The sequence below is a fragment of the Hibiscus syriacus genome, unplaced genomic scaffold, assembly GCF_006381635.1.
Source record: "Hibiscus syriacus cultivar Baekdansim isolate YM2019G1 unplaced genomic scaffold, ASM638163v2 tig00116976_pilon, whole genome shotgun sequence".
NCBI lineage: Eukaryota > Viridiplantae > Streptophyta > Magnoliopsida > Malvales > Malvaceae > Hibiscus > Hibiscus syriacus.
This window is the reverse complement of record NW_024063500.1, coordinates 422,469-484,898: the sequence shown is the minus strand read 5'-3', so window position 1 is coordinate 484,898 and position 62,430 is coordinate 422,469. Positions and strand designations below refer to the sequence as shown.

The window sequence follows — 62,430 nt, the reverse complement described above, 5'->3', positions numbered from 1 at the left end:
TTCATGGACTTCTTCAAGTATTTTATCTTGGCCTCACACATCTCAAAAAAACCTGATCTTTGCTTCTTCTTCTTTTTGTACAAAATGTCTTCATCAAGAACGTACTCCATTGTCAATATTCTCAAACTTCACATACTGAAGAATATCGTAATACCAAGGGAGACCGTCTTCCTCTTCTTCCTCAATGTTGCAATAATGAGCAGGCATTTCTCTTATACTCATTCGAATAGGCATCATTCGAGACTGATTGTAGCCAGAGCATCCGCCATTTGATTTTCTTCACGAGGAAGATAAGTGAAAGAAATTTCTTCAAACTCTTTGATCAAGTTCATCACCAAGTTCTTGTATTCTATCAATTTGGAGTCTCGAGTCATCCATTCCCCTCGAAGTTGATAAATAACCAGAGTAGAATCGCCAAATGCTTCCAAGCTTTTAATTTTGCGCTTAATTGTAGCTTAAATACCCAGGATACATGCTTCATATTCTACCATGTTGTTTGTGCATTCAAATGCGAGTCTACTAGTAAAAGGATAATGATCTCCTTCTGGTAAAACTAGTATTGCCCCAATTCCATGTCCTACAACATTCGAGACACCATCAAAGTTCATTTTCCAAGCTTCATCATTCGGAGCATCTTCTTCCACGCCGTAAATATACTCATTAAGTTCTCATTTGGAAAATCAAAATTTATTGGCTCACAGTCTTCTAATGCTCTGCTTGCCAAGAAATCATCAATAACACCTTCTTTTACTGCTTTCTGATTTATATAGACTATGTCAAATTCGGACAACAACATTTGTCGTCTTGTCATTCTTCCGGTTAAAGTAGTTGATTCCATCGGATATTTTAATGGATCCAGTCTTGATATTAACCAGGCTGTGTGATACAACAAATATTGTCTCAGTCTCTTTGTGGTCCATGGCAAAGCACAACACAACTTTTCAATTGAGGGATATCGACTCTCACAGTCAGTGAATAGCACGTTCTATTCTTTCAGTTTCGTCATGTTGTGCCAACACACATCCCATTGACTTCTCAAAGACAGTCAAGTATAAGATTAATGGTTTGTTTGGGATTGGTGACATTAGGATTGGAGCATTAGTCAAGTAATTCTTAATTTTATCAAAACATTATTGGCAACTATTATCCCATTCTCCTGGGTTTTGCTTAGGGGTGTGCAAAATTACCCGACCCGGTTGACCCGACTCGTCGATCCGTTGACCCGGATCTAAAAAAATCAGGTAATTCTCTAAAAAAAATTACCCGGCCGGGTCGGGTACCCGGCCCGACATTTCCCGGGTCGGGCCCAGGTCACAAAATCTAGTTTTTCGGGTACCCGGTTACCCGAGTACCCGGTTAGTTTTTATTTTTTCTTATTTTTTATATAAAATTATATAAAATATAATGAATTATTTATATTATGGATTATTATATTTTATATTTCGAATTTTTAAATTTTATGTTCGAATATTAGAGTATGTAATTCGAAGTTTCGAACATTTAAATTTGTGTATATATTTTTTTAAATTAATAATTTGAAAATAAAAAATTAAAAATCGGGTATCGGGTACCTGCAAAATCCGGGTACCCGTAACATCCGTCGGGACACGGGCCGAAAAATCGTCGACCTGGAAGTTCCGGGTACCCGGATTTGCACACCCCTAGTTTTGCTTTCTCAATAATCAAAAGACTGGATCACACTTCTCAGTTAACTGAGAGATGAATCTGGCAATATAACCTCCCTAGAAATTCTCTTGGCAATATAACCTCCCCAGAAATTCTCTTACTTCTTTTTGCGTTCTAGGGGTTAGCAATTTCAAGATTGCTTTGACTTTATCAAGATCAATCTCTACCCTATTTTCACTAACTACAAATCCCAATAATTTCCCTGATGTAGCTCCAAAAGTGCACTTGGCTGGATTAAGTTTGAGCTAGTATTTTCTCAATCTTAAAAATAGCTTCCTTAAAACCTTCATATGTTCTTCTTCAGTTTGTGATTTGGAAAATATATCGTTCACGTATACTTTTATTTCTTTATGCATCAAGTCGTGGAACAAAGCAACCATGGCTCTTTTATATGTTGCCCCAACATTCTTGAGTCCAAAGGGCATCACCTTGTAACAAAAGGTGCCCCACATTGTCACAAATGTTATCTTTTCCCTATCTCTAGGGTTCATTTTGATTTGATTGTATCCTGAAAAACCATCCATGAAGGAGAAAAGAGCATGACCAGTTGTATTGTCAACCAATATGTCAATATGTGGCATTGGAAAATTATCTTTGGGACTTGCTCGGTTGATATCCCGGTAGTCTACACCATCCGAACTTGGCATTTGTTTCACATTTCGATATCTACTCTGGATTGATGTCTTCAATCATGTGAGAAGATTTATTCCACCTTTCCCCCCAGTGTGGAGGGTGATCCTTGGTTATGGTTGAATCAGAAGAAAAATATTATAGGCTCAAAAGGGGACAACAAGGGATATATATATACATACATGGATAAATGAAACAAAACCGTTCATCATCTTACACACAAAATTCATCGCAGAAGAGGTATCCCCAGGGGGATAAATTTTTCAGGATTAAGTTTTATTCACATGAAAACAATGTAATGAATGCATGACAGAATTATTTCAAAGTAATTCTCATTTCTGCTTCTAGCTCCTAGTATGTCTCAATTGTTCAGGTTCATCTTCAGGAAGTTGATGCTAGATATCCCACATTGTTTCTTATGGTAAAAAGGTTCATGCTCAAGTGAACAACTCAATGCCTTAGGTTTTATTGGTATAAAAATGCCAGTTTTGCGTCTAAAAAGACGATAGTGCGACTTTATTGACTCAAAGGTATGGGTATGACTCTTTGTGTATCAAGGAAATGTAATGTCAAAATTTGGTATTTTAGTAATGACCATGAGTTATTTAGGGTAAAGAATCAAGAGATTTTTTTCGTTTTAGACAGGGTAAGAAAGGTATAATCTTGTCATATGTCAAAAATCTATAATTCTTGAAGAATTAAAAGAATCTTTAATTCATTCGATATTCGAAGAACTAAATATTAAAATTTTCTCAATTATTCAACCTTAGAAGGTAGCATAATATTAGTTGTTTTAAAGATTAATCAAGTATAAAAGACAGAACAAAAATGATTTCAAACAAAATAATGCTCTCAATGCTAATGGTAGATGCAATGCCCTATCATTCTCCGATTGTCCATGCCCTGAATCCATCAGGTTCTGGATATTGCGCTTCGGTGCCTTACAGCTCTCAGAGGAATGTATGGAGCTTCCTATGTGGTAACTGTACACGAGATTAACATCGTAGCCCTCGAGATATTGATACTCTTTTTCATATCATTCTGGAAGGTTTAGTCCTACAACCAGCTAAACAAGCTCCAACTGTAATGATTTTAGCTTCTTGCCTCCATGTGGTTTCACGTGGTTAGGACCACTTCATCAAATCCTCCACAGATGTTTTTATAAATGATGTATGCAAAAATGCTTGAATGAATGCAATGCAGAATGCAAATGCAAAAGGTATCGATTTCCAAAAGTAATCATTCTTAGAAAGAGTTTCATTCCTCTAAAAGAACTTTCATCTTTACAAGAAAAATCAATCCATGAATGCAGTTTAGCCTTTTTATTTAGCTTCATGATCTCAGTTATGATCCCAACAACTTTATTTTCTTTCTAGAAATGACTCCAAATACAAACGATGAGTAGTTGAGAGTAGCATCTGAATCATTTTCCCTCCAATCTATGTCAATCATTTAAGGATCGGAAAGTCTCTTCAAAGATAGCCAGTACATGACTTATACCTCTTTAATCTGTCAAAGAAATTTTCTTGAGAAAATACCCCCATAAAGACACTTTCTTTTGTTTAATGTTCTATGTTATCCAATCTTCAACTTTACTTGTAATCTTCACCAACTTGCTTTTAAAGGATTGGACTTTCGGTAGTCTGAAATGAATTTTATCTACTTGGAGGTTCTCTAAGTTGAATAAAATTGCATACTCTTCTATTTTTTGATGTTAAATCTTGTTTGTTTGAAAATGAAGCAGTTGTATGCGGATTTTCAGCATCGGACCAGATCATGTATCTTTATGCAAAGAAGATAGACATTGTCTCCATATTTCATGTGAAATTTCTCCTTGGAAACTATTCTCCAAATATCTATCAGCTCTTGTAGATCATTCTGTTTGAAACTGACGTTGCCATCTATGAACATATGTGATACATAATCCCCAGGCAAACTGTCTCATTTTGCCCTTTGTGTTTCTTCAGACTAAGCTCGAACCGTTGGATTATGTTCTTCCTTGTTATGAAAATTCTTTTCCATTTCAATGATCGCCCTTCTAATCTGATGATTACTGGGTTAATCAACACCTTTCTTTTATTTATGATGATTATACAAAATGCGAAGATGCAAATGCAGATGCAAAAATGACGATCCTCTGACATGCAATGCATTATGCAAAATGCGAAGATGCAAATGCAGATGCAAAATTGACGATCCTCTGAAAAGTAATGCAACAAAGGACGAAAAATGACACAAGCAAAGGAACAAGATAAGTTAGTGTGGGCAAAATAATCAATAAAATTAAAAGATGCTATTTAAAGATAAATATATCACCTACCCAATCATGATATCTACCCGGGCATGCTTTAAATAGATAACAATCCTACCCGAACATGCTTTCTACCCAAAAATGATTAATTTCAATGAAATGACCTAACCACATGATATCTAGTTCGCATGCTTTTGTTAAACAAAATTTAAATTAAAAGGAAAGGTTCATAAACGCTTCTCCTTTGTGTACACTTAATTTGGGTACCTACTGACGGACAAAGGTTCAACATGAATTTTATAAGGGTGGATTACTAGGGCTCACTATATGCAGTGTTTCGGCACTATGAGAAAAAGGTACTCGAATTGTCCTTGTTGGTGCCTTCTTAGGCTGCCAGACCCTCAATCTTGACTTATTACAGGCTCGTACGGATCGAGTTCAATTCGAGATGATACATTCCCTTATAACCATACGGAGAAATAATTTATCTCACGTAGACATAAGGTATATGAACCCCAAATATTACTTGCTAAAACCCATACGGAGAAACAAATTATCTCACGTAGGCTAAGCTTTCACCTCAACTTAAAAGGGACAAAGCTCGTAAGTGAGCTTATGGTATGTAAATGCACATGTCGTGTGTGAGGAGAAACTCGCAAACCTTTAAAATATGACCAAAAACAATTCTTTCATAAGTCCCAAAAATCTGTTCAAATATGAGGATCACTTAAAATTAAAAATCAATTAGTTAAAAATAATGCATGTAATGTTGAAATTCAAAATAAATAAAAGGATCATAAATCAAATACAATTTAAGTTTGTAATTCCCAAAAATAAAAACAATGTATAATCGTTTATGGCTTGACTCTCTAAGATCCCCAACGGAGTCACCAAGTTGTCATAACGTTTCCCGTGACAATCCGTTAGACTTTAAAATTTTGGTTTTGGGGGGAAAGACGATGAAATTTGATTTGAAAATAATTTGATTTTTGGAGTCGCCACCAACCTTTAAGTTAAGTAGGTTAGAAACCTTAAACGTCAAAAATGTTCTGCATTTTTCCAAATATTCATTTTTAAGAGTTCGGGAGTCGATTACGTGTGGGGAAGGGTGAGCACCCCCACGACACCCAAATTTTGGTACCTAAACGATTATACGGTATTTAAATATTGAGAATTACAAACTCAAAAAATATATTTAAATTATAAACATGTTATTCATTTGAATTTATTTTAAAAAAAATGTGAATAATCTTCGAGAACGCATCCCCTTTATTGTTAGGAGACTTTCTCATAGATTCTCTTTACAAAAACGTTATTTCATATAATTTTTGTAAAGGTAAAATAAAATAAAACAAAATGAAATAAAAGTGAAAAGAGTTGAAAAATAATCAAAATAAATAAACGTGGAACAAAGAGAATTATCGAATACAAAACATATATTTATGCAAAAAAATCCTTGAAAAAATACCTTCCCTTTAGTTGGGAGATGTCTTCATAGATTTCCCTCATATTGAAATTTCCTTTTTTTTTTATTTTTGTATATTAAAAAACAATGATGGTTTATAAAAAAGGGTGTTAATAATTATTTAAATATGCACATAAATAAGGGACAAATATGCAAGCTTTCTAAACTATCCATCAAGATTAAAAATATCATACCAACCTGAGTGTAAATAAATAAGATCGAAACAAAAATGTAAATATACCACAAGCAAGATCTATGACTAAAATAAACTGAAATAATAAGTTAAGATGCCAAAATATAAATATTGAAAACTAAATGCTGGAAAGTTAAAGGGCGGAAAAATAAAATATTGAAATTAAGGTGCTGAAAATAAATAAATAAACAAAAATAAATTGTATAAATATAAAAGTTAGGGGTTAGTTTGAATGAAGTAAATGTTAGAGTATTAACAAATCAATGGCTAAAATAAAATAACAAAAACTAATGTACCTACATCATAAATAAATAAAGGGTAAAGTATAGTAATGGTCACTGAATATTTCTGAAGCTTGCATTTAGGTCCCTCAACTTTTAAAACTTACAAAATAGTCCCCAAACATTTAATCTGTTTGCAATATAGTCTCTGCCGTTAGAAAAAGATGATGTGGCAGTTAGATACTGTTTGCAGCTATGAAAATTAAGGTAAATTATATAAATGGTCACTGAACTTTTCAGGCACTTGAATTTAGGTCCACAACTTTTAAACTTACAAAACAGTCCTCAATTTCATTCTAAACCCCAAATTCCAAAGTAATTCAATTTCATTCAAAACCGTAAATTCTAAAATAATTCAATTACATTCTAAACCCTAAATTCTAAAATACTTTAATTTATGTCTTTTTTATAAACGACACCAATGTCGCTAAATTATTAATTAATTTACTTTTTATATTTAGAAACATATGATAATTTTTTAATATTAATTTAAAAACGTGAAAATTTTTCAATAGTAAGTACATATGATAATAATTCATTTATTTAAAAATAAATATATTTCTGATTATTTGTGTATGTTTTTATATCTAATCATACGTGTTAATATATTTTATATCTTTCACATAAATATTAAGACTACATAAATAGCAGAGTCAAAATTTTATATATGAGTAATGTTAATTATAGTAATGATGTATAAATATATTGTATTTTTATATTATTTATATTATAATTAAAATATAAATATTACCATGATAATTAAATATTTATTTACTTATTATATCGAATATTTTTTTAGAAAAATTATTTAATAAAATAATAAAAAAACACAATCAAAAAATAAGCACTGAAGTTGACTACTTCAAAAATAAAATAAAAAATCAATAATTTAATATAATATACCCTAAGTTGATTATAACAATCAACTCAAAAGAGATGGAGTTTGTACTATGTTTTCGTAATGTACATAAACTTTCTATTTCATGGTCACGTATTCTTTTAGTTCTAGCATGATCTGTTTTTTAATTTTCTAATACACTTAACAAAATTATATTATAACTCGTTAAGTGATTTCATAGGTAAAAAAAATTATTTTCTTTAAAAGTTTTAAATTCAAACAATTGTGTTTGTAGGGTATATCTATATTGTTAATAAATTAATTTTTTTTGAATAAATACTATCTTATAATCACATCAAACTATTAAAAAAATAAAATTATAATTGAAATAAATAAAAATTATAAGGCTGTCAATTGGGGATTTTGATTCTTAATTTTTTCATTGAGAGATTGGGTTTTTTTTATTCAATTTCTTCCATAATCATTTTTTATATTTAAATTATTGAAGATCACTAAATTTACATTTACGAGGAGGGAGTGTATTTTTTCTTCTTCACAAAAGTAAAAAAATCAAAACGCTATTACGTTCTTAAAGATAATCTAGTATATTCCTCCTTAAATTGAAGTATTTTAGAATTTGGGGTTTAGAATGTAATTGAATTATTTTGGAATTTAGGGTTTAGAATAAAATTGAATTACTTTGGAATTTGGGGTTTAGAATGAAATTGAGGACTGTTTTGTAAGTTTTAAAAGTTGGGGACCTAAATTCAACTGCCTGAAAAGCTTAGTGACCATTTATATAATTTACCCTAATTTTCATAGCTGCAAATTGGCGGTTTAACGGTAGGGACCATATTGCAAACAGATTAAATGTTGGGGGACTGTATTGCAAGTTTTAAAAGTTTGGGGACCTAAATGCAAGATTCAGAAATGTTCAATGACCATTACTATACTTTACCCATAAATAAACAAAAAATATGGAATATTAGTGACTAAATTATGAATAGAAAAACTTAAGTGCTAAAAACGAAATATATCAATCATAGAGCTTTAGGGACTGGAATAAAAGCACGGAAACATTAGAGGGTTTACTAAAGGGTGCTTACCCATGAAAAGATGGGATGAGCTTAATGCCTTCTTTGCAAAATCAGGGTAAATAAAAATCACGACATTTTTTTCTGCCCTTGTAATATCTTGAGCTTCACATTTTGAATATTTGACCTGTAATATAACTAATATTGCACAATTCAGGGCTGAGATTATTTTTGGACTAAATGCTCTTGCCGGACGGTCTGTAAAATCCGGTGGTCAAGCTGTAGGACCTTGGAACTACACCAATGCCGAATCTTTTATACGTTACACAGTTGGAAAGAACTATAACATCTATGGTTGGGAGTTGGGTAAATGATAGCCTCTCTTTCTTGTTAACCATTCAGAATGATAAACATGTTTCGGAATTTTCATTAATGGATAGATTAGATGGAAGATGGTTAATGATAGAGGGTAACCGCTTATGGTTTTTTATCATCTGCTTGTCAGGAAACGAATTGTCCGGTAACGGGGTTGGAACTAGGATCACAGCGAATCAGTACGCAGCTGATACAGCAGCTTTAAAAAGTATAGTACAAAAGATATACAAGGATGTTGATTTCAAGCCCTTAGTCATAGCACCTGGTGCCTGGTGGGTTCTATGACACAAAATGATTCAAAGAATTTATTGATAGAACAACCACTTCCTTAAATGCGGTCACTCACCACATATACAATCTTGGACCAGGTATAATGTTATCTCATCTTGTACGATATACTAGAGCTTTGTAAGACTTGAAAGAAGGTTCTAACTTGACAATCATTTTCTGCCATAGGAGTTGATACTCACCTTGTTGAAAAGATTCTTAATCCTTCAGTTCTTGATAATACCATCAGAACATTCAGTGGCCTTCAAAACATCATCAAGGAATCTGCAACTTCAGCAACTGCTTGGGTGGGAGAGGCAGGAGGAGCTTACAATAGCGGGTGTAATCATGTTACAAATGCATTCGTGTTCAGTTTCTGGTAAAGTGACAATAACTTGCTGTCAAGAAACTTAGGCATTTTGCTGTGAATGATTGTAAGTGATGTTACCTTGGACATGAAATGCAGGTATTTAGATCAGCTCGGCATGTCAGCAAAGTATGATACAAAAACATACTGTAGACAGTTACTGATAGGCGGAAATTATGGTTTACTAGACACAAAGACCTTGTACCAAATCCTGACTACTACAGGTTATTTCTCCGAAACAGATATATACCCATTTTAGACTGCCTTAAAGAACTACATCAACCTGTCAATTTTTCCATTCCACGTAAAAATCTGAGATTGAGCATGAGATATTCATGATTTGGTTTTACTGAAGAATTTACAGTATATTATCCAAGCCCCGTTTGCATGATACTGTGCCTTCTCCATTGCAGTGCACTTCTTTGGCACCGATTAATGGGAAGAAAAGTTCTGTATACAAGTTTTGATGGGACTAAAAAGATAAGGTCTTACACTCACTGTGCAAAACAATCAGTAAGTCTCATATCACAATTATGCAGCAGGCGATCATCTTTTTCTTAGTATATGATCAATGTTTCCCATCTTGCAGGAAGGCATCATGCTACTATTGATCAACCTTGACAAAAGGACTACTGTGCAGGTTAAACTTGCATTCAACAGTACAATGACCTTGAGACACAAGCCCAGGTCTCGGACTTTGCACCAACAGCACATGTCATGTGAAAAAATGATTATCCAGCTGCATCAAATGGCTGATGCTGAAATCATAAGAGAGTACCATCTAACAGCAAAGGATGGAAACTTACAAAGCCAAACAATGCTACTGAATGGAAACATTTTAAGTGTGGATTCATCAGGGATCATACCTCCTCTGGAGCCTTTATATGTGAATTCAACAGAGCCAATAACGGTTGCTCCTTTATCCATTGTATTCATCCACCTGCCGGATATTATTCTCCCCGCTTGCAAGGTACAGCTCTAAAGGGAACAAAAATGTCTTCCGTATTGTCAATTAAATACGAAACACATTTCCCTAACTTGTACAAGTGATAGATTGATGCATGAGAAACAAATAAAACCTTGCCATTATGTAGCTATGAATGAGCCAATTTCTGGTACAGTTATCCTGCAAAATATATCCTTTGACAGGACCCACAAGAGTATAGACATTGCCCTAACTGTTCTCTTAACAGCTTTCAGTAGGCTGATTACAATTGATTAGCCATAAAAGGGCTTTGGGAGAACAAGACCACATATTCGTATGTTTGATCATAAGTGGAATGGTATCGTTTGTGGAAGTGTGTGTGTGAAAGAGAAGATAAGATATCCAGCAGTCTTATCTCACTATCTAGGACTATCACTTGCTCTGATAAACAAATGCAAAATTTTGCAACTCACAATTGGATGGTCAACACCTTTTTCTTGAATATCGAGAAAATCACAGTTTTGATCATACATGTATATTTTCTATGCAGGTATATGAACAACTACCATCGATGATTTCCAAACATGGTCGACTTCCAGTTAGGCTCGGTGGAAAAGGTGAAATTAAGGATACCTCAAGCACTGTGTCTAACAGTTTGGATGCTTCAGAAAAACTGATAGAAAGCAAAACACAAGGTCAATCACTCTCTGAAAAGCTTTGAGGCTTACTACTAGCAAATGCCAACCAGACAACGGTACCGGTTAAGTAGAAGAATACGGATGGTGCAAACAATGACATCTGCACAGTACAGAAGTCTATGAATGAGTTGAATCAAGAAGAAAACCAGTAAGTTCAACACCAACAATTCCAGGAACTGCTCCGACAGTATTAGTAACACCCTACACACAGTTTCAGGAAAGAACTATTTTGGAATTTTAGAATGGAATGAAATTACATGTTTTTTATTTATTATTATTACTATTGAAAATAGCCATATTATCCTTAACCGAAAATAGCAACAGTTACAAGGATATCTGATAAGCATGATGGGTAATCATAAGTAAAGGACACTGCCGAAAAAGTGGAAGATGCAAATTGACCCAAAGTGTGCAGGGCTACATTAGCGGAGCGTCGAATAGAGCGAACGCTAAATTCGGAATGAGAATCTAAGATATTCCGGGCTTCGGCCAAAGTGAACCAGAGAACCGACAAATCCGATATTGATGTTGGAGCAACTGGTTAACCACAATAGAGGCATCACTTTCAAGAATAACATACTGTAGTGGTCTCTACGCCATTGGCAATTAAGTTGTCGGCTATCTGTGCAGCTACGCTTGTGACGATAACTGAAACCAGTGGAGGAAGGATGGAAACCTGTGATTAAGATAGCTTAATTTGTAAGAATTGTGGCGGACGACTTTTGGTTGAGTCCGAAATTGGGCTTCGACTTGAATAATTGGGTTAAAGTCGCTATCGATCACTTTAAAATGATATTTAGGTAGATCAGGCACCATCTTATTTGATCTGCGCTTTACTAGAAATGTGTCTGGTTCGGGAGTCGGTTACAGTCAAGGAAGATTATTATCCTTGAACTACCCTTTCGGGTACCAATTAATTCATCGGTTGTCTTAATCGCGAAAATCAAAATTTAAATTGAAATTTAAAAATTCAATTCGAATTAATTACATTTAATCGATTGAAAATATCCCGAAAAAATTAAAAGTGTTGGATTGTAAAAATAAAAATAAACATAAGAAAAGAAAAGAATAATAAAAAAATATTAATATAATAATATTAATAAAAAAATGAAATATATATATATAACAATGTAAAAAGATATAAAAACATTAAATTTAGGAGAAAATGAAAAATATATATAAATAAAATAAATAAAAAATGAAATAAAAAGAATAAGTCAAAAGTTGTTATATCTCTCATGTTTTAAGTATAGAAAAACTGGATTTGCAATGAAAATGTTCTTATACTCTTCGTGTTTTTAGATACTGGCTTTGGATCATCCACGTTTATTTTTTTATCATTTTCTTCCCTCGGTTTTTACAAATCGTTGCCCTTTCTCTAATTTTGGTTCTACGTTTTTCTCTCTGTGTCATTTCCTTTTGATGCTTGAGTCTATTTATAGTCTAAAGAAACTTATTTTTAGCTCAGATTTAGAGTATTACTTGGACTCAAAATGCTTCGGTTTTAGTGTTTCAATATAACTTAAATACGTTGGTTTTAGTGTTTCAATATGACTCAAATACGTTGATTTATTTTCTGAATCTTATTAAATCAGGGTTGTTAAGTGTGGGGCCTCCACAAATAAAAAAATATATTAATAATATTAATAAATAAATATAATATAATATAATATTTTTGTAGACCCGGACAAAAACGAGTATCTACAGCTGCCCCTCTTTGCATATTTTTGTGTTAACGAGAATAGGGCAAAGATGAAAAAAAACAAACAGTTTTTGTCCGGTTCTCTTTGATTTGAGACTTGATAGTGTTTATTGTGACACTAAGTCGATTAATTGGGTACGATATCATTCTTATTGAAGTTGAAATCGTGGGTGAATCGGAAAGTGACTCTTTGTTGCCAATCTTGGTCAACCTTGGTCTTCTTCTCGATTTAAAGACCTGGGTGTAAAAATTTGACCGGAAAGTAGTTCACCGACTCCCCTGTGTGGTTGATAGGCCCTCGAGCTGAATGAAATCGAACTTGAAGGGTCTTTGTTGACAGACAGTTTTTCTCGACTTAAGCTATGCTCCCGGGAAACTATTTTTTTTTGTTACTGAGGCACGGTTAACTCGAGTCTTCTTCTCGACTTGAAAACCTCGATTGCAACCGGACAATAGTGTAATTGAGGTGTCATCGAGCTGAATGGAACCAAACTCGACAATTTATTGACTGATAGCCCTTCTTGCCTTGGGCTATTCTATAAATTTGGTTTGCCTCTGAGCTGAGTGTAATCGAACTCGAAGGTCTTCGGTTGGCAGATAACCCTTCTTGACTTAAGCTATGCTGCAAATGATGTGCCTTGGAGCTGAGCGTAGTCGAACTCGAAGGTCTTTTGTTGGCAGATAACCCTTCTAGCCTTGAGTTATGATACAAATGATGTGCCCTCGAAGCTGAGTGTAATCGAACTCGAGGGTCTTTGACAGATAGCCCTTCTCGACTTAAGCTATGTTGCAAATGATGTTCCTTGGAGCTGAGCGTAGTAGAACTCGAATGACTTTGGTTGGCACGATTCCCTTCGTCGTGAAGTTGAAACCGTGGATGTCCCATTCATTGTGAAATCGAGCCTCGAATTGGATATCCTTCGTCGTGAAGTTGAAATCCAAATATTTGTGCTATTTCGAGGCCAATATCATTCGCTGTGAAGTTGAAATTGACTCTGAAACTGAAAAGTTGTTTGTTGACAGCCAGCCACACCTTCGCTGTGAAGTTGAGCTTGTGTTGTCTCGAGTCTAATATCATCGTTGTGAAGTTGATATTGACTCTGAATGAAACTGAAAAGTTATTTGTTGACAGTCAGTCGCCCCTTCGCTGTGAAGTTGAGCTTGTGTTGTCTCGAGTCTAATATCCTTCGCTGTGAAGTTGAAATTGACTCTGAATGAAATTGAAAAGTTGTTTATTGACAGCCAATCGCCCCTTCGCTATGAAGTTGAGCTTGTGTTGTCTCTAGTCCAATATCCTTCGCTGTAAAGTTGAAATTGACTCTGAATGAAACTGAAAAGTTATTTATTGACAGCCAGTCGCCCCTTCACTGTGAAGTTGATCTTGTGTTGTCTCGAGTCTAATATCCTTCGTTGTGAAGTTGAAATTGACTCTAAAAGCTGTAAAAAATCATGTATGCTAAAAATAAGAAATGTGATGCTCTTTAGTATGCCTAAGATGCATGCAACAAGAATGAATTATGTTTTATCTCTTGGATTGGAGTCCGTGTTTTTCCTGCCAATCTGGTCATTGGAGCCGATCGTACCCCATTCTCTTTTCAAGCTTTGGCTTTACAAACCTTTCATATATGAGATTGTTCTATTTGAAAATGTTTTTCTCATTTTTCTTGTTTTAGGAGGGGGAAAATTATGTAAAATATTGTTCGCAATTGAATCAAATTATAAACATGAGTTCAAAGTATATCAAAGGAATTAATAGCTCTTTTAATGCTTTCAGAGTTACAACTCTTTGACAAATGTTCAAATGGATGAGTTGGCTTTAGGTTTGTCTCCTTTCTAAGGTTTCGGTCACCCAAAATGTCATTTTTTTAAATATCGCAACATGCTTTGGCATTTTAATTGGGTGCGGAAAAAATGACGCAACTAGCATGATCAATTACTAGACATTTTTTTCGGTCCTATGAAATCTTCCATTTGTTAAAGCTTTGTAAGCTCCTCTAACAAAGGTAGTGTAGAAATATCAGTCTGAAAATGAAATCCTTGAGTGCTCGTGTGAAATTGACTATAACAGGTGTTTCTTAACTCCCTTAGTCTATTTATACCGAAACTCCTTATTTAAATAAATTTAATTCGTCATTTTCTGGCTAGCTGAATCCATAAAGTCAGGGCGTTTAACCAATTGCTTTAGAGGGACAACTTAACATTATAATCACTTTTATCTAGTTAACTGAAGGATTCATCTCATCACAAAGTCTTCGGTCGGACAATAATAGTGGAGCAAACATCGAATTGCCAAGTGTTCGAGCAATGTCATGGTTTGAATGTAATCTATTCATAAGGCCAGGGCTTTCAAGTTTCCTCTATAACCAATTGCCTTAGTGGAACAGCTCAGCTTTGCGGATTTAATTTCTTAAGATTGTCAAGAAGAACCTGTTATAGTCTAGGTGTTGTTGAAAGTCAAAAATTTCATCTTTAGAGTTTAATTTTCAAGCAACTGACCTAAACTAGATTCACCTACTCGACTATTCAATCTGTAAAGATCATCATCATCATTGAACGTCTTAAATAAAAAGCATAGTAATGTCATATGTAAAAGGATGCCCCATGTTGTCCGCACCTTATGAAAGGAAAAGGTTATATTGGTTAATTACAAGAGCAGGGTACGACGTTTGAGTGTATATTCTGGATAAAGTCAAAGTCCTTGTTTTAAATCATGTTACTTCGTCAAAGATCTATAACTTTGAATCATTTACAGAGTTTCTTAATTCAGATGATATTCAAAGAATTGCAAGTTGTAAAGTTGATTCAATGCTCGTCATCTTTAAAGTAACATAAATTTATTTAAATGTCCTTACAGAAACTTGAGAAAAGATGGAAAACAAATTCAATCAAAATGCCTCAAATGATGAAATGATCTTCCTTACTTGGATGCCCACAAGTTGTTGAAGTCGATCCAATTCTGGTTACGCATCTTCTGCACGACTCTCTTGAAAGCGTAACAGTTCTCAATAGTGTGCCCCGGGATACTGCCGTGATATTCACAATGAGCATTCTCATTATATTACCTGGGTATGCGGGCTTCATGGGTTTCACCGGCTATGGTGACACTACGTGCATGTCACAAGTTGTTTGTAAAGTTCCTTGTAAGTCATGAGAATATGATAAAAATGTTCCCATTTTTTATGAGACATGCTTTGGTTAGTTAATGCGAATGCAAAATAGGTTTAAATGCATAATGCATGAAATGTTCAAGGCATTGATCCAAAAAATGTGTCTGTTATTAGAAATAACCCTTATCGGGGACAAAAGTGTTATGTCTAAAGAGACAAAAAATATTTTGAAGGTATAGACATCGAGCTGCTTCTGTCAGGTTGATTCGTCTTCCACCTTTTTTGTGTTACCGGTTGAATGCCCTTTAGAACTGTTTCGGCTTTTCTGGCTAAAATGTACAAGTGACGAGCTGTTTGCCCAAAAAAAGGTCTCGAATGACTGCATCTCCAGCTTTCAATCTCTGTCGAGCTTGTTTCTAACGAAAGTGCCATTGGAGCCCTCCATCCGAAGTTTATCGGCTTGAATTCGTCAATAATGGTCTCCAGCTTATCTAGGGTTTCGCCATCTTGTTCTCATAGTTTTCGAAAGGACCGTCCGGGTCAGTAACCTTTTCCTCGTCTTGCCCCTGCAACCTTTGCCTCGGAGTATTCTTTGGCCACGGCTGGACTCCTGAGCTTTTCATCTCTTTGTATTATAACCCCTTTGTTCATTAATACAAATTATCCATGTTTAACAAACACATTTTTTGGTGGATCAACACCTCTTTTAAATGATGCAAAAATGAAAAAGAACAAAAATGAAAGTAAAAAGTTAGTGAGATAAGGATAATAAAATGATGAAAATGAAAAGTCATACCCCACATGATATCTACCCGAACATGCTTAGTATTCCTACCCGGACATTTTTCTCTATCCCGCATATTAATTTCAAACAAATCCTAACCGCATATTTGTCTAATTCACATGCTTTGAACAGAAAGTAAAGCACGAAATAATTCAGACATCCTAGGGTTTGAAATGAGGTTTTGGGATGGGCTCTAATTCTCTGTACTCTATCGGTTTAGGTTCTAAAAAAGGTACTCGAGTTCTCCTTGCTGGTGCCCCTTGGGCTTGCCAGACCCTTAGTCCTAAGCCCATTACAAGCTCATGTGGACTAAGTTAAACTCGAGAGGAAACATTCCCTTATGCCCATACGGAGAATAAATTCACAGGAATACATAAGGTATATGAATCCCGAAGGTTACTTACTAGGCCCATACGGAGAATAAATTCTCACGAATGCGTCGCTTTCACCCCCACTTAAAAGGGTCTAGAGTTCGGGTATAAAGTCTTAGATAGAAAAACTTTAAAAATCTGAAATTATTAAAAAACGTCAGTACAACTATTTATTTGAAAAATAATCAAAGCTAAATAATTGGAATCAAATAAATAAATTTAAATTTACTATTTTCGCATAAAAAGACAACCGAAAATCAATTCTGGCCTGACTCACTTACCTGTCCCCAGCAGAGTCGCCAAGCTGTCGCGACCGTCTTTCGGTTGGGCCCGGAATTGGGCTTCGACTTGAATAATTGGGTTAGAGTCGCCACCGATCACTTTAAAACGATATTTAGGCGGATCAAACACCATCTTACTTGATCTACGCTTTACCAGAAATGTGTCAGGTTCGGGAGTCGGTTATAGTCAAGGAATGATTAGCACCCTTGAACTGCCCTTTCGGTACCAATTAATTCATCGGTTGTCTTAATCGCGAAAATCAAAATTTAAATTGAAATTTAAAAATTCAATTCGAATTAATTACATTTGATCGATTGAAAGTATCCCTAAAAAGTTAAAAGTGTTAGATTGTAAAAAAAATAAACATAAGAAAAGAATAATAAAAAATATTAATATAATAATATTAATAAAAAATGATATATATATATATATATATAACAATGTAAACAGAAATTAAAAAATATTAAAATTAGGAAAAAATGAAAAATATATATAAAGTAAATAAATAAAAAATAAAATAAAAATAATAAGTTAAAAGTTGTTACATCTCTCATATTTTGCGTGTAGAGAAACTGGATTTGCAATGAAAATGCTCTGCCACTCTTCGTGCTTTTAGATACTGGCTTTGGATCATCCACGTTTATTTTTTTTTCCTTTTCTTCCCTCGATTTTTTCAAATCGTTGTCTCTTTCTCTAATTTTGGTTCTACGTTTTTCTCTCTGTGTCCTTTCCTTTTGATGCTTGAGTCTATTTATAGTCTAAAGAAACCTATTTTTAGCTCAAATTTAAAGTACTACTTGGACTCAAAATGCTTCAGTTTTAGTGTTTCAATAGGACTCAAATACGTTGATTTATTTTTTGAATCTTACTAAATCAGGGTTGTTGAGTGTGGGGCCTGCAAAAATAAATAATAATAATAATAATAATAATAATAATAATAATAAAATATACTATAATAAAATATTTTTATAGACCCAGACAAAAACGAGTATCTACAATAATGTTAAATGATTCTAATATATTCAGTCTTAGACTGCACATTAACAGCGGTAAGAATTAGGTGCGTCTGATGTAATGGCAATTACTCTGCCAAAATACATGACAATGAAAGAGATAATATTTCAACCTTTGAATACTGAAGTTATTGCTCCATTTTTCCTTGCATCTATAGAAGAATGCTGTTATATTACGAGAGTATAAACCTATTACACCCTGCTACTCGTCTTTCATCATTTCCAATCATCACTTACGGAAAACAGGACTTGATTGGTAAATTATTTAGTAGAGGGACTTATTTTGTAATCCCTAGACCCGGCCTATGCGTTTCGACTAAGTCTAGTGGATCACATTCATTATTCTTAAAGATATTTTTCCGAAACCATTATTCAATTAAAATAAAATCACATTATAAAATACATTTATGAAATTATAATAATTTATACTATAAAAACACAACTCATAAATATAATGAAAAAAAAAACAAATTAATATAAACATATTTTAAAAATCTAAATTTACGATAAATCAAATATAAATAGTAAATGAGTAATCATTATAAAATCCAATACTTTAAAATAAGGCACATGTTACCAAAATCGTGTTAACTTAAAGATAAATCATTACAATAGGATATACTTCAAAAGATATGTTGATCCTCCAAGTGCTCGATCAGGTGAATCTAACCAATAGTATCTGAAAGGGGAAAATATTTTCGAAAAGTGAGCTAGGCTTAGTGTGTCCCAACATTACTAGAAAATCATGATAGGTACACTAAACAAATCATAGTCCAGTAAATCTCATAAAATTATACTGCAGTAAATCTCATAAAAGAGTTACCATAAGGGAACATCTTAGGGCCTGAAAGCCTACCCAAGATAGATTTCGGGATCGTGGGGCCTACCTAAGAACACATCTTAGGGCCGCAGGGCCTACCCGAGAATGATCTCAGGGCCGCACAGCCTACCTAAGAGTCATATTATGTCCGTAAAATTTTCCAGCTTCATCAGATATGTACTTTATAAATTCGTATTCCAAAAATTCAATTGCATTGTGACATAAATTCCATAAATCCATAAATATGGTAATCATATACCATTTTAAAACAAAAATCATATAGCAGTCATAATCCATAAACCATCACATTAAATCGGTGCATCAATAAAACAATAACTAAAGAATTCAGTGTACCACATATTAAAACAAATAAAACAGTTCAGTAATAAATAGGGAACACACCTCGATAATAGGTTCAAATAGTAGATCTACTGATTGTTGGTCTCACCACACTCTACTACAGTTTTTGAACCTAATTTATAATATCACTATATTACTAATGGGTAACATAATTAATCTCTAAAATTATAAAATTTACGGGTCTTACGGGTGAATATTGGCACACGTGGTTTAACTGATCTAAAATAGCTTGGTCGAGCTGTCGAACGATCCGGAGAGTCTCTTATACCTTCAAACAATAATAATTTATCAACCTCAAGTCTTACTTAATTGTTCAAAGCTAAAATTCTTAAGTATATAAGCATTTTCCGGGTTTGACTATCAATTTGGAATATTTCGAGTCTGAATTTGACCAAACTGATTGCGAAATCGGAATCAGGACGTCAAAAAACATAAAGTATGACTTTTCGAAAATTCAAATTCTTGGTCAAAATCAAAGTCAACGGGTTTGACTGATGATTTGGAGGCCTTCGGGTTCAAATTTAGCGAAGCGGACTTCAGAAACGGATTCGGCACGTCGAAAAATATCAGAATAGGTATACTCGAACAAAATCAAAGGTCGTTTAATCGCCGATCAAAGTTATGGTCAAAGGGGTTCAATAGTCCACCGTCGAAAATTATAAAAATATCACTTTTTTTTAAAATAATTACCAAAATGTCACTGTTTTACACAAAAAAAATCTCAAAATGTCACCGTTTTAACAATAATTACCTGAATGTCACTGTTTTAAAAAAATTCCCAAAATATCACTATTTAAAAAAAATCCCAGAATATCATCGGGTCGGGTTAACGGGTCGGTCAACGGGTCGGGTCGAACCGGTTCGGACCGGTCAAGCCAGTCAACTTATAACAACCCCCAGTTCGAATCTTCCCCACGCGCAGGGACGACGCGTGGGGGCGCGTGAGACCGACTCCGGTCTCCAAAAATTCCTGCAAAAATTTTTAAAAATTCTTTTAAGCGATTTTGAGTCACTTACCAACCTCGGTTCAAATTTTTGAACTGTGGAGAGCTCAATTTCAACTCGATCGGAACTTTAACCGCTCACCTCCCTCATGAGCCACCGCTTACGGAGACAAGTAAGACACCGTTGGACTCGGAACGACACAAGAAACACGATGGTGCATGAGGTGTCGAAAACCGATCAACGATCGGAGATGAATTTAAGATTTTCTCGGCGGTGGTGCTAATAAAACGTCGAGACTTTGACTCGAAATTCATATTGTTTGACAGCGTTTCGCTATAATTGGTTTACTGGGTTTTGTTCAAGGGTCGAAGATGAACACGACGGTAGTTTCAATTTTACGATTGAAAGTCGGACGGTATCGGAATCAGGCTTGAAAGGAGGTGCGGTAGAGTAAAGCTTTGCAATTGTTTCTTGTATGAAACACATTTCACATATTTAAGTTGAAAGGTGTCGACACTCCTTGGCTAAATTTAGGGATTAATCCCTAAATTTCTTTTACTTCTAAAATGATCTATAAATTTTCATAAATTTTAATTTAGTCACCAAATACGCCGATTTAAACATTATTTTTTCTTCAAATTTTCCGGGTTGTTACATATTTGCTTACTTCATGATAGTAGGGAGCCTACCCGGGTACTTTCACTTATTAATTGAAAAGCAAAATTTAGGCTCCAATTATTAAATATTGTGTGTCGTGTTTACTTTCTAATTTCATATTTAAAAATTTTAAGGATAAGATATGGTATATATAGACTTAAGCATTTATAAAGTATTGTTTACTTTGACTCAAAAGGATTTTATTTATATAAAATTATCTCATAAATTTAATCTCTTTATATTTATTACTTATCAAAAAATTTGAATTTGAGTCATCACAGTTATAATTTTTAAGTAGTATCAATTATTTTTAAGTGAGGCATTTTTATCTTATTTTTTAATTAAATTTTATCAAATAAAATTTCTTAAGAAAATGGTGTCAAATGACACACACATATAACCTCTGTGTCAAATATAAGATTGAAACATGATACGAGCAAGACAAAGTTATTTACTTTAATTATTTAAAAGCAACTTTGCTTAAAAAAATTTGTGCTTCATAACATGTATCCCGTCATTTTTATTATTAAAATGATCCAAGAATAACGTGAAATGATTAACAAGTAAGCAATAATTTTCTACACTCTCTATGCCCTGTAAAATGGAAACAATGAAATCATATTGACAAATTAATTATGTTTCGTTCCATCAAGTGGTTGGATAAATAAAGATAACAATGAAAGTTTGACAAGTTTCTTCATCGTTTGAAAGATTCCATTTAGGGATGGTTAGGGAGTAGGCAGGACCATCATTCCTGAAAATTTTAAATTAACATATATTTTAAATATTTTATTTGTTTTTTAATTTTAAATGTTTTCTTTGTATTTTTAACTGATAATCTGTTTTAGTCCCAGTATAAAACCCTCATAAAATTTTAAAAATTGGTCCATAACATGAAATCATTTGTCCTTGATTTCATCGATGTTTTTTTTTTCTTTAACGGAGAGGAATCTACTGATGGTCCCCTGCTACCTACGTAACTGCAACTCCACGTCGTTTTGTAATAAAAGCAGGGGTAATGGTCCAAGCCACAACACGACATACCCATTGCATGTCATAGACACTTCAGTTAACAAGCTGCAGTTCCTAGAAGGTTTTTCATTGCTTTGAGAGCAAATATGGCAGGCAAGTCACTTTTCTTTGATGGAGTTTCATTGTCTAAGAGTGTTCAGGAGATGTCCATCAATGGTGATGAGCCACCCCCAGAATTTCATGTCAAAGATTGCAGTTTGGGAGGCACTGATTCTTCTCATCTTCCATCGTCTGTTTCGGTTCCAATCATTGATCTTAGTCTTCTGCTATCTTCGAAAGATGAACTGCAAAAACTCAGATTGGCTCTGGAATCAGGGGGGTGTTTCCAGGTTCTATACTCTCTTCAAAACCCGTTTCCATTTACTCTCATGAACCTTTATCAGTGTATATTTTCTCTTCAAATGGTGTTGTGTTAGGCTATCGGCCATGGGATGTCAAGTTCATTTATGGACCAAGTCCGTAGAGTTGCAAAACAATTTTTTGGACTCCCACAGGAAGAGAAGCTGAAATACTCCAGAGCAGCTAATGGGGTAGAAGGTTATGGCCACGATGTGGTGGTATCAGAAAAGCAAGTTCTTGACTGGAACAGTCGCTTGTTCCTCAGGGTATTTCCTGAAAATCAAAGAAAGCTCAATCTCTGGCCTGAAAAACCAGATAATTTCAGGTATAAGAATCTACACTTAACAGCAGAGATGAACTACTGCATTCTTATAGCTTGTGATTTGTTGATAATTTATACTTTTGTGAACTGTGAGCTATGAATTGAGTTCTTACAGAGAGGTCTTGCATGAGTATTCCGCCAAGCTAAAGCAAATGATGGATCTCCTGTTTAAGGCCATGGCAAAATCACTCGACTTAGAAGAGAATAGCTTCTCGGGTCAGTTTGGAGACAACCAGGTAATGCAAGTGAGGTTCAACTTCTATCCACCTTGTTCAAAACCAGACAAAGTTCTCGGTGTCAAACCTCATTCAGATAGATCAGGTGTGACGGTCTTATTGCAAGATGAAGAAGTCAAAGGCCTTCAAATCGTCAAAGATGAGAGATGGATCAATGTTCCTGTAATCCCTCATGCTCTTGTTGTTAACCTTGGAGACCAAATGCAGGCAAGTATATTAAAGTTTGAGCCATATGACTTTTGCATCCTAAAGTTCGACCATAGGAAGTGATGGAATTTGTTTGATACGTATTAATTGATGCAGATAATGAGTAATGGGATATTCAAGAGCCCAGTGCACCGGGTGGTGACAAACAAAGACAAGCTGAGGATATCCGTGGCAACGTTTAATGAGGCAGAGCCGGAGAAGGAGACAGGACCTGTAGAAGCCTTGATAAATGATAAGAGGAAAAGGTTATACAGAACTGTAAAGAATTATGCTTCTTTCAACTATGAGTGCTTTCAGAAAGGCAAAGTGCCACTTGAGGAAGTAAAATTCCATGCATAGAAATATGGCATCATGTAAGGGATTAACTTTAAGGCGCTTTATTAGATTCTGATGCATGCCTCTGTGCAGTACCTTCATCTGGAAGAATGTTATATAGCTAGTTTTAGTGTACTGTTGCCTTGTTTTGGATGTAACTTAATCAAGCTTATTTGCCTATGATTATCCAGAAGCAGAAAAATAAAGCTGAAACAGTGATCAATGGAGAATTTAAGCCTATTAAAGCATGGAGTTTAATCATGTATTTCTCATTATGAAATGGTTTTTATGTGTACTCTACACCATATAGAATGTTTTTAAAAGGGTCCTAGTGCATGCCCAAGGAATGGTAATGACCATCAGTTAAAAACATACCGAAAATCCCAAAGATTCAAAAGAGCATTGCTGATTCAGACAAGTTTCTGCAGAAAAACATCCATTGTGCAATTATTAAAAGTGAAAAGACATGCCGGATTTTAAACTACTAACAATGAATCAGTGGAATCGGTAGATTCTCTTATTATAATAATCACCAGTGAAATCTGGGAACTTATTTGGTACAGCTCCTACTATCAACAAAATGGAGTGCTAAAGTAACAGAAATTTAATGATACAACAATCGCCATCTCCCTTCCAAAGAATAAATAGAAATCAAAACAAACTGCTACCAACAAAATCCTCCAACAAATGGATAACTCAGAGTCCGCTAATCGAATAAAGTCAACAAAAGTTTGAGTTAAACATCACATTCCTAGGGCCATGCCTCAATTGGAATCGGATCATCAACGATTCTTTCATTATTAACTTCTGGCAATTCTTCCTGTCCTAATGTTCTGTATCTCACGCTCATGTTTGTTTTCCTAATCTACAATTTCCTTCTATTTATTCAGAAACAGAACCTCTTATAGGCATCATTATTGCTTCCCACAGTGCATTGGAAATAAATTATAAAGAAAAAAGAAGCCTTCACTTTTGCAGCTACAATGGCGGGCATAAGGTTGGCAGACCGCTGGTTCCAAAGTGAGCAGTAGGCGCCCCAGTCACCATAGATGCATTGTATCCATCAGTATTATGCTAATTAAAAGGGGGAGACAGGAAGAGATGAAATTAATGGGGCCAGAATTTATTTTTTAGCAACTCAGAGTACAGCCAAGAACAACAAACAAGATTCGACTTCAATGGTGCATAAAGTATCTGTGTCCAAGCAAAAAATCCATTAATTAAAATATTAAAATAAAGCAATCGAATGCAACAGAAAGAAAAAAAGTTACACATGACAAGTATATGGAATGAAACAGTCGCAACAGTTACATATTACAAGCATGATATTTATCAATCAACACAAAAGCTTTGATTTCTGAACTTTTGGCTTCAAAGGCATTTTGATCTTATTAAATATTTAAAATAAAGCAATCGAATGCAACAGAAAGAAAAAGTTACACATGACAAGTATATGGAATGAAACAGTCGCAACAGTTACATATTACAAGCATGATATTTATCAATCAACACAAAAGCTTTGATTTCTGAACTTTTGGCTTCAAAGGCATTTTGATCTTTTGAAAATGAACAGATATTGAAATGGACAATAAGATAAAGGAAGATTAACCATATAACTTACTGATGAAACAAAAACATAAAGCTAGCTGATTTTAGCAATCTCTGGAGAAGGTGAAAGTCAACCATTTTGCTTAACTAATTTCTCCTGCAATACCTCGAGCTCCTCTGAATTTCCAAACAGTTCTTTCCGAAGAACACCATGCAATCTACCAAAGAGCTGCTTCTTCAATGACTCAAAGGCAAAATCCATTCTCTCAAGTTGTTCCATTGCATTTACATTGTACATGAACAACCCATAATAAAGATCAAAGCTGTCTCCAGATGTATTCTCCACCAACTTCAACAATGTCTCATAACCTTTTGTGTTAATTGGTGTCGAGGTCAATTGTAGCTTCTCTAACACCCTTCCCATCGTATGGGTGATGAACTGTGAACCTGCCGCATGTCGATCATGTTCTGCACAAGTCATCTCCACCATTTGACATCCTTCTCGGGCAAAAATATCAAGGAACCTATTACACCGAGCTACACGTCTTTCATCATTGCCAATCCTCACCTTATCGAAAACAAAAGGAAGCCCATTCCATCCATTTTTACCACTTTCGGGTCCAAACATGGGGTGCGTACATAGATTATCAAACTCTTCCGGTAGATGTTGAATAAATAAATTCATTGGAAACTCCTTCACTGATAGTACATCGACAAACAGAGTACTTCTCTTCAATCTCTGAAAGGGCATTGACTTCAGAACTTTTTCAGTCAAAAGAATCGAGGTGCAGAGGAGAATAACTTCTGGATGCTCTTCACAGAGGTCTAGCAACAGAGAAGAAAGAAACCCCAATTTTTTAGCTGCATCCCGGTAATCAGTTCGAGAATAGGCTAAAGCTGAGTGGCCCTGGCGAGCCATAATCTTTGTGAGGAACTGGCCAAAGTTTCCAAATCCAACAATCGCAATCTTTAGCTTTGAACTGTCATCAACACTTTCAGATATCTTTCCTTTGAATTCATAAGGTATAATATCTTGAGATCTGAAAGTTCCAGTAAAAGATCATAAATATATTAAACAACTTGCAGCACAATAATCCCAACTTACTTTCTCCCAAGCAGTTTTAAAAGTCTGCTAATCCTAGATCAATTGTAAACATCTCAAACTGTTATGAATTAAATATGAAATTAAACATGTCAAGGAGGAAAAAAGATTTTGAAACACTTCATTCCTAGCAATCCAGTCCATGAGCTTAATAAAGTGTTGTCAAGGCATGCACCTAGGCACACCTGCGCCTTGTGTCTTAGCATTATTCAACAAAAGCGCGTCATACCGCTTCAGGCCAGGCCCATTTGACTTAGGTATGCCTTTTTGTAAGGTGGTAGGTATAGAAAAAGCCCATCTGATTGAATTTCTCTTTAATTTCTTTTATTTTCACTTTTTTTCTTTCATTTGATACAGCTTTACCAGTAAGAAAACTATAATATCAAACTATATACTTTGTATATAACAATCTCATCCATCTATTTTCACTCATCCAATGATCCTAAATCTGTGTAAAACTAAAAAAATTTACATTGTGTAAGTGGATCCTAACCCCTATATATATATATATATATATTACGAAAACTCACATATATACATATTCTGCTTTACTTCACTCAGGCAAGCGTCTTTTTAGCATCCTGCGCATGAGGCAAAATAAGGGTTTAAAGGCCTAGAGTGTGCTTTGCGCCCTTGACAACGTTAATAATAAGTACTTCTATAGCCACATTTACTACAATCACTATATGTGAAAATGATAATATCCATTGCTAACCAAACTCTACAAATTTAATATTTAAACAACTATCAAAACCGAAGCATTAAGCATAACAGCCTTGTAAAACAAAGAAAGATTCTAAATTCTTTGTGATTTTGCGTATTCACCTTCAACTGATATAGAGAGTCTTAGCATTTTAAAGCTAAATGAATAGCTACTATCTATGCCATTCATGTTGAATTGAACCAACAATTAAAGAAACAAAAGTGAAATCCTCGAAATACCTCAGAGCATTTGAGCTTAAAGTCGATGCAGCATCATTTTGGTAACTACCATCATGCAGACTCTTTACCTTCTCTCCTTTCTCAAACAACTGTTTCCTCACAACCTGATGCAGCCTGCCAAAAAGCTCATTCCTCAAAGCATCAAAGGCCAAATCTAACCTCTCCACCATCTCCAAAGCACTCTTGTTATACAAAAACAACCCATAGTACAAATCAAAGCTATCCCCACAAGTATTCCCACCAAATTCAATAAAGCCTCATAACCCTTGGTATTAATCGGCGTTGACTCTAAGCCCAACATGTCCAACACTATCCCAATCGTGTGTGTCATAAACTGTGACCCCGCTGCAAACTGGTCGTGCTCCTGGCAGCTCATTTCCACCATTTTACACCCTTCATTTCTAAATATTTCAAGAAATTGTTCACACCTTTGGACCCTGGAGGATTCATTCCTGATTCTAACCTTCTCGTAGACAAAGAAGAGGTCTTTCCAGCTTTGTCTGGCTCTTTGTGGTCCGAACATGGGATGCGAACAAATGATGTCGAAATCAGTAGGCAAGACATCGAGGAGCAGGTTCCTAGCGAACTCCTTCACGGATAAAACATCGATAAACAAAGTGGATCGTTTCAATCTCTGTAAAGGAAGAGTTTTGAGAACTCGTTCGGTCGAAATAATCGAAGTACAAAGGAGTATGACTTCTGGGTGGTGTTCACATAAGTCGTCGAGGTTTTTAAAGAAGTAAACTCCCATCTTTTTGGCTAGATGGGAATAGTCGGATCTCGAGTGGGCTAAAACTTCGTGACCCTGAGAAACAAGAGTTTTGGCAAGGAATTGGCCGTAGTTGCCAAAACCAATGATGGCCATCTTGAGGGAGGAAACGGGTCGGGCATCGGATGGATCGAGTTCGGATGCGGGAGTGGTGGAGCAACATTTGAGACGGAGTGGTTTAGCCGAGTGGACAAATATGAGTTCTGAAGGTGTTTTTGGAAGGAAAGAGAGAGATTCGAGGAGAGGTGGAGAGGGAGAGGAAAGAAGGGAAAGAGATGGCTTGGAAATAGATCGATGGAGAAAAGGATGAGAAATCATGGCGTGTTTTGCAAAAAAGAAATCTCTCAGCCTATGCACCCGACGAGGATGAATCGGCAACCTCCAAAATTGGGGCTTTGACAACGTCGGATGTTCGGCCCTTTGGGCTTTGGGTCTTCGAAAAGGGCTACCGTTTTAGCGTCCCAAAAGAAAAGAGAGTTGGCAGTGGCAACATTTTTATTTGTTTAATTTTTAAAATTCATCACGTGATCTGCATTAAGATAGGACCTGTGGAAGCCTTGATAGACGAAAAGAGGCCAAGGTTATACAGAAATGTGAAAAATTATGCTCTTTTAAACTACAAGTGCTATCAGGAAGGCAAAGTAGCACTCGAGGAGTTAAAATTTCATGCATAGAAATATGGGATCGTGCAAGGATTCATTGGATTCTGATGCATGCCTCTGTGCATCTGCAACAATGTTATATAGCTAGTTTTATTGTATTGTTGCCTTGTTTTGGATGTAACTTCATCAAGGCTTATTTGCCTATGATTATCCGGAAGTAGAAAAAATAAAGTTAAAATGATAATTCAAAAAATCAGATATTAATATGAAATTTATTTTATATAATAATAAGTAAAAGAGATTAAATTTCCCAGTGTTAGTGGGGTTAATGCCTAGTATATTGTGGGCTGCCATTTTTTTTTCTATTTGTTCTCTCACGTGCGACTTCCATGGCTGCTTCATACACCAACCCACTTGTTTATTCGTATATTTTATTTTCCCATATAATAAATGAAAAGGAAATTTTGAATTCTATTAATATTCTCAAAAATATAAATGTCCGTCATAAACTAGTGGAATAAAATCATTTTTTATAAATCTTAAAAATTAAGGGTTCAGTTGAATTTTTGACAAATCTTAAGGGTTCAATTGAATCTTTGGCATGCATGGTCCACATGGGATCAGAGGTTGAAGCCCTTTTACCTGCAACTACTAATCATCGCAATAGGACCATTTTACCCGCAATGTTTATAGTCCACAGCAGAGCCTCATGAATTTCAGAGCCATAAAAACAGAGTTGTGTCGGGGAAGTGAAACAAAAACACTCTTCCATAAAACAAAAAAGTGAATGCAGTTCTCAACTCTTTTCCAGATTGATCATCATCATCATCATCATCGATGTCATTGTCAACCCTTTACAAGGGAAAATTTTCACTACTGATTTTAACCTTCAAGGGGTATGTCAAAATGTACTACAAACTAAATATACTTAAAAAATAGTATTAGAACAAGAACCGGCAGGGACTTGAACCATTGGCCGACGTTTTGTTTTACTTAAAATATCTTGAAGAGCAGTCCACCGTGTGTAGCAAAGAAGGGCGCAAAGACGAGTGATTCAACAGCCATTAGCTTGATGAGGATGTTCAGTGACGGCCCGGATGTATCCTTTAGAGGGTCACCAATGGTGTCACCAATAACAGCTGCCTTGTGTGGATCTGATCCTTTTGGACCAAGAGTTCTTGCATGGTCTGAAGCACCGGCCTGCATTCCACGACAAAGTCCAGAGCAAAAATTTAGAACCATTAATTTCAAAATTGTCAAGGGTGTCTAGGAGAAGTCAGTCAAATCACTGATACCTCGATATACTTCTTGGCATTATCCCAAGCACCCCCGGTGTTTGATGCAGAGATAGCAATCTGCAAATATTACCGAGACAGGAACATCAATAAGTTGAAACTTCTGTAGTAAACATCTCAAGCAATTCACAATCATATGATTGTGGTGACACACTATATTAAAGACTAGTGAACATTACCTGGACACCAGAAACAAGTGACCCAGCGAGGACACCGGAGAGAGTTTCCACTCCGAAAAAGATCCCAACAATAAGGGGTGTGAGCATAACTAGCGCACCAGGTGGGATCATTTCTTTGATGGAAGCATCAGTAGAGATCTTAACACAGGTCGCGTAGTCTGGCTTAGCAGTGCCTTCCATGAGGCCTGGGATCGTGTTAAATTGCCTGCGCACTTCCTCAACCATCTTCAAAGCAGCACTTCCCACACTCTTCATGGTCATAGCAGAGAACCAGTAAGGAAGCATTGCCCCGACAAGCAAACCAATAAAAACTTTAGGGGTCAACACATCAACAGTTGAAATAGTAGCACGGCTCACAAAAGCACCAAAGAGGGCAAGGGACACGAGGGCTGCTGAACCAATGGCGAAACCCTGGAAAAAAAGATACAGAACATTCAAATGAATACCCATAGTAATGATTACTACAAAAAAGAAAAGAAAAAAGAATACTCATAGTAATGCAAAAATAAATATTACAATTTTTTCAAGCAAACATATAAATACTACATCCAGCAGAAATCAACTAGACTTCAGGCCATAGTTCAAAACCTGTTTCTTACAGTTACAAATGACAGGGAACAAAACAAAGGCATCGAATAACTCTTAAAAGTTAAATTTAGACTGGAAGAAAAAAAAAGTAATCAAGATATTCAATAACTCTTAAAAGTTAAATTTACCCTAAAGTGAAAAAAATTAGAACTTCGAAAACCAAGTGTGAACTGGCTTCAAGGGACCAATACAACATTTTTCCAAAGACCATTAGTGCTAACTGTAACGCTAAAAGTCTAAAACCTGGTTATGCAAATGCAACATACAGATGCCATTGATCAAATAAAAGGAGAAAAGGTACTGCTAGTGCTTAAGCAAAAACAGATCAAACCTTTCCAATAGCAGCAGTGGTGTTTCCTGCAGCATCAAGAGCATCAGTTCTCTCTCGTATTCTGTGGCTCATGCCAGCCATCTCAGCAATGCCTCCAGCATTATCACTGATGGGACCATAAGCGTCAATAGCCAATCCAGTAGCTATGGTGCTCAGCATTCCAAGGGCAGCAACAGCAATGCCATACATAGCTGCAAAGCTGAAACTAACAAAAATGCTGATTGCGATAGCAAAAATAGGAATAATGCAAGACTTATAACCCAATGCAAGGCCAAAAATAACATTAGTCGCAGCTCCAGTTCTGCAGGAATCAGCAACGTCTTGTACAGGGCTGCAGGAGAAAGTACAGAGAGAGTTAAACTCAATAATAACAAAGGATAATCAAGGACAAAAATACTATCCAGACTAATTACCTGTATGCATTGCTAGTGTAATACTCTGTTACAAAACCAATAATTAGGCCAGCCCAAAGACCAACAGCAACACATAAGAATAGTTGCCTGCAGAAGAAATTCAATATTATACTCATTCTAATACAAGTACATGACTCTTGTTCTTTCTCAATAAAAGAATCACCGAGAGCCTACCAGTTCTTCACATCTTTCTGCTCTCCAAAATTGAAAATGGTAAAAGAAGATGGAAGAGCTATCCAACTAACAATTGCAATTCCAATAGTCATGAGAACAGTGGAGATGATAAGTTGCCTCTTCAATGATGGCTCAATTTCCTTAACAGCCTTGATCTCAAAGACATCAGTTGCAAATAAGGTGGTGATTAAACAAACAATGATACCAATGGAACTAATGATGAGTGGATATAACATTGGAGTCAATTCATGATTGATGCCAAAAGAAGATATGGAAGCAACAACAAGTGCAGCACAAGATGATTCAGCATAGGACCCAAAAAGATCAGATCCCATTCCAGCTATATCACCAACATTATCCCCAACATTGTCAGCAATCACCTGAAAACATTTAAGCAACTCAGTGATAAAGTCACAACCCAAGAGGATGAAGCACAACTCAATTTTAGAATTCTATATGCCATAACATACTCGTATATATAGTAACTTACAGCTGGGTTTCTAGGGTCATCCTCAGGAATGTTCCTTTCCACCTTGCCTACAAGATCAGCACCCACATCAGCAGCTTTGGTATAGATGCCTCCACCAACTCTGCCAAAAAGTGCCATTGATGAACCTCCAAGCCCGTAACCAGTGATGGCCTCAAAAAGACCACCCCAATCATCACCATAGTAGAGCTTAAATAAGTTGATGGCAATGTAAAGCACCAAAAGGCCGTTAGCAGCAAGAAGAAAGCCCATGACAGCACCAGATCTAAATGCAGTGATAAATGCCTTTCCAACTCCCTTTCTAGCTTCCAGGGTGGTTCTAGCATTTGCATAGGTAGCAATTTTCATCCCAAGAAAGCCAGAAACAACTGAAGTGACAGCACCGAGCAAGAAAGAGATTGTGCTGAATATTGCAGTGGCAAGAGCAGGTTTGCAAGTCTTAGATTGGTCATATGTGCAAGGCTGGCTCTTTGTGCTGAAACCCTCTACTGAGCCAAGGAAAAGGAAAATCAAGATCGCAAAAGCAACCATGAAAATGCCAACATACTGGTACTCGGTGAAAAGAAACGAGGTTGCACCTGTAAACTCATAAGTCCAAAATCAGCTAACTGGGAACAAAATTTACAGGAGACAAAATAAACAGAGCAACTAAATATAAGCCATTAATCCTTTGCAGACAAAACAAAGTTCTCCTGAACATTATCTAGAGAACAAGGTAGAGTTTTCTTATTACTGTCCTCAATTTGATGCAAATTCAACAGAAAAGTAGTTGCATTTTGTCATGTAACATTTTTGTTGACAGAAAATGAGAAAGTATTGATCAAAGTATACTTCTATAGGGTAATTCACAATTTAAATCACTTCATTTAACATTAATTTTCTTGTAGTTCACAAACCTTTAACTTCATCAAATTACATCATTGAATCTTTAATTAAGTGATGTTAAGTTCAGTGATAGAATTTGAAAATGAAAGTGACTTGCTTGAAGTGACGTTAAGCTTCAATAACCTAGAATGCAAATTACCCTACATCCATAATTAACAACAGTAACTTATAATATACAAAAGAAAAAATAACTCAGCTTATTCCAACCTTAGAAGCACAGAAATGATTCTAAAGCATCCCACTTTCCAAAAGTGAATAAAATGCTAAAGCATATAATATCATGAAATAGTGCAGCATCTGCTCAAATAAGCTTTTACTATGACAATCATTCATGCATTTTTTTTTGGGGGGGGGGGGAGGGGGGACTAAACAAACATTTCAGACAAAGTACTAATGGTCACTGCAAACTTGAGTCAAGTGCAGCCCTATACGAAGAATTCCAGATCTGGTACAAGTTCAACAAAAGAAAGAAGCACAAAATCTTGTATATATAAACAATAACAATGGCATCGTGGAATTCATCAAATTCATTTTTTTTGGATAAATCGCGTTTATATATCCGAAGAAAAGCAACGAGCTGCTACAAAAATACCAGAGCATCAGAAGGAAAAAAAACGATACTCAGTCCATCAAATTCAATTTTCCATAGAATTTCAACATTACAAATTAATCCATAGAAAAAAAAATTCACATAGGAGATGCTCAAATTCTTTCAATGTCATCATGCATCCAACATGTGCTAAAAGACCATTTAAAATCCCAGAAAAAGGGTCTGGATCTCAATTATACTCTCAATGCGCAAACCGGGGAAAAAATGGAAGCAGAAGAACAACCTACATCGATTTGATGGTGAGATATAAATCAATACATGTGGGTCCAAACTACAGATTCACGCCATTACCATACACTACGATCTGAAGAAAACATTCATTAAAGCGCATATTTTATTATTAAGACAGCTCGCAGAAGCTGTAGTTGTTCATGACATTTTAATGTAAGTAAATATCCGACAATTCAGGAAAAAGATACAAACACTTTGGAATAGGCAGACATGAAGAAATACGATCTCGGGCTCCCAAATCTTTTCTTCTTCTTCTTCTTCCCAGTAGTGATTGACGAATAAATATCAAAATTTAACCAGACACCAAAAATTCAACCAGCAAAACATATAGCTCACACACAAGGAGAAGAAAAATATCTAAACTTTCAGAACATAGAACCAAATGTTTAAAAACTACAGAAAAAATCAATTTTTTCAACAACAAAAAAACCCAGATCGCAAAACCATGAAAAAAAAGTAGTGAAAAGAGCAACAACCTTCAGAAATGGCGGTCTGAATTTCAGCACATTTAAGAACAACGTTATGGTCATTAAGACCTTCTTCTTCTTCAATGAGGTAATCAGCATACCCATTTTTGCCACCTGCACCGTTGTTCCCGGGAGAAGCAGAGTCTCGACCAGGGGAAAGCTTCACCTTGGAAACGAGAACCCATTGTATGAGAGAAAAGACAATTCCAATAACGGCGCAGACCGGGATCAGGATCTCCGTCCCGAGATCTGGCAAAATTGAAGACCCCATATTTACCACTGTCAGAAAGAAATGAATTAGAAGCAACGACCGACGAGAATGAGAGGGATGGGGGTTATGTATACGAAAATGTTGTGGTCTAAAACTTTAAAAATAAATAAACAAATAAAATGATTAAAATATTTTCTTTTTTTAAAATAATTATAAGGAGTGGAAATATCTGATCTGTTTTAATCGGAAGGGGGGAAAGAGAAGTTTCACCGTTAAAAGTGGCGAAAATAAATTTTGTCTTTTCACCTTTTATTGGGGGTTAGAAAGGAATTTTACCATCAAAATTAATTTAGGATATTTTTTTGAGTAGATTTAATAATATTTGTGAATTTAAGGTTTAATGTTATGAAAATATTTTTAAATAAAGATTTCTTATTTTGAGTAGACTCAAAAACATTAAATTTATATTTGATTAGATTAAAAATATTAAATTGGTATTTGATATTTTAAAATATTATATATTTTTATTTGAATATAAATAAAAACGTTATCATCTTGAAAAATTAAATTCTTATATAAATAATTTTAAAAAAAAATTCAAATTTATTTGAACATTTAATTAATTAATAATTATATTGCCAACTTTATGTTTAAACTATTAATCCTGGTAAGTACGATATGATGATTGATATTGATTATTTAGTTCAAATATTTCTATGATTATTTCCCTATAATTGTCTTAAAATTTATTAGCTTTTATAAATTCCATTATAGTTATGATAATAATGGTTACCTATGTGAGAAAAATAATATCAGCATTTAATTTAATAATTGAAACAACATTTTTTATTTTTTTTTAAAAAGACTATGAATATATATAATTATAATTGATATATTATTGCATGGAATTAGCCAAAACTTAGACATGGTTAAATTGAGAAAATGACATGGTAAAAGCTTGTAAATAAATTATCAAAATGTTTACAGGAATATGACAAGTTGTTAGTATAAGATTTTTTTAAAAAAGTAGTTTATAAGATAAGATCATTAAAATGTTTGTAGGAAAATGTAATAATATCAAATTTAATTATTTTTATATATGAAAATTTTAAATTCAAGTGTTTAGTTTAATAACAGTTGCATGTACTTCTTCAGACATGCATGTACCTCTTGCTTAAAGAAATGAAAGCATTAGGTTGAATTATCCATACTAAAGTTATTGAATGTCTTTTTAATATTATTGTCTCTAAAATTCAAATATAAATTATCCTTTAAAAATACAATATACTAATGATATAAATTCAAATATTATTGCCTCTACATTAATTTTCATTTTCATCAATATTATAAAAAAAAGGTCTAAATTAGAAAGCAGAGAGTTGATTTAGGGATGGAATTAGAAATTAATTGTCAAAAATTACAATAATTATATTTGTGAACCAAATGCAGACAGAATAGATATTTATCATTCGACACGACCTTCCCATGGCAAGGAAATTTCCGAATTTAACTATACAAGACAAGACAATGAAAACGACATCGTGTACCAAAATATATTGCCAATCAACGCAACCTAGTCATGTATAGGATTGTGCTTTACCTAAATCGGTGGAAACCTTTTTCTTTTTTCATTTTTCATTTTGACGTGGCAATTAATTATTAGAATAAATCTAGAAGGACGTAATTCACACGCATCGTGTGCCTGGCTTTCTTGTCATAAAAACCAAAAACTTTTTTATATTAACATTAGATTTTACCATTTTGATAAGAATGTTACTTTTTATATTAACATTAGATTTTACCATTTTGATAAGAATGTTACTTTTTATATTAACTTTTTTGTCTTAAATAATTTTTCATTTATTGAAAAAAGAAAAAACATGAAAATGGTGGGGATATGACTTTTTCTTTTTTGTTTATTTATTTGAGATTTCATATGACGTTCATTGACCTTGAGAAGGCGTATGATAGCGTTCCTCGCGATACGATCTGGAAGACCTTGGAAACGAGACGGATCTCAATTGCTTATATTCGGGAGATTCGTGATATGTACTGTAGATCTACTACATACGTCAGGACTACAGTTAGCGACACCGAGGCATTCCCGGTGGAAATCAGACTCCACCAGGGGTCGGCTCTTAGCCCTTACATCTTCGCCTTGATTATGGATGACATCTATTGTGCGAAACCAGATGGTGTTCCATGGTGTATGCTTTTCGCTGACGACATTGTCCTAGTTGCTGAAACAAAAAATGAGTTGAATAGTAGACTAGCTACCTGGAAGACTGTTTTGGAAGAAAAAGGTCTAAGGATCAATATTGAAAATACAGAGTATTTATATTCAAACTTCAATGGGAACCAAAATGATACAGATGTAGAAGTATGCATCGAATGACACGTTCTCCCCTCAAAGGATTATTTCAAGTACCTAGGGTCTATGATACATAAGGATGGGGGTGTAGATGATGACGTTACACACCGTATAAAGGCGGGATGGCTAAAGTGGAGGGATGCTATTGGAGTATTGTGTGACAAGAAGGTGCCTCTAAAACTTAAGGGAAAATTTTATAGAATAGAAATAAGACCAGCGCTACTGTATGGATCAGAATGTTGGGCAATTGTTCGCGTGTTGTGAGTACTATAAAATATACGCAAATAATGTGCAAGTATACACAATCGCTCAAGTAATAATGATGAGTGAGTATCGTCTCCACAGGGATTGGGTGAAATTACGAAAGTCTAACCAAAGCAACGCACTAAATTATCTAAGTATAGTTAGTCTTGATATATACAAATGTCACGGCAACGGATATGTGTATGCTGGTGGATGCGGATTGATGGTGTGATGGTGTAGCAAATAGAAATGCAGTGGCAATGATGGATGTTTAATGTTGAGTATGGTGAAATGTTGAGGCAATGAGAAATGGTAAAGACAGTAAATAAAAAAATAAAAAAATTAAAAAAAGAAGAAAATAATCCTCACGTGACAAGCTTCCAATGAAATGAATGGTAAGGATTGGTCTAATGTTACTAAACTTATTTCTCAAGTATATTTAAGCTATCTTGTCTTTACTTACTCGACAGGGCTTTCCTAAGGTGTTCAAAAGAACCTAACAGAACAGGATGCCAAGGCATCTGCTCTCACTCAACGATGTTGGACAGCCTACCCTATTGATAAAGACACCATTTTTAGTCGTTGAAATCCTATCCTAGTCTCTTCCGAGATCTAAGGGATTAAGTTATAATATTCCTAAGCCGGTTCAAAGCCCCTTGAAAATACCATAACCCATTGCTTATGAGGATCTTATCTTGCGTTTCTTCCGAATACTTACAAGTATTTTTAGCTTAGGATTCTTCCGAATACCTAACCTTCATCTAAGAGATGGACATTTCCATGCCTCTTACAAGCCTAGATGGTGAAGCATTCATAAGCAAAGCAAATAAAGAACCCAAAATAAACTTAAATATACCCTAAAAAATAAAGTTTAAACAATCGTTCAACCAACCACAACCAAATAAGTTAGTTCATGGTGGGGTTCGAAATATCCAAACACAAAGTCATGAAAATATTCGTTCCAACAACCCACAAATTAATAGAAAAATAGCAGCAAAAGAGAAGTGAGAAGAAGCCTTCGACGCGCCACCGGAGGTCTCCTCTCGGCCACCACGAACCACCTAGCTCGCTAGCTCCTTCCGGCGCCTAGCTTGCCACTCCTTGGAGCTTTATCAATGGAGGAATATCCCAAGGAATAAGAAAGGAAAAGAGAAAATAAAAATGTGATTTTTTTCTGCTCTATGCGTGTGCTCTTTGTCCCCCCCCCTTTTTCTCTCCCATGAGGTGTCATATATAATAAAAATATCTAGGGGTAATGATGAGGTTGTTGGGTGCAAAATACCCCTCATACCCCTATAATCACATGTTGTGCATGAACCTTATCCTCCAAGTGGCAGTGGTCCTTTGGCAGCTCTGGCAGGCGGTTACAGCAGTCCTTCACGTGCAGAGACAGTTGTCCAGTGCCAGCTGTCCTTATGCAGAAATATCTTTTTGTCTTTTTCTGCGCCAGAAATGTTAAGGCATTTCAATCTGCTTTAGCAACGTGTGATGCCGCGGCATTACTTCCCAAAGAATCCTTTTTCTTGTTATTCCCTGCACACCATAGACAAACTGCACCTTTCCCTCAAACAGCACCATTAAGAAATAAAATAGCACAACCACCACAAATGCAACTATATGCAACTACATGATCCTAAAATGACTAAAATGAGCTTTTAAACAAACAATAACATAAGTGAAAAAGGCTTTAAAAGTAGCATTTTTAGGAAGTTAACAGCAATCAAGAAGGATCACATAAGGAGGATAGAGGTCGCAGAAATGAGAATGCTTTGATGGGCATGTGGCAAGACTCTGTGGGACATGACACCAAACTCTGCAATTAGGATGTTCGTGGGGGTGGTGAATTTATCCGAAAAATTGAGGGAGGGAAGACTACGGTAGTTTAGGCATGTACTTAGGCGATAACCGTCGGATGCGGTCAGGAGGGTAGAGTCGATTACAGTCGACGGTGCCAGAAGGAGATGACGACCAAGGAGGAAGTGGTTAGACTGCTTGAGATCATATCTGAAGGATTTAGCCCTTACCGAGGACATAACCTCTGATAGGAAAGTATGGAGACATAAGACCAGGGTAGCCGAGTAGTGTGGGTCATAGCCATAGGGTGTAGCATCTTTGTCTTCTTTTAAATGTCTTTGTAGTAATTTTCATGCCATTTTACTTTTTATACGTTTCTATCATTGGAATTTATGAAGGCTTAGAACTAGGGTAGCAAAGTAGTGTTGCCTTAGTTTAGGTTTTAACCCATTTGACTTTATTCCTTATCGTAGCTTGCTATCGATGATCTTCTGTGTATCATTCTCTTCATGTTTCCTCTACATAGATTTTTACGCATGAATTTATTTGCAGGGATTACTTACCATTACAGACGCGCATATGAAGACTGCATATGAAGCTTGTTCAACTATGTATTTATTTATTTATTTATACATGCATTGGATTTTATCTTTATTTTTAATTTTCTGACTGATGGAGGTTTTCCACGGAAGCTACTCTCAACCTGGCGTTGGTGGCAGCCTACTACCCTACCTCCCCTTACCCCATTGCATATGGGAATAGGGTTTTGTTGTTGTTGTTGTTTTTTGTTTATTTATTTATTATTTAAGGTATGGATTGCATTAAGCTATCAATCATATAAGCAACGTAAGAAAGGGTTTAGAACCATAAAATAATCAATATGTGGAGGGAGATGAGATCTGGACCCTTCACCCTGAGTGGATGGAAGCCTCCTAGCGAACCCCGTCTGGTGCGAATTTCGATTTAAATCATAGTTTAAAATTATTAAACCAAAAAATCATTAAATTCCAGTCATGTGATTTTTTTTTAATTATAGTAAAGTTATTGATAAAATTACGATCCATTTAAATTAAATAAATAATTTATCCATGATTGTCTTATGATATAGGTCTCCAATTCCAAATAACAAACAACATGATAATGAGAAAATAACTTCAGTGATCGAAAATGCCTTATAATATACGATTTTAACCAACTTTTTTTTGGATTTGCGAAAATAACCAATAAATTCGCAACGCGAACTCCAATTTCGCAACACATATTCCAAATTCGCAACACGATTTTCTTTTTCGCAATGCGAATTTCCAAGCAACGTGATTTTATCTCATAAACTTTAGAAACTACGCAGCAGCAACAAATTATAACCTAAATCCTTAAATTACAACTCATTCCATCTCAATCTCTCACTCTCTCCGGCGACATCCGTTCCTATATCCAACGACATCCTTCCCCATCTCTAATTTTTTTACATAATTTTATTTCCATATAATTTTTCAATGATTTCTCTCCCAAATTATTAACTATCAACTTAATAAAGGTATGTTTTTCTCTAAGTTAGTGATGATATCTAGTTTATAACTCATTTGTTTAGTAAATTAATTTACAATTTGTAAAATAAAATCATCTAATGTTGATCATGTTTGGATAGATTTGTGATTTGGAGGGTCATGGGAGAATGTTAATGGTGTTTTACAATATACGCTTTTACCCATGAATCTTCAACTAAAAATGTCATTAAAAAAGTTAACTAATGAAACTCTAATGTTACGTGTTTCAAAGAAATTGAATTTAGAGCCTCTAAGTGGATTTAGGCTATCTTATCAGAGAAAAGGTAAAGTTTATTTGTTAACCGGCAATGAAGATGTTGAACGATTCATTGCTTACATTAGTGTTTCGCAATATGATGTTACATTATATGTTGTTGAACCTAGAAGTAGTGAAGTTGGGTCAGTAGCGGGTAGTAATCAACTAAGTTCTTCAGCCCCAGTTTATGGTGCTCACAATGTACAACGTTGTTATCAACCTCAAAATTTCATGGTTCCACCACAATTGCATCACCAAAAAAAATTTGTTTCACCACATTTCCAATACCAAACACAATCTCAAAACCCACAATCTTTCCCTAATCCAAATCCCAATCAACTTTCGACACCAAATTTCGGTTTTCGTATTGACCAGTTAGATGATGATGAGCCAACAGAAAAAATTATGAGTAATAGTCAGTATTAGAAATTTGATCTTGGTCAATACTCGGATTTTGATGATGTTTCAGAAGAAGAAACAGACTCTGCGTGTAATGATTTTGATATTGGTCAATACCCAAATTTTGATGATGAAATAGTCGTTGTCGAGGAAGATGTTGTTGATGATAATGAGGAGGAAGTTACGGCTGTGAATGAACATGTTGAACATTCATTTTGTAATTCATATAACTCTGAAGAAGAAGAAGTCCCCAAAGAAAAGAAAAAGAAGAAAATGCCACGGGAGTATAACTGGAATATGCCACAATTACTTCAGATACCGGAAGAAGAGTTGGTAAAGATAGCAGTTGATTGTTACACAAAAGGTATTCGTATCAAGAAAGATGATTTTTTTAATACAAAGGAAGACTTGAAGATAGCTTTGTATTCGAAATGTGTGGAAGATGGTTATCAACTAAAAGTTAACAAATCAAGCAAAGATCATTTCAAAACAAAATGCATGATTTAAAAAAACTGTACGTGGGGTATGATTGCAAAGAGGATAAAAGATTGCGAAATGTTTCAAGTTAGGACTTTTATTGATAAATATACATGTTCAAGAACCCAAGTTTTTCCTCATCATAGACAGGCAAACAAAAAGGTGTTAGGTGGTTTTCTGGCTGAGTTAATGTTTTTGAATAGTAGGGTATATCAGGGACATGAAATTATGACTGACATGAATGCTCAGTTCAAGATTAGTATTTCATATTCTTAAGTTTGTAGAGCCAAATGTTATGCCTCGGAATTGTTGAGGGGGTCGCCAGAAGCATCGTTTGCTCAACTGCCGGCTTATTGTCACAATTTAAAGCTGAAAAATCCTGGGTCGGTAACTCATATCAAAACAGATAGAGATGGACGTTTTGAGTTGCTATTTATCGCCATTGGTGCTGCGGTTAGTAAATCAATATAATTTTGTTGACTCATTTTTGTTAGTTACATGCATTTCACATTTAAATGATTATATTTCTTGTGTATATTATTTTGTAGATTCGTTCGTTTATTACTTGCATGCGCCCAGTTATTATAGTTGACAGAACACATTTGAAAGGTCGATACCTTGGAGTAAACTTATTAGCAGTAGCCATGGATGCTAACAATGAGATATTGCCAATAGCTTACAGGGTTGGCAAATTTGAAACCTATGATTCATGGACATGGTTTATAGGGCATCTTAGGGATTGCATAGGTCATATTAGCAATCTGACAATCATATTCGATAGGGCAAACTCAATTGACAACGATGTTAGAAGGTGTTTTCCAGATGCTTTTCATGGACTTTGTGGTGTTCATTTGTATAGAAATCTAAAATCAAAGTCTGCTGGTATAAAAAATCACAAATGGACATACTGGAAGGCTGTAAAAGCTTATTGGGAAGTAGATTTTAATAAGCATATAAATTGTTTAAGACATGTTTTACCTCAATATGCTCAAACACTAGAAGATGTCAGGTTTGAAAGATGGTCAAGAGTACATCAACTTGGAGCAAGATATGGTTTCATGATGTCTAATAGTGCAGAATCAATCAACGTTCTAAGTCGTCATTCCCGAAAATTACCCATTACTATATTAATGGAGTTTTTTCGAGCCTCTATTCAACAGTGGTACTACAAGAAAAGAAACCATGCAGGTATTATTTCTTTAAATTCGTAACTTATCATATTTAATATATTTTACTAAGTATTATTTATTTAGATTCACAGTAACATTAGAACGTCGTGTTACACCATGGACTGAAAAAAAGATAACGAAACGTGTTGTGAAGTCAACGTTATGTAGAGTTGAACCATGTTCAAACACTTTGTTTGAAGTATTGGATAATAACTTAAATGAGCTTGTCGATCTAAATGCAAAGACGTGTAGTTGTATGAAATGGTAAACATCTGGTTATCCGTGTGGCCATATTATAAAAGTTGCTCTTCATCTAAACCAAGATGATTCAAGCGCATACGCTATGGATTGCTACACTACAGAAGTATATCGACAGACTTATGCCGAGATTGTCTACCCTATTCCACATCCTTCTGAGTGGGACATATCAGATGACTTACAAACAGTTTTGCCACCAGTCATGGATAGAAGGCTATCTGGCCGACCAAAAAATCACGATTGTATACCGTCTAAGGGTGAAGAGAAGAAGATATTGACATGTAGTCGTTGTAAGGAAAATGGTCATACAAGGTTGACATGTGGTTCACCAGTGCCATCACAATCATCTTTTCCTCTACCAAAATATGGATCATCATCAAAATCCAAAGCTCATATGGTGTCAAGCAAAAGGAAATCAAAATTGCAATCAAAATCAAAATCCCAATTACAACCGACTTCACCTTTTGGGACTATTAACTTAGGTGATTTTTAAATGCAAACGTTGTATTATGTGTATTTTATGTGTGAACTTTTAACATTTTCAGTTAGGCATGCATTAGTAACTTGAATTTGAACATTGTTATGATATGTTCAGTTATCACTTATATCATATTGTTGTCTGTTATCTTTTTGAAGGTGTTTGCCTTGAATTGAAAGTTAATGCGATTTTGACTTTCGCGTTGCGAATTTGACTTCCGCAACAATCGCAACGCGAATTCGATTTTCTTAAAGGTCTTTTTTTGCCTTCAACATAATGCAGATTGAAATTAAACAACAAATCAATTAAACAAAAAAAATTCTTATTTACACTTGACAACACATTGGTACATCAATTTTCCCCAGACAATACATTCAAATGCTCATAACAATAGGGAGCTTACATCCAAATACATCAATTTCACGCAGCTCACTTGAAGGATTAACCTGCAGAAACGTTATGGCCTGAAATTATTGAATTCTAGGTACTTAACCAAACATTTTCAAACTACTTTTGATCAATATTTCATCTAAAACAAAGAGTATATATGTTAACAACACTTGCTCAAACTTACCAATAACAAATGGTTGTTTATGCACACTTTCAGCACCCGGATGCAGGTAGGCAACGTCTGGCATATATCTCTCTAGCCATAAAATGACGAAACCACAACTCTACTGTACCACTATCTCTATCTGTCGGAGGTAGAAACTGTTTACCTCCTCTCGTTATACATTCCAAGGCCATGCATACAAGCAGACCATAATCCCCTCTGGCTCCCGTTGTTTGTTATGGCGTTGTCTCATCTATCATCATTGTAACTTTTAACTTATTTGGCTTCTTGTTTCCTGAACTAGTCCAATAAGCAATCCCCACCAAGTATTTAGCCAAAAGATCGCTCCCTCCCCCACAAATAATATCTTTCAAATCAGACAATGATATATAGTTCAACATGTTGTCATATACTATCGTCTTCAGGGATGGGAGCTGAAGCTCGACGATAATCCAATGATGACGTAGATTAACAGGGATAAACACCTACCATATAATTTAAATAATACTTCAAGTTCGCACATCAATTATGAATACATTTAAATATGCAAAAATAAATACTAACCTTATTGACCTCCCACCACGCAGGATAAATGATAGTTTTTCCATTACCTAATGCATATAAAGCGTCTCTCAGATCCTGCAAGTGAGCTACGTGAAAATACGAATGCATGATGGTCAATCTCATCTTTTTGATTTTCTTCAATTTTCTTAGAATCAGAAGTCGTGACACCCATGCATCAATATGTTGTTTTATAAAAAAATACATATATTAGTGAATTTAATAAATATAAAAATTATCAAAATCAATATAAAAAGAATATAATACTTACCCCCTATTCGAAATAACCATTCTCTTCAACCCCTAATAAAACACCCCACCAAGACCGCTCAAGAAACAAAGGCGTATCGTCGATTTTGCATATGTAGGTGTAGCACCCCTGGCTCCGCTCATGTAGATAAAATTCAACTGCGGTCTTAGCCCAAACTGTATTATCCATAATTGTGTCCGGTAGTGTCCTCTCGTGCTGAGGAATGGTACTGGCCAGTAACTGATACGAAAGCCAACTCTAATCCATCATACCGGGCACAGGAGGAGATTTATTAATATGTCGACATAGTAAGCCATGTGGATCCTGAACGGTGGGAGGTGGATCCTGAACGGTGTGAGGTGGATCATGTACGATGGGAGGGGCCTCTTAAATGATGAGAGGGGCCTCTTGAACGATAATAGGGGCCTCTTGAACGATGAGACGTAATAACACGTCCACGACGTCTGATGTGTGAACCCCGTCGTACAAGAAAAACCCGACGTAAAAAACATACCTCATCGGGCTGTTAAAAATAAATTAATACATAAATCATTAAATAAATAAATAAATAATACCGAAAAAGGTTATTTGCATTTTTAGTATAGTATTTCTTATAAAATTAAACAAACTTACCTCATTGTGTAGAGTATGAACCTCATTCTGCAGCGATGAAACAATTTCACGTAGAGCGGCTACCTCATCACGTAAAGTAGATACCTCACCACGTAAATCACTATTGTCATCGCGTAAAACAGCTACCTTACCACGTAAAGACCATACCTCATCATGCCATGCACCATTGTCGTCACGTAAAGTACCGACCTCATCATGCAAAGCACTGACCTCATCACGTAACTACCCTAACTCATCTTGTGGAGGTGGAGAACGGGGAGATAAATGTCGTGGCATCTTTGTCGGTCGCCTATCATGAGGTGATGGTGGAGAAGAGGCTCGATGATGTGATGGAATAGGTGATGGCTCTAAGTCCCGAGGTGTATAATCGGATCGATCAGGTGATGACTCTCGGTGTCGAGCTGTAGAATCGGATCGATCAGGTGATGGCTCTCGAAGTGGGGGTGCTCATCATCAGTCCCGTCAAAAAAATACCTACTAGCTTGCCACCAATCAGTGGCAACCTCAGCCTCTGTGGGTGTCAGCCTCTGTAATAGATAGTTTGCCTCCTAACAATATAAAATCCCAAACAAAGTCAATTGTCTACTAGTAATAACTTGTTTATATATGGTAGTATTTGTGTTAACTTACTTCATTCATCGTCGTATATGGTAGTAAATCTTCCCAATCCAACATCCGGATCCTCCTCCAGGTAATAGCCCTAGGAATATCATTTGACGTTTTGATGGCATATGTCCGCATGCTGGGAAAAGCCTCAAATATCCAAATCTACAAACAATATAATACACAAACATTAATTTTAGTAATTGTTAAATAATTAATTATAATTTTGGAAACATTATATAGAAATTCTTACCTTAAAGGCCCAAATAAAGCCTACCAAAGTGTATTTGGAACCAAGGCCACACAAACTACGATGGTCCTCAAAGGCAGATGACAACTTTTTATAGGTAGCTTTCCATAGATATGAACCCCACGAAAACACGTTCCATGCATCTAGGTCCTCTACCAATAATATTAAATCCTGAGAAATAGGTTATCTTCCCTCTTTGGCTAAAAAGTCGACATGTGAAAGTAATAAAAGGAATACTCAGACAACATCAAGGTCATTCATCCGAGTAAAACCATCTTTAAGAAGTAATCTTTTCAAATCGTCGACGTGTAAAATGGGCTTTATCTTTGCCAGCTCAGGAAAAACCCGAAATAACCATGATGGGCGGGCGATATGGCTAGTATACGGACCTACTTCATCGTGTCGTCCGAAACGTAGACCAATGATTAAGCAAAACTCCTCCCGCCCAAAACGAGTATACGCCGGTGGAAAATGAAACCATATCTCCTCATCACCACATTGTATCCCCTTGGGTAGATCCTTAGTCGTGGTGTGAAGAAACAAATGAGTCAACATAGCATCTCCACCTGGATGTTGTACTTTCAGCCATGGCCCGAAACATATATTATCAAACAAATTTCTTTGTACAGGTGTAAGTGTCGACGCAATTGTAGTGGCTAGGCTTAATTTATTCCTTAAAGTCAATGCAACCGAAAAAAAAATCCTAACAAAAACAATAAACATACCAAGTTAGATATACCAAAAACTACAAATTATACACAATAAACATACATGATATTAAACAGGGAAAATATAGCCAAATATATTTCAAACTAGCCCGGTATTCACCCAAGTCATTATTCTATCATAGTTCACAAAATGCATCAGATAACATTCCAGAAGTAAGCACTTATATAAACATTTAAAATGATAACATATAGGTTTAGTGCATGTTCAAGGACAACATAAAGAGTAGTAGTTTATTATTGAAACTCAAATTCACAACACTGTGAAGTTAGTATTTGTCTTTGTTTTTGGTTGAAGTAATGCAATTCATTAAACTTTCAATTTGCAGAAGAAGAGTAGTTTTTGAGACTTCATTTGCAACGCGAAAACTAAAATCGCGTTGAGATTTTCATTTTCGTGTTGCGAATGAAGTTTCAAAAACTACTATTCTTCTGCAAATTGAAACTTGAATGAATTGCATTACTTCAACCAAAAGATAAATACTAACTTCACAGGGTTAAAGACTAAACAGTTTAGCAGTATTGGCATCAACCGAATGAATTTACTAAGCAATCTAAGTGAAATGATTAATCTATATATTGAAATTATGAGTAAATTTATCATCAATTTAAATATGAAAAATCTAATAATAATACAAAAATTTCAAAATAAAAATAATTAAAAAAAACTAACCATCGGTGGTTGATTTTCCATTTGTGGTCGTGAATGGTTGTGAGAGGGTGGCTCTGAGAGATGGAGATAGAGGGGGATCGCCGGATATGGGGACGGATGTCGCCGTAGAGAGTGAGAGATGGAGATGAGACTGAGTTTTGATTTAGGGTTTTAGGTTATGAGTTGTAATTTACGAGATATACTGTTTACATTTGTGTTACGATATTAATATTCGTGTTTCGAATTTGAAAATAAAATTCACGTTGCGAAAATAAACGCGCGTTGCGAATTTGGAAACTATGTTGCGAATTTGAGATCGCGTTGCGAATTTGTTGGTTATTTTCGCAAATCCAAAAAAAATTAATTAAAATCGGATATTATAAAACATTTTCGGTCACTGAAATTATTTTCTCGATAAATAATTTATCCATGAATCTCTTATGATATAGGTCTCCAATTCCAAATAACAAACAACATGATTATGAACAAATTAAGTTTTGATATAATGATGGTTCAGTTCAAGTCTTATGTTATATAAATTATTTGTGAATTATTTTTAAAAATATTTTAATTAAACTAACAATAATTATTTTTAACTAATTAAATTCGTTATATTTTAAATATAACACTTACCCAATACATACACGATTATTCAAATCCGAAATTTCTAAAACGAACAACTCTTTTTTATTATCGATGTGATGTTATTTAATAAATTTTATAATAGATTTATTTTAAATGTAATAATTTATATTCATATTATTATAATTATTAATAAATACGATTATACTTTGAAACATAATTATGAAATTTAGAAAACTTAAAATAAAACATGCTAAAGTAATGACAAACACTTTTAACAAATTTAAGTCCTCAAATGCCGTGAAGGTAAGCACCTGCTTCACACTTCTCCCAAGCATTGTATGCTTAAGTATTCTCTTGTGAGGATTCAAGTTCTCCCGACACAGAACTTTTATATTATTATAAATTTAAATCTCTGTTTCCCCTTCGAAATAATTCCAACTTGCTTATTTATTTTCTTTTACGATTGAAATTGAGTGGTTCAGCATTTCATAACCAAATGAAAATGGATCATATGATAATTGATTTAATGAATATCTTTTTAATAGTTTCGGATGGATATTATATAGTGTATATGTTCATAATCATATTTAGTCATTAACAATACACATATATTCTATAGACGTATATGTTTAAATTTGAGTCTTGTAGAAAGAATAACATTTCGTTTTACCACTTAATGTATGCTAATAGATCAAATTTAAGGTCCACCTAATTAGGGATATTTTGATTCTTGGAATATTCTTTATCGTTAGAGGCCAAATAAATCTAATAAATGAATTTTATATATCTTCGCATACCATATTTATTTATTAAATATATCATATAAATAGGGACAAAATTAAAATTAAATATTAGGAGAAATTAAATACAAATACGACATAAAAAACCATAATTGACGGATTATATATATATATATATATATATATATATATATATATAATATTTCATAAATTTTAAAAATTCAACAGTAAAAGATATTTTAAAATGATTTTAATGATTATTTTAAATCTTATCATGTCTAGGGATGGACTGAGAGGATTGTCGTCTCCCTTAAAATTTTTAAATTCCTACATACTTTAGATAATTTTTTTATATTTTTATTGAAAATATATTTTTATCCCCTAAAATTTTATAAGTAGGCTTATCTTTAAAATTTTATAAATTAACTCATAACATAAAATTTTACATATGTGGTTGATGTGTTTCTATATAAATGACCGGTACTCGAAGAGAAGAAGAAAAAACCGTAGATGATTGGCACTGAAATGTGCACCACGTCCAGGGCGTTGCCAATGGCAAATGCTAATGGACAGTTCTTTCAGATCTCTGAATCCCATGAAAGCTAGGTAGAACATGGCACAAACTCGTTGAGCAAATGTCGCATTCACCTTTAATAAAAGCCATATAATATATATATATATTCTGAAACAACGTTCCAAATCCATTTCAGATACACCACTGACAGATTCATCAATTTTAAAAATTAAAATATTTACAAATTCAGATTTGTTAGATTGTCATTCTGTTTCGGATCCAATAATGAAAAACATTAAAAATAGAAAGGAAAAAAAAAGAATTTTTAAGGTATAGCAGGCACCAAATGAAAATGATTTGTTTTAAAATAAACAACAATAACATGAAAGGATCAAAGATTGGATTTGATGGGTATTTTAATAACGTTTTCTTTTAAACATTGATGTCGGCAACTTCCTTCATAATTTTTATATAACAAAAAGATAAATATTAATTAAGTAATTCTATAATTATATTAAAACTCGATTATCAATGACTTTTCAAACGCAATTTAAAAAACTAAACCAGAAATAAACTATTTTTGGGTCAAGCCTTACCTGCCCCATATGTCATCCCCGTTGACTGTTGAGTTAATATATATATATATATATATATATATATATATATATGAAAAGAGGGATATTTTGCCAAAAAAGAAAAAGAAAAAAGAAAAAAGAGATGAGTATTAAGCTTTAGGATAAGGCCTAAACTCGTCAGCATGAAAATGAGTATGTGTAATTGTGTTAAAAACTTAGAGGTCTGGTAGTAGTTTATTTTGCAGAATATAATTTTCGAAAGATAAACGGTTATGCGAACTCTCAGAGGTCACTTACCATTGTGGCACATATAACAGAATTGATCCATAAAATGAGCGAGGTACGAATTTAACATATCCATAGAATACGCTACAAGGTGGCCGATACGTTAGCCAAGAGTGCAAGCATTGAAGCTGCTGAAACAAGATTTCTTTTACTACCATCAAAGGAGGTGAAGATATTCTTACAAGATGTAACACATGCAAAGCAAAAAATAACAATCTCTTTTTGAGGTAAAGCGAAACAAGATCCATCTTAAAGTTTAAGTATTAATTTATGAGAAAATAACCTCAGTGACCAAAAATCCCATATAATATATACGATTTTAACCAATTTTTTTCGGATTTGCCAAAATGACCAACAAAATCGCAATGCGATCGCTAATTCGCAACGCGATCTCCATTATCGCAAATTCGCGTTGCATTTCGCGTTGCGATAGTTGGAAATCGCGTTGCGATGGTATACAATGTCGTTGCGATTTTCCCAATTCTCAATGCGAATAAGTAAATCGCAACGCGAATTGGGAAAATCGCAATGCGATACTGACTATCACAATGCGATACTTACTATCGCAATGCGATAATACAAAATCGCAACGAGATACTGACTTTCGCAACGCGATTCTGACTTTCGCAACGCGATTTACATAGCGCCATTCGTATTAACGCGTATTTTTTTTCAAATTCCAAACACGAATTTTTTCTTAATAAATCGGAAACTGAACCGTCCACAGTAATCGCAACTCATAACCTCAAACCCAAAAACACAACACTCAGTCCCATCTCCATCTCTCACTCTCTACGGCGAAATCCGTCTCCATCTCCGAAGATTTCCGTCCCCATCGCCGGCGAAATCCCTCACAACCATTCACAGTCAAAAATCCCTCACAATCATTCAGAAATGGAAAATCAACCTCCGAGGGTTAGTTTTTTTTATTTTTATTTTGAAATTTTTGCATTATTTTAGGTTTTTCATATTGAAATTGATGATAAGTTTACTGGTAATTTCAATAATAGATTAACCATTTCACTTAGATTTCTTATTAAATTCATTCGATTGCTGCCAATACTGCTAAACTGTTTAGCCTGTGAAGTTAGTATTTGTCTTTGCTTTGTCTTTTGGTTGAAGTAATGCAGAAGAAGAATAGTTTCGAGAATGAAAATCGCAACGCGGAAATAACTATCGCAACGCGAAATAAAAAACGCAACGCGAAACAAAAATCGCATTGTGAATTTTATTTCGCGTTGCGATTTTCATTTCGCGTTGCGATTTTTATTTCGCGGTTGCGATTTTCATTTCGCGTTGCGATTGTCTGGTCGCGATAGTCATTTCGCGTTGCGATTCTCTCGTTGCGATAGTCATTTCCGCGTTGCGATTCTCATTATCTCGTTGCGATTTTCATTTCAACCAAAAGACAAAAACAGTGTTGCAAATTTTAGTTTCAAGAATAAACTACTATTTATGTTTATTGTTTTGTTTTTGGTATATCTTGACAGTGTAATTTTTGGTATATCTAACTTGGTATGTTTATTGTTTTTTTGTAGAAATTTTTTTCGGCTTCATTGACATTAAGGAATAAAGTTAGCCTAGCCACTACAATTGCTTCGAAGCTTTCACATGCACAAAGAAAATTGTTTGAAGAAACCTGCTTCGGGCCATGGCTGAGAGTACAGCATCCGAGTGGAGATGCTAGTTTGACCCATTTGTGGCTTCAGACCATGACTAGCGATCTACCCGACAGTATACAACGTGGTGAGGAAGAGATATGGTTTTATTTTCCACCGGCGTATACTTGTTTTGGGCGGAAGGAGTTCTGCTTAATCACTGGTCTACGATTCGGACACGATGATGTAGGCCGGTACACTCGTCATATCACCCGCCCATCATGGTTATCCAGGGTTTTTCCTGATGAGTCAATAGAGAAGCCGAACTTACACGTCGACGACATGAAGAAATTGTTTAATAAGAAAGATGGTTTTACTCGGATGAATGACGTCGATGTTGTCCGAGTATGCCTTCTACTACTTTTGTATGCCGGCTTTTTAGGCAGAGAGGCCAGACAACCTATTCCTCAGGAGCTAATATTATTGGTAGAGGACCTAAATGCATGGAATCTGTTTCCGTGGGGTTCGTATATATGGAAAGCTACCTGGACTAAGTTGTCGTCTGCCTTTGATGACCGCAAAAGTTTGCGGGGCGATGGGTCAAAATACACTTTGTCAGGCTTTGTTTGGGCCTTTAAGGTAAGAATTTCTATATAATGTTTTCAAAATTATAATTAATTATTTAACAATTACTAATGTTTGTTATTATATTGTTTGTAGATTTGGATATTCGAGGCCTTTCCCGCCATGAAGACATATGCAATAAAAACTTTAAATGATATTCCCAGGGCTATTTCCTGGAAGAGGAAACGTCTGTTGGATTGGGAAGACTTAATACCATATGCGACAATAAATAATGTAAGTTAACACAAATACTATCATATATAAACAAGTTATTAATATTAGACGTTTAACTTTGTTTGAGTTTTTATATTTTTAAGAGGCCAACATTCCATTAATGAGACTGACACCCACGGAGGCTGAGCTTGCCACTGATTGGTGGCAAGCTAGTCAGCGTTTTCTTGATGGCACGAATGATGAGCAGCCTCCACTTCCTCCACTTCGAGAGCCATCACCTCACCTAGAGCCATCACCTGATCGACCCGACTATACACCTCTACAACGAGAGCCATCACCTATCCCGTCACATCATCGAGCCTCTTCTCCACCATCACCTCATGATAGGTGACCGGCAAAGATGCCACGACTTCTATCTCCCTATTCTACACCTCCACGGGATGAGTCAAGGGAGTTACGTGATGAGGTCAATGCCTTGCGTGAGGAGATCGGTACTCTACTTGATAACGATGGTGCATGGCGTGTGGAGGTGTCTACTTTACGTGGTGAGGTTGCCGCTCTACGTGAGATGGTAGTATCGTTGCAGAATGAGGTTCATACTCTACGCAACGAGGTAAGTTTAAGATTTTCCATATTTAACTTGATGATAAATTTACTCGTAATTTCACTTAAATTAACCATTTCACTTAGATTGCTTAGTAAATTTATTCGGTTGCTGCCAAAACTGCTAAACTTTTTACTTTAACACTGTGAAGTTAGTATTTGTCTTTGTTTTGTCTTTTGGTTGAAAGTTTGAAATATATTTATCTTTGTTTTCACTGTTTAAATATCATGTCTGTTTATTTACTGATATTTGTATTTTTATTTAGCGGACCGATAAGGTGGATGCTTTACGTCGGGTTTTTCTTGCACGACAGAGTTCACGCATCAGACGGCGTGCACGTGCTATTAAGTCTCCGTATACCCCAATAGTGTGAAGACACCGTAAGAAGAAGCCCGACTCGCCTATCATCCCTCAAGAGTCCACTCCTATCGTTGAAGAGGCCCCTATCATTCCTCGAGAGTCCCCTCCCACCGTTCAAGAGGCCACTGTCATCGTTGAAGAGGTCTCTCCCACCATTCAAGAGCCCGATTCACATGGCGTCATATGTAGGATTCTTGAGAAACCCTATGACATGCCGGACATGATGGATTCAAGTTGGCTCTCGTATGAGTTACCGGCCAGTACCATACCGGTATCTGAAGAGGAGAGGAAACAACTACCGGACACAATTCTGGATAACACCCTTTGGGCTAAGACCGCAGTTGATTTTTATCTACATGAGCGAAGCCAGGGGTGTTTCACTGACATATGCAAGCTCAATGATGATATCTATTTGTTGCTTGATCGGTCTTGGTGGGGCGTATTATTAGGGGTCGAAGACAATGGCTATTTCGATGGAGGGGTAAGTCTTATATTTTTCTTATATTTTCATTTGATTATTTTTTTTTGTAAATTTATGTAAGTTACTAATATATGTCTTTTTTTGTAAAACAACATATCGATGCGTGGGTGTCACATCTTCTAATAATTAGGAAACTTAAGGAAAATAAAAGAAATACACGGTATACAATTATGCCGACGTCTTTTAATGCCGTTCACTTAAAGAATCAACGAGATGAATCATTTGCGTTGGGCAATGGACAAGCTAAACTTTATCCTGCATGGTGGGAGGTCGATAAGGTTAGTGTTTATTTTAGATTGAGTTTAAAGGTATTCATAAATAAGTGCGCAAATGAATGAATTATTACTTATGATTGCAGGTGTTTATCCCTATTTTGGAACGTAACCATTGGCTTCTCGTCGAGCTTCAGATCCCATCCCTTAAGGCAATAGTATATGACAGCATGATAAATTACATATCATTGGCTGATTTAAGAGATATTATTAAGGGATGGAGCTCTTATTTGGCTAAATACTTGGATACGATAAATTATTGGACTCGTTCTGGAAACAAGAAGCCAAAGAAGGTCAATATTACAGTTAGCAGAGACGAGACCGCACCACAACAAACGAAAGGACCCAGAGGGGATTGTGGTCCTCTCGTATGCTTGGCGTTGGACCGTTTGATCACAGGAAGTATAAAGTATCTACCTCCCACCGATATAGATAGAGCTGTAGTAGGCTTGTGGTTTCGACATTATATGGCTAGATCGATATATACGAGACGCTGCCTACCTGCATCCGCGTTATAAAAATGTCCATAAACAATTGGTATGTTTATAGGCTTGTGGTTTGAAAATGTTTGGTTAAGTACCTAGAATTCAATAATTTGCTGTTTGTAGGTTTTAGATGTGTAGAAAGTGTTGTTTGAGCAAATGTTTGGTTTATGCAGGTTAATCTCAGAAGTGAGCTGCGTGAAAATGATGTATGGCTGCAAAAGTTGATTCAATAGTAGAAGTGTTATTTTCTCTAATAATTATTGCTTATTTTTTGATTGTTTAATTGATTTGTAAAAGGTGATTTGTAAAAGTTGATTTGTTTAATTGATGTTAACATAATTCTTATTTGTGCTTGTTTAATTGATTGAAATGTAATGGTTGATTTTGTTGATTTCAATCTGCATTATGTTGAAGGCAAAAAGTACTATCGCAATGCAAAATGAAAATCGCAACGAGAGAATCGCAACGCGAAAATGAAAATCGCAACGCGAAACTAAATTCGCGTTGCGATTTTCATTTCGCATTGCGATTCCCTCGTTGCGATTTTCATTTCGCATTGCGAAATTAGCGTTGCGATTTTCATTTCGCATTGCGATTCTATCGTTGCGATTTTCATTTCGCATTGCGATAGTAATTTCCGCGTTGCGATAGACATTAAGATGATTGCCTATTAAGTGATAACAACTGGAACATATCATAGCAATTTTCAAACTCAAGTTACTAATACATGCCTAACTGAAAATGTTAAAAGTTCACACATAAAATCTACATAATACAACGTTTGCATTTAAAAATCACCTAAGTTAACAGTCCCAAAAGGTGAAGCCAGTTGTGATTGGGATTTTAAAGATGATTGCGATTTTGATTGCCTTTTTCTTGACACCATATGAGCTTTGGATTTTGATGATGATCCATATTTTGGTAGAGGAAAAGATGATTGTGATGGCACTGGTGATCCACATGTCAACCTTGTATGACCACTTTCCTTGCACCGACTACATGTGATCTCTTCTTCTCTTCACCCTTAGACGGTATACGATCGTGACTTTTTGGTCGGCCAGGTAGCCTTCTGTCCATGGCTGGTGGCAAAACTGTTTGTAAGTCATCTGGTATGTCCCACTCAGAAGGATGTGAAATAGGGTAGACAATCTCGGCATAAGTCTGTCGATATACTTCTGTAGTGTAGCAATCCATAGCGTATGCGCTTGAATCATCTTGGTTTAGATGAAGAGCAACTTTTATAACATGGCCACACGGATAACCAGATGTTTGCCATTTCATACAACTACACGTCTTTGCATTTAGATCGACAAACCCATTTAAGTTATTATTCAGTACTTCAAACAAAGTGTTTGAACATGGTTCAACTCTCCATGACGATGACTTCACAACACGTTTCGTTATCTTTTTTTCAGTCCATGGTGTAACACGATGTTCCAATGTTCCCGTAAATTTAAATAAATAATACTTAGTAAAATATATGATAAGTTACGAATTCAAAGAAATAATACCTGCATGGTTTCTTTCTTGTAGTACCACTGTTGAATAGAGGCTCGAAAAACTCCATTAACATAGTAATGGGTAATTTCCGGGAATGACGACTTAGAGCGTTAATTGATTCTGCACTATTAGACGTCATGAAACCATATCTTGCTCCAAGTTGATGTACTCTTGACCATCTTTCAAACCCGACATCTTCTAGTGTTTGAGCACACTGAGGCAAAACACGTCTTAAACAGTTTATATGCTTATTGAAATCCACTTCCCGATAAGCCTTTACAGTCTTCCAGTATGTCCATTTGTGCTTTTTTATACCAGCAGACCTTGATTTTAGATTTCTATACAAATGAACACCACAAAGTCCATGAAAAGCATCTGGGAAACACCTTCTAACAACGTTGTCAATTGAGTTTGCCCTATCGGATATGATTGTCAGATTGCTAATATGACCTATGCAATCCCTAAGATGCCCCATAAACCATGTCCATGAATCATAGGTTTCAGATTTGCCAACCCCGTAAGCTATTGGCAATATCCCATTGTTAGCATCCATGGCTACTGCTAATAAGTTTACTCCAAGGTATCGACCTTTCAAATGTGCTCCGTCAACTATAATAACTGGGCGCATGCAAGTAATAAACGAACGAATCTACAAAATAATATACACAAGAAATATAATCATTTAAATGTGAAATGCATGTAACTAACAGAAATGAGTCAACAGAATTATATTGATTTACTAACCGCAACACCAATGGCGATAAACAGCAACTCAAAGCGTCCATCTCTATCTGTTTTGATATGAGTTACCGACCCAGGATTTTTCAGCTTTAAATTGTGACAATAAGCCGGCAGTTGGGCAAACGATGCTTCTGGAGACCCCCTCAACAATTCCAAGGCATAACATTTGGCTCTCCAAGCTTGAGAATATGATATACTAATCTTGAACCGAGCATTCATGTCAGTCATAATTTCATATCCCCGATATACCCTGCCATTCAAAAACATTAACTCAGCCAGAAAACCACCCAACACCTTTTTGTTTGCCTGTCTATGGTGAGGAAAAACTTGGGTTCTTGAACATGTATGTTTATCAATAAAAGTCCTAACTTGAAACATTGCGCAATCTTTTATCCTCTTTGCAATCATACGCCACGTACAGTTTTTGTCAATCGTACACCTTGTTTCGAAACGATCTTTGCTTGATTTGTTAACTTTTAGTTGATAGCCATCTTCCACACATTTCGTATACAAAGCTATTTTCAAGTCTTCCTTTGTATCAAAACAATCATCTTTCTTGATACGAATAACTTTTGTGTAACAATCAACTGCTTTCTTTGCCAACTCTTCTTCCGGTAACTGAAGTAATTCTGGCATATTCCAGTTATACTCCCGTGGTATTTTCTTTTCTTCGGGGACTTTTTCTTATTCTTTTTCTTCTTCAGGATTATATGAATTACAGAATGGATGTTCAACATGTTCATTCACAGTCGTAACTTCCTCCTCATTATCATCAACAACATCTTCCTCGGCAACGGGTGTTTCATCATCAAAATTCGAGTATTGACCAATATCAAAATCATTACACGCAGGGTCTGTTTCTTCTTCTGAAACATCATCAAAATCCGTGTATTGACCAATATCAAAGTCCGGGTATTGACCAAGATCAAATTTTGAATACTGACTAGTACTCACAATTTTTTCTCTTGGCTCATCATCGTCTAATTGGTCAATACGAAAACCGGAATTTGGTGCTGAAAGTTGATTTGGATTTGGATTAGAGAAAGGCTGTGGGTTTTGAGACCCACTTAGTTGATTACTACCCGCTACTGACCCAACAATACTACTTTTAGGTTCAACAACATACAATGTAACATCATCACTTGAAACATTAATGTAAGCAATGAATCGTTCAACATCTTCATTGTCGGTTAACAAATAAACTTTACCATTTCTCTGATAAGATAGCCTAAATCCACCTAGGGGCTCTAAATTCAATTTCTTTGAAACACGTAACATTAGGGTTTTATAAGTTAACTTCTTTAATGACAGTTTTAGTTGAAGATTCATGGGTAAAAGCATATATTGTAAAACACCATGAACATTTTCCCATGACCCTCCAAAACACAAATCTATCCAAACATGTTCAACATTAGATGATTTCATGGTTGTAACTAAACAAACGAGATGCGAAACTAAGACCTGTTGCCGGATGGGGAAGGATGTCGTTGGATATAGGAACGGATGTCGCTGGAGAGAGTGATAGATGGAGATGGAATGAGTTGCGATTTAGGGATTTAGGTTATGAGTTGTTACTGCTGCGTATATATATATACAAAAAATTTGGCTTGCGAAACTAAAACCTGTTGTGAACTTTGAAACTCGCATTGCGATTCTGTATTATCTCGTTGCGAAAGTCAGAATCGCGTTGCGAAAGGCAATCATTTGACCATCGCAATGCGAAATGCAAATCGCAACGATAGAATCGCAATGCGAAATGAAAAAGGCAACGAGGATTAACATGCATAAACTTTTAACAATTATTGAATTATAGGTACTTAACCAAACATTTTCAAACCAAAAGGAGTATATATGTTAACAAAACTTGCATTATGTGTATTTTATGTGTGCACTTTTAACATTTTCAGTTAGGCATGTATTAGTAACTTGAGTTTGAACATTGCTATGATCTGTTCAGTTGTTATCACTTATTAGACATTCATTTGACTATCGCAACGCGAAAATGGCTATCGCAAAGCGAAAATAGCTATCGCAACTAGAAAATCGCAATGCGAAATGAAAATCGCATTGCGATTTTCTCGTTGCGATTTTCATTTCGCATTGCGATTTTCATTTCGTATTGCGATTTTCTCGTTGCGATAGCCATTTCGCGTTGTGATAGTCTGTTTTGCCTTCAACATAAAGCAGATTGAAAATCAACAAATAAACTATTACATTTCAACACAAATTATGTACACATCAATTAAACAAATCAACATTTACAAATCATCTTTTACAAATCAATTAAACAATCAAAAAATAATAATAATTCTTATTTCTTCATCAATTATTGAATCAATGAATCAACAACTTTGTGACCCCGTACATCCATTTCACGCAGCTCACTTAAGGATTAACCTGCAGAAACCAAACATTTGCTCAAACAAGACTTCCTACACATCTAAAACCTACAAACAGCAAATTATTGAATTCTAGGTACTTAACCAAACATTTTCAAACCAAAAGGAGTATATATGTTAACAAAACTTGCATTTGACTTACCAATTAACAATGGACACTTTCATAACGCGGATGCAGGTTGGCAGCGTCTCGAATATATTGCTCTAGCCATATAATGCCGAAACCACAAGCCTACTGCAGCTCTATCTCTATCGGTGGGAGGTAAAAACTCTGTGCTTCCCGTCGTCAAACGCGCCAAGCAAAGGCATACGAGAGGACCACAATCCCCTCTGGCTCTCGGCGATTGCTGTGGCACGGTCTCGTCTCTGACAACTGTGACATTTAACTTCTTTGGCTTCTTGTGTCCAGAATGACTCCAATACTTAATCCCATCCAAGAATTTAGCCAAATGAGAGCTTCATCCCTTGAAAATATCTCTCAAATCAGACAGTGATATGTAATTGATCATGCTGTCATACACTATTATCTTCAGGGATGAGAGCTGAAGTTGGACGAGAAGCCAGTGACGACGTTCCAAAACAGGGATAAACACCTGCGATCATAAGTAATAATTCATTTATTTGCGCACTTATTTATGAACACCTTTAAAAAATTTAAAAAACAAACACTAACCTTATCGACCTCCCACCACGCAGGATAAAGTTTAGCTTGTCCATTGCCCAACAAAAATGATTCATCTCGTTGATTCTTCAAGTGAACTGCGTGAAAAGCCGTCGGCATTATTGTATATAGCGAATTTTTTTTATTTTTCCTAAGCTTCCTTATTATTAGTAGACGTGACACCCATGCATCGATATGTTGTTTTACAAAAAAATACATATATTAGTGAATTACATTAATTTTTAAACAAATTAATCAAAATCATATATAAGACAAATATAAGACTTACCTCCCCATCCAAATAGCCACTGTCTTCAACCCCTAATAGCACACCCCACCAAGACCGATCAAGCAACAAAAACATTTGATCGTTGAGTTTGTTGATGTCAGTGTAACACCCTTGGCTCCGCTCATGTAGATAAAAATCAACTGCGGTCTTAGCCCAAAGGGTATTATCCACAATTGTTTCCGGTAGATGTCTCCTCTCCACTTCAGATACCGGAAGGGTACTAGCCGGTAACTCATACGAGAGCCAACTCTCATCCATCATGTCCGGAACCGGTGGGGGTTTCTCAATACTTCGATATATTACCCCATGTGAATCGGGCTCTGGAATGGTGGGAGGGACCTCTTCAACGATGACAGTGGCCTCTTGAACGGTGGGGGGGAATCTTGAGGGAGAATAGGGGCCTCTTGAACGATTGGAGGGGACTCTTGAGGGATGACCGGTGAGTCGGGCTTCTTCTTGCGGAGTCTTCGCACCATTGGGGTGAACGGAGACGTAATAGCACGTCCACGCCATCTGATGCGTGAACTCTGTCGTGCAAGGAAAACCCGATGTAAAGCATCCACCTTATCGGGCCGCTAAAAAAAATTAATACATAAATCAGTAAATAAACAGACATGATATTAAACAAAGACAAATATGTTTCAAACTAGCATTGTATTCACCCAAATCATTATTCTATCATAGTTCACAAAATGCTCAGATAACATTCCAGAAGTAAGCACTTATATAAACATTTAAAAGGACAACATATATAAACATTCCAGAAGAAGAATAGTTTACTTTCGCAACACGAAACTTAAAATCGCAACGCGAAATGACTATCGCAACGCGAAATGACTATCGCAACGCGGAAATGGCTATCGCAATGCGAAATGAAAATCGCAACGCGAAATGAAATCGCAACGACAAAATCGCAACGCGAAACACAAATCGCATTGCGATTTTCATTTCGCGTTGCGATTTTGTCGTTGCGATTTCATTTCACGTTGCGATTTTGTCGTTGCGATTTTCATTTCGCATTGCGATAGCCATTTTCGCGTTGCGATAGTCATTTTCGTGTTGCGGAAGTAAACTATTCTTCTTCTGCAAATTGAAACTTGAATGGATTGCATTACTTCAACCAAAAGACAAAAACAAAACCAAAAACAAATACTAACAAAAACAGTTTAGCAGTATTGGCAGCAACCGAATGAATTACGAGTATGAAAAATCTTAAACTTACCTCGTTGCGTAGAGTATAAACCTCATTCTGTAACGATGCTACCATCTTACGTAGAGCGGCTACCTCACCGCGTAATGTAGACACCTCAACACGCCATGCACCATCGTCTTTGCGTAAAGTACCGACCTCCTCACGCAACATTAACTCATCCCGTTGAGGTGGAGGTGGAGAACAGGGAGATAAACGTCGTGGCATCTCCCCTTGTGGTGTTGGTGGAGAAGAGGCTCGATGATGTGACGTGGGTGAGGTGATAGCTCTGGGCGAGGTGATGGCTCCCAAAGTGGAGGCTGCTCATCAACCGTTCCATCAAAAAAACGCTTACTAGCTTGCCACCAATCAGTGGCAAGCTCAGCTTCCGTGGGTGTCAGCCTCTGTAGAGGAGTGTTGGCCTCCTAACAATATAAAAGCTCAAACAAAGTTAAACGTGTACTAGTAATAACTTGTTTATAAACATATGGTAGTATTTATGTTAACTTACATTATTTATTGTCGTATACCGTAGTAAATCTTCCCATTGCAAGGTCCGTTTCCTCTTCCAGGAAATAGCCCTGGGAATATCATTTGAAGTTTTTATTGCATATGTCTTCATGGCGGGAAATGCCTCAAATATCCAAATCTACAAACAATATAATAACAAACATTAGTAATTGTTAAATAATTACTTATAATTTTGGAAAAATCATATAAAAATTCTTACCTTAAAGGCCCAAATAAAGCCTGTCAAAGTGCATTTGGAACCATCGCCATGCAAACTTTTTCGATCATC

At 35.5% G+C, this 62,430-nt stretch overlaps 2 protein-coding genes and 2 pseudogenes across 2 annotated transcripts; 2 read left to right on the top strand and 2 right to left on the bottom strand.

Moving 5' to 3' along the window:
* The first annotated feature begins 8,434 nt into the window (after positions 1-8,434).
* LOC120192623 lies at positions 8,435-10,405 on the top strand (annotated as a pseudogene).
* An 11,716-nt stretch (positions 10,406-22,121) lies between these two features.
* LOC120192731 (protein SRG1-like) lies at positions 22,122-23,528 on the top strand. Its single transcript, XM_039195463.1, has 4 exons — positions 22,122-22,412; positions 22,500-22,747; positions 22,860-23,187; positions 23,284-23,528. Exons 1-4 carry the CDS (start codon positions 22,170-22,172, stop codon positions 23,524-23,526), a joined length of 1,062 nt encoding a protein of 353 aa, XP_039051394.1. The 5' UTR covers positions 22,122-22,169; the 3' UTR covers positions 23,527-23,528.
* Positions 23,529-25,127: 1,599 nt separating this feature from the next.
* Positions 25,128-28,260, bottom strand: LOC120192730 (annotated as a pseudogene).
* A 1,186-nt stretch (positions 28,261-29,446) lies between these two features.
* LOC120192729 (pyrophosphate-energized vacuolar membrane proton pump-like) lies at positions 29,447-44,703 on the bottom strand. Its single transcript, XM_039195462.1, has 9 exons — positions 44,694-44,703; positions 34,135-34,453; positions 31,936-32,510; positions 31,446-31,825; positions 31,272-31,358; positions 30,859-31,189; positions 29,940-30,350; positions 29,761-29,820; positions 29,447-29,665 (listed from the first exon to the last, which is right to left on the bottom strand). Exons 2-9 carry the CDS (start codon positions 34,394-34,396, stop codon positions 29,459-29,461), a joined length of 2,313 nt encoding a protein of 770 aa, XP_039051393.1. The 5' UTR covers positions 34,397-34,453; positions 44,694-44,703; the 3' UTR covers positions 29,447-29,458.
* Between the last annotated feature and the right edge of the window lie 17,727 nt (positions 44,704-62,430).

What these genes read in the sequence shown, in the direction of transcription:
- LOC120192731 (XM_039195463.1), top strand. Translation starts at nt 22,170, where the DNA reads ATGGCAGGCAAGTCACTTTTCTTTGATGGAGTTTCATTGTCTAAGAGT. An exon ending in AATCAGGGGGGTGTTTCCAG is followed by an intron (nt 22,413 to 22,499) that starts GTTCTATACTCT and finishes GTGTTGTGTTAG; the next exon opens with GCTATCGGCCATGGGATGTC. An exon ending in GAAAAACCAGATAATTTCAG is followed by an intron (nt 22,748 to 22,859) that starts GTATAAGAATCT and finishes GAGTTCTTACAG; the next exon opens with AGAGGTCTTGCATGAGTATT.
- LOC120192729 (XM_039195462.1), bottom strand. Translation starts at nt 34,396, where the DNA reads ATGGGGTCTTCAATTTTGCCAGATCTCGGGACGGAGATCCTGATCCCG. An exon ending in TACACTAGCAATGCATACAG is followed by an intron (nt 31,190 to 31,271) that starts GTAATTAGTCTG and finishes TTTCTCCTGCAG; the next exon opens with CCCTGTACAAGACGTTGCTG. An exon ending in ATGCCAAGAAGTATATCGAG is followed by an intron (nt 29,666 to 29,760) that starts GTATCAGTGATT and finishes CGTGGAATGCAG; the next exon opens with GCCGGTGCTTCAGACCATGC.